This window comes from Garra rufa, chromosome 9 (assembly GCF_049309525.1).
Source record: "Garra rufa chromosome 9, GarRuf1.0, whole genome shotgun sequence".
NCBI lineage: Eukaryota > Metazoa > Chordata > Actinopteri > Cypriniformes > Cyprinidae > Garra > Garra rufa.
Window position 1 is genome coordinate 23271508 of NC_133369.1, and position 71673 is coordinate 23343180.

At 40.4% G+C, this 71673-nt stretch overlaps 6 protein-coding genes and 1 long non-coding RNA gene across 7 annotated transcripts in view; 2 read left to right on the plus strand and 5 right to left on the minus strand.

Moving 5' to 3' along the window:
- tbrg4 (transforming growth factor beta regulator 4) overlaps positions 1-2521 on the plus strand; it is a 16035-nt gene extending 13514 nt beyond the window's left edge. Inside the window, exon 12 of the mRNA XM_073847205.1 lies at positions 1176-2521. Within this exon, the coding sequence (XP_073703306.1) occupies positions 1176-1277 (102 nt within the window). The 3' untranslated portion in view covers positions 1278-2521. The remainder of the gene's footprint in view (positions 1-1175) is intronic.
- A 26023-nt stretch (positions 2522-28544) lies between these two features.
- On the plus strand, positions 28545-46043 carry nacad (NAC alpha domain containing). The gene is made up of 9 exons (XM_073846458.1): positions 28545-28823; positions 35899-40653; positions 40738-40983; positions 41070-41158; positions 41353-41424; positions 42381-42527; positions 44242-44373; positions 44595-44717; positions 45922-46043. The coding sequence occupies exons 1-9, from the start codon at positions 28739-28741 to the stop codon at positions 45934-45936; spliced, it is 5664 nt and encodes a 1887-aa protein (XP_073702559.1). The 5' UTR covers positions 28545-28738; the 3' UTR covers positions 45937-46043.
- A 386-nt stretch (positions 46044-46429) lies between these two features.
- On the minus strand, positions 46430-53069 carry glipr2l (GLI pathogenesis-related 2, like). Its single transcript, XM_073846460.1, has 5 exons — positions 52769-53069; positions 52047-52155; positions 51835-51938; positions 49709-49786; positions 46430-47180 (listed from the first exon to the last, which is right to left on the minus strand). Exons 1-5 carry the CDS (start codon positions 52779-52781, stop codon positions 47020-47022), a joined length of 465 nt encoding a protein of 154 aa, XP_073702561.1. The 5' UTR covers positions 52782-53069; the 3' UTR covers positions 46430-47019.
- A 598-nt stretch (positions 53070-53667) lies between these two features.
- Positions 53668-56394, minus strand: LOC141342076 (uncharacterized). Its single transcript, XM_073846459.1, has 2 exons — positions 56144-56394; positions 53668-55702 (listed from the first exon to the last, which is right to left on the minus strand). The coding sequence occupies exon 2, from the start codon at positions 55698-55700 to the stop codon at positions 54762-54764; it is 939 nt and encodes a 312-aa protein (XP_073702560.1). The 5' UTR covers positions 55701-55702; positions 56144-56394; the 3' UTR covers positions 53668-54761.
- A 2266-nt stretch (positions 56395-58660) lies between these two features.
- Positions 58661-60461, minus strand: LOC141343364 (uncharacterized). Its single transcript, XM_073847962.1, has 2 exons — positions 60406-60461; positions 58661-59821 (listed from the first exon to the last, which is right to left on the minus strand). The coding sequence occupies exon 2, from the start codon at positions 59812-59814 to the stop codon at positions 58867-58869; it is 948 nt and encodes a 315-aa protein (XP_073704063.1). The 5' UTR covers positions 59815-59821; positions 60406-60461; the 3' UTR covers positions 58661-58866.
- Positions 60462-64152: 3691 nt separating this feature from the next.
- LOC141342126 (uncharacterized) lies at positions 64153-65869 on the minus strand. The gene is made up of 4 exons (XR_012356665.1): positions 65708-65869; positions 65269-65424; positions 65051-65143; positions 64153-64954 (listed from the first exon to the last, which is right to left on the minus strand). It is a non-coding gene; the product is annotated as an uncharacterized lncRNA (long non-coding RNA).
- A 2666-nt stretch (positions 65870-68535) lies between these two features.
- The window catches only part of LOC141343366 (uncharacterized), a 5805-nt gene continuing 2667 nt past the window's right edge, over positions 68536-71673 (minus strand). Inside the window, exon 2 of the mRNA XM_073847965.1 lies at positions 68536-70278. Coding sequence (XP_073704066.1) covers positions 69332-70276 — 945 coding nt within the window. The 5' untranslated portion in view covers positions 70277-70278 and the 3' untranslated portion in view covers positions 68536-69331. The remainder of the gene's footprint in view (positions 70279-71673) is intronic.

Below are 71673 nucleotides of genomic sequence, written 5' to 3' on the forward strand. Positions count from 1 at the left end.
CTGATTTTATTTCTCGCAATAGTGAGTTTGACTTGCAATTCTGACTTTATAACTCGCAACTGTGAGTTTATATCTCACAATTCTGAGGAAAAAGGTCAGAAATTAGAGTTTATATCTTGGAATTCTGATTTTATTTCTTGCAATTCAGATTTTATTTCTTGCAACTGAGTTTATATCTCAGAATTCTGACTTTATTTCTCGCAATTGAGAGTTTATATCACACAATTCTGAGGAAAATGTCAGAAATTAGGTTTATTTCTTGCAATTCTCATTTTATTTCCTCAATTGAGTTTATATCTCGCAGTTCTGAGAAAAAAAAAGTCAGGATTGAGTTTTATATCTCCCAGTTGATTTTATTTCTGACAATTGTGAGTTTATATCTCACAATTCTGATTTTATTTCTCACAATTATGATTTAGTTTTTCGCAATTAAGTTTATATCACATAATTCTGAGTAAAAAATGTCAGAATTGAGTTTATATCTGAATTCTGATATTTCTCACAATTGTACGTTTATATCTCGCAATTTCTGATTTTATTTCTCGCAATAGTGAGTTTGTCTTGCAATTCTGACTTTATAACTCGCAACTGTGAGTTTATATCTCACAATTCTGACTTTATTTCTCACAATTGAGAGTTTATATCACACAATTCTGAGGAAAAAGGTCAGAAATTAGAGTTTATATCTTGGAATTCTGATTTTATTTCTTGCAATTCAGATTTTATTTCTCTCAATTGAGTTTATATCGTGCAATTCTGATTTATTTTTTGCAATTGTGAGTTTATTTTGAACAATTCTGACTTTATTTCTCGCAATTGAGAGTTTATGATTTAAACTCTCAATTGCGAGAAATAAAGTCAGAATTGTTAAGTCAGTTCTGAGGAAAAAGTCAGAATTGTACGTTTGTATCTCACAATTTTGAGAAAAAGAATCTCAGAATTGAGATAGAAAGTCACAATAACCTTTTTAATTTTTTTATTCAGTGGCCAATGCAATGAATCAGCAGTCATGATTAACTTAAACTCATTGCAAAATCTTTTACCCTCAGATTCCATGTATTCGTTATTAAAATGACTCATTAAAATTTAACAAAAAAACTGTAAATATTGACCACACTTTTACTCTTTAGTATACAGCTGTGTCATTATTGCATTTCTTATGTGTTTCCTTACAGGTGCCATATTTTGAATGGCTGGAGCTGAAGTCCGACTGGCAGAAAGTGGCTTACTTAAAAGACAAATTAGGAAAGGCAGTAGCTGAGGACATGGCTAAATGAGCCATCAAGCCTGTCAATAACTTTAAATGCCTTTGACACAAGCTGCTCATAGACATCAACAGCTCCAGACAATAACATGACTTACAGGAGGTGAGGGAAAGACACAGATATTGACTACTACATAGTACATATACACACACAACAAGAGACTGTTGCAGCATCCTCAAGTCCCATGATCCACCCGAACATCAGAGTGGAAATCAAATGCGTCTGGGAGCTGTGATCAATCTCTGCAGGAACAGAAAGCAGAGCCTCCAGGAATCAGCAGATGCTCGGAAGCAAAGAAGAAACTCGGAGCCAAAGAGCTAGGCATATGTTGTCAAATGAAAGCATGACTGATCTGAAGGGCATAAGCAATGTTCACCACAGGGGGGAAACAACTAAATTATCAGAGCTTTGTGTTAATCGTCCACATCCCCACAAACAACTGGACATTCACACACTTATAATAAATACATACACCTTCTGTTTTTGATGCAGTTGCCTAGACAACACATAGTGCTTTCCTTGTTGCCAAGGAGACAGTTGTTAGGTTGGAAATATTTATGGCTAAAGCAGAGCCATCTATGGCTCTGAGCTAAAGGGACTGAGAGCTCAATACTTAAAGATACTTTCTTTACACTTAGAAAGCACCACTCTATTGGTGTTAATTAAAAAAAAAGTAAAATAACTACTTGCCTCACCTCATATCTGTACATTTGCAAATATGCTTGTGATTTAATAAAATGTATTTAAAACAAGGGCAGTATGTAAGAATACATATTAGATTTGAATAAATATTTATATTGGAAAGGTCTTTACTGCATTCTGTTATGTTTAGACCTGATTGCAGATCTGTTATTTGCTGTCAGGTAAGCCGAAAGTTACATACTCTTGTCAGTCTTTATGAAAAAAGGATTTTCTTCATCTAAGACTTTCGCCACTGTGTTTTCAATGTGTTTGATTAATAAAAACTAATCTGGTATTTTCATCAAAGTGCATATGATGACTCATTGCTGTATTTTGCTGAATGTGGTTTGCTAATGTTGGCTGTCTTGTCTGCAGTCACGCTGTGATGTTCTATAGCTCAATATGTTGTGTAATGAGCATAGAATGCTGATGAAATGTGAAACTGGTGTTAATTTATTTTTCTATCAGTTACTATGATTTAAGACTTCATAATCAGACATGGAGATACGGTTTGTTGTGGTGCTGAGCAAATGTCCTTATATGTATCAGAATCTAATAAAGATTTTTTTTAATAATGAGCTGTCTATTATCAATTAACAATAAATACTGATCTGATGTTAGATGAAATGCATATGTATATTACTTTTAAATCACTAAAATTAAAGTCAATTCCCCTCAAGTTCGCTGCAGGGTAAACACAGGTGTGTTTCATCACAAAATATGAACGTTTTTTTTCTACCTAATATCTGTTGATTTATAATTTGGAACCTAACCAAATTAAATGTTGCTTTGAAAGTATCCAAATATTTTTGGGACAGACCTCAAAAAGACCTGCCTCTTTCTGGACAGATGGCCAACTAACACAACAGTTAAATAAAACATTGTTAAAATGGAGTAACTTACATTTTAGACACAATATTCCATACTTTGTCGTTATACTCTGTCAGCGAAAACATTTCCCAACTCCAAGGCGTGATGGTTGCAAAAATGGACGTAACGTTCCTGAATGAATCAGTTTTTTTAATGAATCGGTTTAATGGTTTAATGATTCAATGACTCGTTCATAAAGAACAGCCACTTGTTGCCGTCTACTGGCGTGACGATGTAATCACCACCAAGCAGACAACAGTTTATCAAAAACGCGTAAAAACGCAAAGATTTGGAATGACACGGTTAGGTTTCACTGTTTAATCACATTCGAGGGATTAACTGTTGTATATAGACATAGTTCAAAGGTATGCAAAACTATTTCCAAGTATTAATCTATTGCAAAGGAAAATCATTGAAAAGCAAACAGACTCAACGGCTCATTATTTGCTGAGAGTTTCACTGAATTGTGCCTGCTCTCGGTTTAAGGTGTGTTCACACCGGACGCGAATGAAGCGGCAAGCGCAAGTGATTTACATGTTAAGTCAATGTAAAGACGCGAATAGCCATCCTGCGGCGCGAAACGCATGAATAGCGCGAATGAAGCGGCGCGCATTGAGCGTTTCAAGCGATTGCCGCGCCCTTCGCGCGAGTTCAAAAATCTGAACTTTGGCGAAAATCTGCGCCGCGTTAACCAGTCAGGAGCTTGCTCTAGTAGTGACGGAGGCAGAAATCCGAAACAGGAGGACAAAATCACCGTTGCTGTCTGTGGTTACTCAGAGCTGTAAGATACATCTTTGGACTTTTGTAGAAACAGGAATAAAAAGGATCTTGCTAGGGAGAAAGTGAGTGAAGAGGTCGGACAGTCTGGTAAGTTTTAAAAAAACGTTCTTTACTCAATTTGACCTACATATACATACATATTGAGACTACAAGCAAGCTAAAGCTGGCAAATTGAGATCATTCAATTATTTTATAACTACTTTCCCGCTGACGAGTGGCAAAAGTACCTCCCATGACGCAAATTCCCGTCTGTTGTGAAGAAAATCAACGCCCCTCCCCTGATGCGTCTCTGAGGAGGATATGGTCGTTGACAACTCCATGTCCTTGGCGGCCTCTGATGCAGACGAGTGGGCGTGTTCTGGCGAAGAGCCTGAAGCACCGCCTCCTTCTCAGTCGACGCGGCCAAGCGACGATACAGAGCTGATCCGAGTGCTGAAACGAGCTGTGGAGGAGCTCGGTCTGGATTGGTCCGCACCTGAAGAGTCCGCCCCCGGGCCAAGGCAACAGGAAGTCTATGGCCAACCTGGTGGTGCTGGAGCGACACCTGTCGCTGAACTTGATGGAGATCAGGGACGCTGAAAAGATGGCTTTCCTGGATTTGCAGATCTCTCAGAAAGGTCTGTTCGGCCCCGCTGTGGACGGTTTCACAGAGCGTTTCACGGAGGCACAGAAGACGTTGCAAGCGCTGCGTCACTTCCTGCCTAAACGCCCCAGTGCATCGGCGACTGTTTTTAAGCCCCCCGAAGACAGCGTCCACACCGCAGCCTGCAAAGCCCGCGCAGCCTCAGCTCTCGCAGAAGCCGGAGCCTGGACAGCAGCAACGCCCCCGAACGGCAAGGAAATTTCCATTTCCAAAGCGCCAAGGTCCACACCCTCGCGTAGTGCTGGACCCTGAGCCACAGAAGCCGTCCTGATGCGCGTGCGGAGAGGAAGAGAAAAAGGAGGATTCTCGCAGGTGCTGGAATTCCCTTAAAGAAAGCTCGCATGTATTCCCCGTCACTTCGAAAAATTCTGAGTGGCGGAGGTTTTCTGACCAGGTGCGTCCCGCTAAGGCAGCGTGCGCCTCAAACTACCGTCGTGATAGCGGACCCACTTACTATAAAGAGCAATTTTCCTCTCCCCACACTTACACTCACATCTGGCGATGCGCTGGTATTATCAAAAATACTCAAGAGTGCCAACGCTCCCTCTATAGGCAGCAAGTTAGCATCAATAAAATTAGAACCCCTTTCCGCTCGGCTGTCGGCTTGGAAAGCCATCCCCGGCGTGTCAGATTGGGTTTTAAAGACAGTGGAACTAGGCTACTGGCTTCAGTTTGTCGCAGGCCACCTGTATTCAAAGGTGTCGTTCAGACTTTGATTACGGACAACGAGTCGCGTGTTCTTCGAGCCGAAGAACACGCGACACGCGGCTTGCGAAGGGCGCCATAGAAACGGTCACCATAGCGAACAGAGAGTCAGGTTTTTACAGCCGGTATTTCTTCGTACCAAAGAAAGACGGCGGGCTCAGATCAATTCTCGATCTCAGACATCTGAATCAAGCTCTCATGCAACGGCCGTTCAGAATGTTAACTTTGAAACAGATCCTCGCGCAAATTCGCCCCGAGAACTGGTTTCTGTCTGTGGATCTGAAAGACGCGTACTTTCACATCCAAATAGCGCGCCGTCACAGACCGTTCTTGAGGTTTGCTTTCGAGGGAGTGGCTTACCAATACACAGTTCTTCCTTTCAGACTGTCTCTGGCCCCTCGCACATTTACAAAATGTATGGACGCGGCTCTCTCCCCTCTGAGACAGATGGGAATTCGTGTTTTAAACTACCTCGACGACTGGCTGCTGCTAGCCGGCTCACAGGTCGTTACTGCTAGACCACCTGAAGCGCTTAAGGTTGAAAATCAACATGTCCAAGAGCTGTTTGACTCCCAGACAACGAATTTCCTTTCTGGGTACAGTCATAAACTCGATTCAAATGCGAGGTTGGATTACATCAGAACGCTCCCTAACTATTCAACGAGCGCTGATGTCTTTCAAGCTCATGGCCGCCGCGTCTCCTGTGATTCCTTTGGGCCTTTTGCTGATGCGACCCCTGCAGTGTTGGCTAAAAGCGCACATCCCGTCCCACGCCTGGCGCCTGGGCCGTGCTTACATCAAGGTAAGCCGCCGCTGTCTCAAAGCTGTGGCTCCTTGGACATGTCCTCGCCTGTATATATCAGGCGTCCAGTTAGGGGTGGTATCCAGGAGGAAGGTGGTCACAACAGACACGTCCAGCTGGGGCTGGGGCGCCCTGTGCGAGGGCAGTCCAGCGTTCGGCTCCTGGTCAATCCACGAGCAACGCTTACACATCAACTGTCTTGAAATGATGACAGTGTGCCTAGCCTTGGAAACCTTCCTCCCAGCCCTAAAAGGACATCATGTCCTCTTGCGGTCGGACAATATGTCGGTGGTAGCCTACATCAACCGCCAGGGCGGCCTCAGGTCCCGTCCCCTTCACAGGTTGACGCAACGTCTCCTGTTATGGGCACAGAAAAAACTCCTCTCATTACGAGCGGTTCACGGACCAGGCAGATTGAACCAAGGGGCGGATATGTTGTCGAGGAACAACATTGCCCCGGGGAAATGGAGATTACACCCCCTATCGGTGCAGGGAATATGGTCAGTTTTCGGCAGGGCAGAGGTCGACCTCTTCGCCTCAGAAGACAACTATCACTGCCCAATCTATTTTTCAAAAGCACGGGATGCTCTGGCCCACGATTGGCCCAACACCCGTCTGTATGCTTTTCCCCTGATCGCCCTGCTACCCCAGGTTATCAGGCGAGTCAGGGAGACGAGATGCTCTCTCCTCCTCGTGGCACCCCTCTGGAGGAATCAGATGCTGTCTGCAGCACCATGGCAGATACCACTGAGGAGAGACCTTCTCTCGCAAGTGCAGAGCAGGTTTTGGCATCCTCAACCAGAGCTGTGGAGCCTTTGCGAGAGTCAAAAATACCATTTTAGAAGCTAGAGCTCTGTCTACTAGACGTCTCTATGCTCTGAAGTGGTCAGTCTTCAGTGACTGGTGTTCAGTACGAATTCAGGATCCAGTATCATGTGATGTGTCCCATGTACTGACTTTCTTACAAGAGCTTTTGGACAGGGGACGTTCCCCATCCACGCTCAAAGTTTATATGGCAGCTATTGCAGCGAACCATTCTCCTGTGGCTGACCGTTCAATTGGCAAAAACGACTTGATCGTTAAGTTTTCTTAGAGGTGCTCGATGGTTAAACCCTCCTCGCCCTAAAACTGTACCTACATGGGACTTGTCTGTAGTCCTAAGAGCCCTTAAAGGAGCCCCCTTTGAACCGCTCGCTTCGATCGGCTTAAGGGCTCTGACGTTGAAAACCGCTTTGCTTTTGGCCCTAGCGTCGGTCAAAAGAGTGAGTGACTTGCAAACCCTGTCTGTCAGCGCTGCATGTCTCGAGTTTGGGCCTAATGACTGCAAAGTCATTCTTCAGCCACGCAGTGGCTATGTACCGAAAGTGCTCTCAACGCCCTTTAGAGCTCAGGTCATTTCCCTTCTGGCCCTCCCTACTGCGGGTGGCGAACAGGGTCCCAACCTGCTGTGTCCTGTCAGGACACTCAGGGTCTACTTTGAACGTTCTGCGTCTTTCAGACAGTCAGAGCAGCCCTTTGTATGCTTTGGAGGTCGCTCTAAAGGGCTGCCAGTTACAAAGCAAAGATTGTCACGATGGATTGTTGACGCTATAGCCCTATGTTTCGGCTGACCTACAGTGCCCGATCGGCGTGAAGGCCCACTCCACTAGAGGGATGGCCTCGTCCTGGGCGTGGTCTAGCGGAATTTCAATTGGGGAGATCTGTGCGGCCGCTGGCTGGTCGGCGCCATCTACCTTTATTAGATTTTACAATCTGGATGTGCCCGCCTTGCAGATGCAGGTGTTATCTGCTTAAGTTCTCTCTCACCCCCTTATTAGTGGGTGAAGTTAAGTTAAAGCAGACCACATGTTGACCTTGGGTCTCTTATTAGCTCAGGTCTTTTTGGGCCCTCAAGAAGTGCCTTTCAAAAATGAAGACACAACACTCGTTCCCTTATCTCAGGGAACCAAGGTTACGTGAGTAACCGGAACGTTCTTTGAAGGAGGCTATTTAAATGTTCTACACAATAAGAAAATTATTATTCTTATTGTGAAGTATTATTTTAAGAACTGTTCACTGAAAGGTTCTTTAGGTAATCATGCATCACGACATCACTGCAACTGCATAAGAAAAATGCAACTATGTTTTGAACAATTTGAATATTATTGAATTATTGTTTGGAGCTTTGCATTATGATTTGACAATAATGAGCTCAGCCACTGTCATGTATAGTTATAGATGACTGTTTATATCGTAAGTACATCATCCCAAAAGTGCACAACACAACCTAATCTCCACAACACAAAATAAAACAAGCTGCAACACAACAAACTTAACACACTGTAAACAAGTCGCATCACAATGGAAATAACCCACAACAAAATTAGCACAACACAATGGAAACAAGCTGTAACACAACGAAATTAGCACAGCACGATCAAAACACGCTGCAACACAGCGGAAACAAGCCATAACACTACAAAATTAACAGAACACAACAGAAACAAATTGCAACACAACAAAATTAGCACAAACAACTGGAAACAAGTCACAACACAACAGAAACAAACCACAACGCAACAAAATTAGCACAACACAATGGAAACAAGCCACAACACAACAAAATAAGCACAACACAATGGAAACAAGCCTCAACACAAAATTAGCGCAATACAGCAGAAACAAGTTACAACACTACGGAATTAGCACAACGCAATGGAAACAAGTCACAACACAACAAAATTAGCGCAATACAGCAGAAACAAGTTACAACACAACAAAATTAGCACGACACAACGGAAACAAGCCGCAACACGACTAGATTAGCACAGCACTTCCAAAACAAGCTGCAACACAATGGAAACAAGCCACAACACAACAAAATTTGCGCAACACCACAAAATTAGCACAAGACAACTGAAACAAGCTGCAACACCACAAAATTAGCACAAGACAATGGGAACAAGCAGCTACACAACACAATGGAAACAAGCCACAACACAACAAAATGAGCACAACACAATGGAAACAACCTGCAACACCACAAAATTAGCACAACACAATGGAAACATGCTGCAACACAGCAAAAACAAGTTCCAACACGACGAAATTAGCACAATCAACAGAAACAAGTCACAATACAACTAAATTAGCACAGCACAATGGAAACAAGTCACAACATAACGGAAACAAGCCTTAACACAACAAAATAAGTGCATCACAGCAAAAACAAGTTACAACACAATAAGATTAGCACAACACAACGGAAACAAACCAAAACACAACTGAAACAAGCCGCAACACAACAAAATTAGGACAACACAACAGAAACAAGCTGCAACACAACAAAATTAGCACAGCACAACTGAAACAAGCTGCAACACGACAGAAACAAGTCACAATACAACAAAATGAGCACAACACAATGGAAACAACCTGCAACTCCACAAAATTAGTCTTATGTGTTGTGTTGTGTTGTGTCAATCTCATTGTGTTGTGCACTATTGGGTCACCATATGTAAGGGCTTTCAATGCATATTTGTATATCTAGGCAGTAAGTGACATTAGTGCAGAAGGAAACAAGTTTTTGTTTTAGTCCTTCTAGTCTTGTTTACCTTTAAGGGCAGGTTGACCCCAGCTCGGGTTAGTTCAGTCAGACTGTATTATGGAGGGGCCCCTCTGAAGAGCCTTAAAGAATGAAGGAGAGCTGACCTCTCTGCAGGCTACAGGGAAGGTGACGAGTAATTATTCTTCCTCATTTCATCTACAGTCGTGGCCAAAAGTTTTGAGAATGACACAAAAATTAGTTTTCACAAAGTTTGCTGCTAAACTGCTTTTAGATCTTTGTTTCAGTTGTTTCTGTGATGTACTGCAATATAATTACAAGCACTTCATACATTTCAAAGGCTTTTATAGACAATTACATGACATTTATGCAAAGAGTCAGTATTTGCAGTGTTGGCCCTTCTTTTTCAGGACCTCTGCAATTCGACCGGGCATGCTCTCAATCAACTTCTGGGTCAAATCCTGACTGATAGCAACCCATTCTTTCATGATCACTTCTTGGAGTTTGTCAGAATTATTGGGTTTTTGTTTGTCCACCCGCCTCTTGAGGATTGACCACAAGTTCTCAATGGGATTAAGATCTGGGGAGTTTCCAGGCCATGGACCCAAAATTTCAACGTTTTGGTCCCCGAGCCACTTAGTTATCACTTTTGCCTTATGTCACGGTGCTCCATCGTGCTGGAGCACGTTTGTTCTTCACCAAACTGTTGTTGGATTGTTGGAAGAAGTTGCTGTTGGAGGGTGTTTTGGTACCATTCTTTATTCATGTATGTGTTTTTGGTCAAAATTGTGGGTGAGCCCACTCCCTTGGATGAGAAGCAACCCCACACATGAATGGTCTCAGGATGCTTTACTGTTGGCATGACACAGGACTGAGGGTAGCGCTCACCTTTTCTTCTCCGGACAAGCCTTTTTCCAGATGCCCCAAACAATCGGAAAGAGGCTTCATCGGAGAATATGACTTTGCCCCAGTCCTCAGCAGTCCATTCGCCATACTTTTTGCAGAAGATCAATCTGTCCCTGATGTTTTTTTTGGTGAGAAGTGGCTTCTTTGCTGCCCTTCTTGACACCAGGCCATCTTCCAAAAGTCTTCGCCTCACTGTGCTTGCAGATGCGCTCACACCTGCCTGCTGCCATTCCTGAGCAAGCTCTGCACTGGTGGCACTCCGATCCCGCAGCTGAATCCTCTTTAGGAGACGATCCTGGCGCTTACTGGACTTTCTTGGATGCTCTGAAGCCTTTTTAACAATGCAGTGGAAAGTTTTTTTTGGAATTAAGTTCATTTTCATGGCAAAGAAGGACTATGCAATTCATCTGATCACTCTTCTTATTACACGGCTCTTTGGAATGCTTGATTCTGATTGGTCAGTTGAGACATTTGCAGGTTCGTTCTTTTCAAATAATCACCTCTCCAAAGTAATAACGCATAGCCGGTACTACTTGTATGTTTAAAATCCCTCCGTGCCAACAAAGATTACCGTTTGGCGCCATCTTGTGACAAACACTGGACAACCACAATTAACAATGGAAAATTTCGACATTAATCTATTTAAATTGTCTTACTAACGTACATAGTTTGAATGTTAGTCACGTGGTACTATATCGTTTCGCGGAAGGATAAAAATGTTAATTTAAAACAAATATGCCAATAAAAGGTTTCAAATTCATATTCATGTCCAGTTTTTTTCCTTAAGTGGCAAGTAGCCGTGTAATAAGCGGGATAATGTACAGGCAGCCTGTAGTTATCGCGAAATAAGCCCCTTCAGTGTGATACAAGATCACACTGTCGGGGCTTATTTCTGCGATATCTACCGGCTGCCTGTACATTATCCCTTACATAACATTCTGGAGTATATGCAAATTGCTATTATAAATACTTAAGCAGCAACTTTTCCAATTTCCAATTTTTATGTAATTCTCAAAACTTTTGGCCATGACTGTACACATCCCTCATTCAGTTTCTCTGCAGACTGCCTGATGTTGTTGTTGAGAATTTTGATTTCTTGCTCCTTTTTCATGGTGCCGTTTACTGATATTAGGTTTCCTGGTCCACCGGCTGAAAAAACACCCCCAAAACATTAGGTTTCCACCACTATGTTTGACAGTGGGGATGGTGTTCTTAGGGTTGAAGGCTTCTCCTTTTTTATGCGAAATGAAGGCTACATCATTGTTGCCAAACAATTAAATTTTTGTTTCATCTGACCATAAAACAGAAGACCAGAAGTCTTCTTCTTTGTCCAGATGAGCATTTGCAAAGGCCAAGCAGGCTTTTGTGTGCCTTATCTGGAGAAGTGGTGTCCTCCTTGGTCTGCATCCGTGGAACCCAGCGGTGTGCAGTGTCCATTGGACTGTCTGCCTTGAGATGTTGCCACCAGCAGAGCCCAGATTCATCAGGATGGCCTTGATGGTGATCCTTGGATTCTTTTTTACATCTCTCACTATCCTCCTGGCCAGCACAGGTGTCACTTTTGGCTTCAGACCACATCCTCTGAGATTTTGTGAGCAGCCACAATGCACAGCCGCATGTCCCCAGAGCTCCTTTGTCTTAGCCATGACTGTCCACAAACCAACAGCAGAGAGCTTCTGTTTTTCACCTGTTGAGTTGATTAAAACAGCTGTTCCCAATAAATCAGGGTAATTATGGTGCTTTAGAACAGCTTGGACTATTTGGAATGGTATAGTACTTTGGATTTTCCCATAGACTGTGACAGTTTGCAAAGGGTATGCATTTTTTTGTTCAAATGTAAATAAAAGCTGATAAATATTTTTTTTCACTGTCAAGTTTCTTAAGTTTTTCCCTTTCAGCTCTGCCCAAACTTGATAAAATGCCTCAAATACTGAAAAACGCAAGAGACCTACTCATCTTTACTGCCTCTTTAATTTTGTTTGCAGGCTTGGCAAAGTAGCATGAGAATCAGTGCTTGAGGTATAAGCAGAAGGTTCAAGTAGAAGGTTGATAACCTTTAAATTAGATATAAACAAGAATATGCATTAATACAAATAAATATATTGGTTAAATTAATATTCCACATACCATTTCATTCAACTTAAATCAAACTGCATCAACTGAACATCAATCAACACTAACAATTTCTATTAAACAAAATCCACATAATTTAAACACAATACTAACATTTTACATCTTCAAACTTATATTTAACATCAACACAAGTTAAAATGTTATCAGTATTCATACCAGTTGCGTCTTCAGGTTTAAATTAGAGCTGAATGGGTGAACACACCTACATGTGTTCCTAGAGGTGCACCATTAAATTGTTTCCCCCTAGGAACACAATTTTGCAGGTTCCAGTACAGCCACCACACTTCACTGCCCTCTGCAGGAAATTCTTGACACAACACCTCCCACTTGACCTCCTGGTGCACAAACCCAAGGAGATCATACCAATAACCTTGCTATAACTTCACCTTTATTCTTGCTCTTGCTCTTCTAAAGGAAGTAAAACAATCAGTCGTCTGACATCCCTATGAAGGATTGTAGCAGGAATTTTGGTTGACAGTTTCTTTGCTTTATCTTTTTGGACAGACTTCACAGGTGAAACTGGATAACTGGGGTAAGTTCTCACATTCTTACATCTCTTACAATGCCCTCTTTATCAGTGTTGATACTGACGACTTTGGCAAGCCTATACTGACTCCTTAATGCGTTCTGGTCAGCTAACCAGACGATGTCTCCTACAGCCACATTTCGCTGTTTTGTGTGCCACTTACTCCTCACGAATAGATTAGGTCCAGCCAATTGACTCCACTTTTTCCAGAACCGGTTTACTTCAGTTTGAATAACTCTCAACCTTTTATAGGGATAGCCTTCACACTCAAAGGTCCCCAGTTCTCCTTTAGGTCCAGTTCTTCCAAGTAGAAGAGAGTTTGGGCTGATGTAGTCCACACAGTCTTCCCGGCTCTGAGTCCTGGCATCTATAGGCCTTTCGTTAGCAAGGTTTGCAGCCATATATAGAAATGTTTGGAACTCACTCCATGTGAAGACTCCATCTCCTCCAAGATTATGCAAAGCCCGCTTTATAGTGTGAACAGCCACTTCTGCAGGCCCGTTTCTGTGGGGTGAGTCTGCTGGATGGATTTTCCAACTCCATTCTGTCCCAAGCTTGGAAACCTCATTCTCGAATGCTGACCTCTGCAACTGCTCCAGGAACATGTAGAGCTCCTTCAAGGCAGGTCTGGCTCCTACAAAGTTTTTTCCAGGATCAGACCACAGCTTTCTGGGATGCCCTCTCAATGCTGTGAATCTTTGGTAGGCCAGGAGGAAACCTTCAGTTGACTGGTCACTGACAACGTCTGTGTGCATAGCTCTGGATGCCATACAACAAAAGACAATCCCCCATACCTTAAGCTTTACTCTCTTCCTCACCTCATCCTTTACTTCGCAATGTCCAAATAAATCCACTGTTGTGTATTCAAATGGTCTTGATGGTGTCGTTCTCTCTGGTGGAAGGTCACCCATGACCTGCTGACACTTTCTCGCCCTGGCTTTCCTGCATGTCACACAGTTGTCAACAACTCTTTTTGCTAATTTTAGGCCTTTTATCACCCAAGCCTTCTTTCTCATCCATAGGAGAGTGCCTGCTATTTCTTCATGGTTCACTCCATGGGCTTCTTGAGCTAGAAGAGTGGATATCCATGCTTCATATGGTAGAATGGGTACAGCTGTTTTTTCTTTATTGAATATTTGGAACCTTCCTCCACAAACCAAGAGTCCTGTGTCCTCTTCTCTAAACACTGCAAGTCTGTTGAGAGTGGTCTCTAGGAAGGTTATGCCCTCCTGAGTTGCAAGGAAGAGATCTCTTAATACATCTTCACATTCTCCAACAGTAAGTACAGCATGTTTGACTTTGGATTTCACATCATCTGTTAAAGAAAATTTCTACCACTTTGGTTTATTTGAGATCAAATTCTTTTCCAGTACCATCTTCCATTTAATTGCAGCTCTCCATACCCAGGCAATGACTCTGACCAGCTTCGTCAGGCTGCTAAACTTCCTGGTGTCAATGAGCTTTACTACTGCAGAGTTAGCTGGTGCTCTCCGAATGCCAATGTCAGGTTCTTTCCCATCTGAGTTATTTTGCAGTGTACCACTCTGATCTTTTTCCTCCTCACTTCTTATTGGACCTTTTAACACTGCTTTAGCACTGCTTTGGTTTCTTCTGATTTGTGCTCTGGTCAATGCTGCAGAAAAGGACTTTCTTTGGAGCTTGTCTATGCCCTCTTTAACATATACAGCAACTTCTTTGGCTGATTTTTTGGGCCATTCTTCTATAGGTTGCTTCAGAAATTCTGGTCCATTCTGCCACGCAGTGTCTTCCTTGAGATCCTCCGGAGTTGCTCCCCTTGTTATGAGGTCAGCCACATTCAGATCTCCAGGGATCCACCACCAGTCTTCAACTGACCCGGCCTTCTGAATCTCCCCGACCCTGTTTGCAAAAAAAGGTGTGGTAACCATAACTGTCTCTCTGAATTGCTCCCAACACAGTTTGGCTATCCAGAAGATGAAACCACCGATCAATTCCCATTTGACTGTGCTTCTCAATGTATCTTCTCAGTCGTGCTGCGAAGACTGCACCGCATATTTCGGCTTTGACCGCTTGTCCCTTTTGATTTAATGGTGACAGCTTTGCTTTAGATTCAACCAATCGGACTTGGACACCTTTTTCTGTCTCCCATCTGAAGTACACCACAGCTCCATAGCTTTTGTCACTTCCATCAGAGAAAGTCACTCCCCAAGGTCTCCCAATCCAGTTGGCTGGTGTGAGGCTTCGATGGAAGGTAACTTGGCTGAGGCGGACATATCCCTCAAAGAGCTGAATGGCTTCGTCCCTTAACTTTTCAGAAAGTGGCTTATCCCAAGTGTCTCGATTTAGGCATTTGCTTCCAGCTTCTTGAAATGCTTTTCTTACCAGAATGGCACCCTTTTGTTTAGCAGGTGTTATGAGACCTATTGGGTCATAAAGGCTAGCTACTTGGCTTAGCAGCTCTCTCCTCGTTAGTGGGTTAGGAGTTTTCCCTCTCACCTCTTCTTCGAGGAGATTTTTTCCAACTCTCATTTTCTTCTTCCTCTTTGAGAAGTTGATTGAGGTCATTGGATATAGTCTGTCCTCTTCAACCAAATATCCAACTCCTAAAGCTTTACTATCTTCTCCTCTCAATTGATTTGGAAGAATGAGTACTTTTCCTACTGATGCTTTGGCCATTTCTGATACATGCTCCTGCCTCCCACTTTGGCCTGACCTGACCCAAGGTTTGAGGAAGAATCCACCAGCCTTTAGGATTACTTCAACTTTGCTGGTGATCTCATCTAGCCTTTTCTTGTCATTATGAGAAGTCAAGATATCGTAAACATAAGAATCCTCTTCCAGGATCCTACGCTCCTCCTTCAGGTGAGCAAACTCGGGTAGTTTTGCGGTTTCTCTCATGGCCAGTTGAGCGATGCACCCTGCTGGTCGATAACCAATATTAACTCGGGTAATGGCATACTCTTCAATTTCTCCATCTTCTGTGTCTCTCCACAGGAATATATGGAGATGCATCTCAAGGTCTTCCAACCACACAGAATTGTACATTTTTTGATGTCTCCAAGGGCTGCATTAACACCTTTCCTGAACCTGAGAAGGACTGCTCAAATTGGATTGAGAACATCAGGCCCCTTCAGCAGTAGGTCATTCATGCTGATTCCCTTACATTTCTGGCTACTATTCCATACGAGACGCACAGGTGTTGTCACAGAATGTGGATTAGGTGCTACAAGGTGACTTACATACCACACTGGTCCTTTCCAGCTGGCAATGGTCTCTTTGGTGAGTTTCTTTGCAGCTCTTCTCCCCACCATTTCATGGACTTGAGTTGCATATGCTACTTGCCAATCTGGTTCTTTCTTGAGTTGCTTCTCTGTCCTTAAAAAGTGCCCTCTACTTCACTCCTGTTGTTAGGCAGAGAAGTTGGGTCTTCGATCCAGGGGTATTTTGTATCCCAGCGGGGCTCCTCACTGTGTTCATCTGCTTTCACATAGGTAAGTCCTTTTCGGCTACAACACCAGGAGATCATGGGTAGAGTTCAGGCAGGAAGAGCGGGGCTAGGATGGGGAGAGATGCCACGCTTTTGGTCCAAGGCCAGTCGCAAGCAAAGGAAGGAGATGGTGGTAGCAGAGGTGACGAGGATGGAGGAGGACCGCTACAAAATCAAGGCTGTGTCGCAGGGTCGACAAGGAAGCTGGACAACCTGGGAGGGAATCATGAACCGAAACATCAGTTGGTCAGACATGTGGAAGATCCCACAGGCAAGAATTAGCTTCCTTATTCGTTCAACCTACGACACGCTTCCCTGCCCTCGGAACCTCCACCAGTGGTTCGGGAATGAAGAATCCTGCGCACTCTGCAATGCCCCCAACGCAAGTCTCCAGCACATCTTGGCAGGCTGCAAGATCGCTCTCTCACAGGGACGCTACCGCTGGCGCCACGACCAGGTCCTGAGAAAGCTAGCCGAAGTACTGGAGGAGTGTCGACAGGGTAGCAAACAACCACCATCAGCAGAGGACCCCACCATCTTTGTGTCGGAAGGAGGGGTAAGGAGAAGCACTAGGTCAAGAGAAACAGCAAGGCTCTTCTCCTCTAACCAGGAGTGGAACATGAGGGTTGACCTGGACAGGCAGCTCCGGTTCCCCACAGAGATAACCACCACATCTCTCCGGCCAGACATAGTGGTGTGGTCAACCAAGGTGAGATCGGTGCACCTCATTGAGCTCACTGTACCACTGGAGGAGGGGATTGAGGCCGCCTTTGAACGGAAGAAGGCCAAGTACTCAGAGCTCGCTGTTGAGTGCCGGGAGGCTGGCTGGAAGACTACCACCAACCCAGTGGAGATCGGATGCCGAGGCTTCCTTGGGTTGTCAACCATACGCCTCTTGAGGGAAGCAGGAGTGACCGGAGGGAGGCTAAGGAGGGCAACAAAGGATCTGGCAGAGGAGGCAGAGAAAGGTAGCTTTTGGCTCTGGCTGAGGAGGAAAGATAGGTATTGGGGGAAGAACACCTAACCCCAAACAACAGTTGCAGGGATTACAGCTATCAGCTGCAGGGGGTGACAGGGAGACGTCCCTGTCACTGCTCCGCCACCAGGAGACGTTCCAGAATTAAAGGAGCGAAACGTTGGTGAATGGTGGTTTCTGGCTGATGACCCTGCAGCTGACCCATGGGCACTGGAGGAGGTGCGACAGGCAGCAATGCCCAGCAGGTGATAACATCTTCCTGTGCAATTACTGAAGTTCTGGCGAACCCAGTGACTACTGTGAATAGAGCAGTTGGAGTCCAGGGAAGACTGGAGGACAGCCAGGAAAGACTGGATGGCAGCAGGGAAAGACCGCATTGGGAGTGGCTGGCTAGTTACCTAACCCACTAGTCTCTCGCGAGAGAGACACCCAAATCTAACTACAAAGAAACATAATGAGAAACAACCCGCGGGCACTCCGAGAGGTGGGATGAAAGATGGGCCCAACAGGACAGACCACACGGTGACGACGGCAACGAACATGGACAACGAGAACACAAGAACGCCAGAAAATGAGGAGAAGATCCTCCGAAAGTGTGCATGTGGATGGGAGAAAGTGACCACGTTTAGAGGCTTACGGATCCACCAGGGGAAAGCAAAGTGTGGACAGAAAGGCCAACAGCAATCTTGCACTGCGTCAGCAGGTGAGACAAGAAGGACCAAAAGCCAGGGAAAAAACCACAGAGCCGAAGGACCTAACGTTGCTGAAGGCATAAGAGTCACAGAGGAAGGTCCCCTGGTGGAAGCTGAGCCTCCACGTGAGCATGAAGGCCTAGTCCCCACCACGTCAGACAGAACAGAGCCAAATACAGAGACCAAAGAACCAGCCAGAAGGAGCCAACTGAAGTGGCCGAAATCAAACGAAGCTGAGGCATGGCGCAATTTGGACTTGGACTTGATTAAGACCCTAGAGGGATCACTGCGTGGAGGGGCCGAGACTAAGCTTAACCTGATCGGAGACATAATATACCAGACCTGTAAAGACAGGTTTGGCGAAATTGTCCCCAAACAGAAGGCTGCCAGGAGAGAGAAGGGAAGGAGGGAAAGGGAAATCCTCCAACTTGTGCAAAGGCGTCGGCAACTCCGCAAGAACTGGAGGAAGGCAACTCAAGCAGAGAGAGAGGGTCTGAAAGTTCTGTGGGAGGAGGTCCGGAAAAGGCTAGCCGGGCTTCGCAGAGCTGAACGCATCCGCAAGCGCAGCCAGCGGAAGCAGAAAGAGCGAGCCAATTTCTTCAAGGATCCCTTTAAGTATGCCAGACAGCTACTGGAGGAAAAGAAGAGTGGCAAGCTTGAAATCACCAGGGAGAAATTGGAACATCATGTCAGAGACCAGTACAGTGATCCCCAAAGGAGCGTCCCCTTAGGAACTCCAGGATACGTACCCCAGCCGGCAAAGCCAACAGCTGAATTTAACATCATGCCCCCCAAGCTCAGCGAAGTCAGGCAAGTCGTGGAGAAGGCAAGGTCCTCTTCTGCACCTGGGCCCAATGGGGTCCCCTACAAGCTCTATAAGAACTGCCCCAAGGTACTAGAGCTGCTGTGGTATCTGATGAGAACTGCTTGGAAAAAGCAAATCATTCCATCTGAGTGGCAAAGAGCGGTAACAGTCTTCATCCCCAAGGAAATGAACTCCAAAGACATAAGCCAGTTCCGAAACATTGCTCTACTGAATGTAGAAGGAAAGATCTTCTTCTCAGTGCTAGCCAGGAGGATGACCAACTACCTGCTCGAGAACGGCTATGTTGACACCAGCTGCCAGAAGGCAGGAGTTCCAGGTTTCCCAGGATGTGTAGAGCACTCCACTATGATCTGGGACCAGATCCAGAAGGCCAAGCGGGAGAAGACCGACCTGCATGTCATCTGGCTTGACCTTGCCAATGCATACGGATCAGTACCACATCAGCTGGTCACCTACGCCATGGAATTTTTCCACATGCCCACCTGCGTCAAGAACCTAGTAGCACAGTACTTTAGCAACCTGCAGATGTGTTTTTCTCTCCAGGATTTCACCACCGGGTGGCAGCGGCTAGAAGTAGGAATCGCGATGGGGTGTACCATCTCTCCAATACTGTTCGTAGCAGCCTTTGAGATAATCCTCATCGGGGCAAGGCAAATGGTTGGGGGGATCAAACTCCCAACTGGTAAAAGGCTCCCTCCACTGAGGAGTTACATGGATGATGTCACCAGCCTCCTTCAGACAGCAGCATGTACATCAAGACTGCTGAATAGAATGGACGAATTGATGTCATGGGCAAGAATGAAGATCAAGCCCTCCAAGTCTCGGAGCTTGTCCCTCAGGAGAGGAGTCAGAAATGACAATACCATCTTTGTCGTTGGAGGAGAAAAAATCCCACTCCTATCAGAGCAACCCATCAAAAGCCTGGGGAGGCAGTACACTGCAGATCTATCTGACAAACAGATGGGGAAAACCGTCATGAAGCAGCTCTCTGACGGACTGACAAGGATCGACCAAAGCCAACTTCCTGGGAAGTTTAAGGTCTGGTGCTACCAGTTCACACTCTACAGGAGGGTAATGTGGCCCCTGAAAATGAGTGAGATTCCCTCATCAACCGTAAGTAAGATGGATGGAAAAGCCAACTCGTTCATCCGAAAGTGGTTGGGGCTGCCACGGTGCCTATCCGAAACTGGTCTCTTTGGAAAAAACATGCTGCAGCTGCCACTGCAGTCCATACAGCTGGGCTACATGCAAGAAAAGACCAGGTTGGTTCTCGAGCTGAGGGAGTCCCCAGATGAGTCAGTAAGGAACACAAATGCCAAGGTTCCTACTGGCCGTAAGTGGAATGCCCAAAACGAGGTCGATCAAGCTGTCAGGCGGCTACAACACCAGGAGATCATGGGTAGAGTTCAGGCAGGAAGAGCGGGGCTAGGATGGGGAGAGATGCCACGCTTTTGGTCCAAGGCCAGTCGCAAGCAAAGGAAGGAGATGGTGGTAGCAGAGGTGACGAGGATGGAGGAGGACCGCTACAAAATCAAGGCTGTGTCGCAGGGTCGACAAGGAAGCTGGACAACCTGGGAGGGAATCATGAACCGAAACATCAGTTGGTCAGACATGTGGAAGATCCCACAGGCAAGAATTAGCTTCCTTATTCGTTCAACCTACGACACGCTTCCCTGCCCTCGGAACCTCCACCAGTGGTTCGGGAATGAAGAATCCTGCGCACTCTGCAATGCCCCCAACGCAAGTCTCCAGCACATCTTGGCAGGCTGCAAGATCGCTCTCTCACAGGGACGCTACCGCTGGCGCCACGACCAGGTCCTGAGAAAGCTAGCCGAAGTACTGGAGGAGTGTCGACAGGGTAGCAAACAACCACCATCAGCAGAGGACCCCACCATCTTTGTGTCGGAAGGAGGGGTAAGGAGAAGCACTAGGTCAAGAGAAACAGCAAGGCTCTTCTCCTCTAACCAGGAGTGGAACATGAGGGTTGACCTGGACAGGCAGCTCCGGTTCCCCACAGAGATAACCACCACATCTCTCCGGCCAGACATAGTGGTGTGGTCAACCAAGGTGAGATCGGTGCACCTCATTGAGCTCACTGTACCACTGGAGGAGGGGATTGAGGCCGCCTTTGAACGGAAGAAGGCCAAGTACTCAGAGCTCGCTGTTGAGTGCCGGGAGGCTGGCTGGAAGACTACCACCAACCCAGTGGAGATCGGATGCCGAGGCTTCCTTGGGTTGTCAACCATACGCCTCTTGAGGGAAGCAGGAGTGACCGGAGGGAGGCTAAGGAGGGCAACAAAGGATCTGGCAGAGGAGGCAGAGAAAGGTAGCTTTTGGCTCTGGCTGAGGAGGAAAGATAGGTATTGGGGGAAGAACACCTAACCCCAAACAACAGTTGCAGGGATTACAGCTATCAGCTGCAGGGGGTGACAGGGAGACGTCCCTGTCACTGCTCCGCCACCAGGAGACGTTCCAGAATTAAAGGAGCGAAACGTTGGTGAATGGTGGTTTCTGGCTGATGACCCTGCAGCTGACCCATGGGCACTGGAGGAGGTGCGACAGGCAGCAATGCCCAGCAGGTGATAACATCTTCCTGTGCAATTACCTTCTTATCACTTCCAATTCTCTTTCTTCTCTTAGAGTCATCTCCTTGCCTCCTGGCTGGCAATTGCCACATCAACATCCTCCACACTTGGGTTCACAGGCCGCTCCAATGCTGTCCCATTTCCACCAATCTAGAAACTCTCTGCCAACAACTTTGGTTTCAGCTTTGAACTCTTGGGCTTCTGTGATTTCTTGATACTTCACCGCAGATGCTCTCATGGATCGAGCAAAATGTGCTCCGGACTTGTGAACAGTCATATCTACCCTTTCGAAGAGGTCTGGATGTGCTCCACCAACAGTCTTCCCAAATGGGCCTTCCCATAAAACGAGGTCTCCAATTACCTTCACTCTTTGTGGAGCAAGTCTTCCCTCACGGTGACTTATTAGCAGCTCAATGGTCTTTGGTCTTTTCAGATTTTCAAGCTTGACTCCTGGGAAGAATTTCTTAAGTTGCTCAGGCTTAACTGCTCTGTGCACATTGGCAATTTCATCCAAACCATAGCAAACAAGTTCATGAGCTCTTTCCGTGCCGATGGGAGTCTTTACCCTCACTCTAAGAAAGTATCTTCTGGTTTTGACCTTCATGGTCATTCCTCCAACTCCATGAACGACTAAAGTAACCTTCTCACTCCTCAGATTTAATCTTCTGGCAGCTTTGTGGGTAATATAGTTCGTGTCTGAGGCCAGATCTATCAGGGTCCCAATCTTTTCTCTTGCATTAGCAGTTACCTCTAATAGAATTAAAATCACAGGCAGTTCTTCCAGTGCACTTAACTCCATCACATCCAAATTGGGCTGATTAGCTCTTAAACTGGGCATTTTTTCTAGGTCTTCAATTATTTCCAATGCAATTGTGGACTTGTTTCCATACCTGTTCTCAAAGACCCGGAATATGTCTTCAGCATTGTTGTAGGTGGACAAACGAAGATCTCTGCACATTCTGTCATCTATGCTGTCTAAGAGTTGGATCTTTTTCACCTCAGCTGAGCCGGTTGGCTCCCCCTGCCTTTGCAGATTTTCCCAATCTCTCTTCCATCGATGGAAATTCCTCTTGCATCCACTGAACTTTGGTAAACTGGTTGGTTTTATTCTCAACGTTGGTTGTGGAGCTGGCATTGGCATTTGGGGCACCCTCACTCGGCTTCTTTCATCTTCTGCTATTCTTTGTGCTGTGATGAATTCTACTTTCCTTGCTTCTAGGTTGTTGCTGCATGCTCTCAGATCTTTCACACTTTTTTCCAGACTGGGTTTTTCTGCTGCTGGAATCCACATGGATTATTCCCTTTGCACTATCCAGCTGGAACTCATAGCCATCTCTGTTTACAGCGATAACAGGTATTTCAGCAGTTCTTTCACAGGCTTTTTCTGCTTCTTGGATTGCCGTTTCCATTTCATCTTTACCATATCTCGACCATAAGTTGGACAGGACAATATTCCTTACCTCTTCCAATCTTGCTTCACATTCATGGATTGTCTTTTCTAAGTCAGCTTGCTGCTGCTTATCAAGTTCAGCCTCTTCACCAGTCGTTACGTCAGCTTCGATGTCTGCTAGTAGACCAGCTCTGTATTCATCGTTTCGTTTCGCCAACCTTTCTTGCCTCAGAAACAAGCTTTTTAAACTCCTCTTGTAATTTATTCTTTACCATATGTTTCACTCCCCTGCTAAGGAAGTTTGCTTGCCTAGTGAATGCACTTTTTGCCAAAGTCCTCTCTTGCTTCAGCTGCTTCACTGTTTTCCCAAGAGCTTCCTGCGCCATTGCAAGATGATTTCAGATGATTCTACTTCTGCGTCAACAGCTTTATGAGACTTCTAGGCCTTTAATCCTGCTGTCTTCACTGCCACGCTGGTTATCAACTGTCAAGTTTCAAACTTGATAAAATGGCTCAAATACTGAAGGACGCAAGAGACCAACTCATCTTTGGCAAAGTAGCATGAGAATTAGTGCTTGAGGTATAAGTAGAAGGTTCAAGTAGAAGATTGATAACCTTTAAATTAGATATAAACAATAATATGCATTAATACAAATAAAGATATTGGTTAAATTAATATTCCACATACCATTTCATTCAACTTAAATCAAACTGCATCAACTGAACATCAATCAACACTAAGAATTTCTATTAAACAAAATCCACATAATTTAAACACAATACTAACATTTTACATCTTCAAACTTATATTTAACATCAACGCAAGTTAAAATGTTATCAGTATTCATACCAGTTGCGTCTTCAGGATTGAATTTGAGCTGAATGGGTGAAGGTCCTTTGTTCAGTAATGGAACCTCCAAACTTTTCACCTACATGTGTTCCTAGAGGTGCACCATTAAATTGTTTCCCCCTAGGAACACAATTTTGCAGGTTCCAGTACAGCCACCGCACTACACTGCCCTCTGCAGGAAATTCTTGACACAACATTCACAATGATGCGTCTTGTACATCGTATTATTATCTTTTGGGAAAAAGCCTGTTTCATTTCTGGTAAAAAAAACTTTTTGTAATGTAGTGTCTGTGCATTTCTGAGTAAACTGATCCATCAGTTTACCAGGAAAACCTGTGACCCTTTTTTCTGGAATTAATCAAAGTAGTGAGTCATCTTTATGTGTCTGTCTCTGTTCTTATTGACTTTCACTTTTAATATTTGTAATTGTATTGAGAGAAGTGAATAGGTGCTTTATCACTCTGTCTGACTGTTCTAGCCATCCAGTTCCCTAAAATTCCAGAGAACAATCCGGATGCTTGAAAAAGAAAGTGAGAGGCAGAAAGAGAAGAAAAACTCAGGAAAGTCCCTAGGTCTTGCCAGTGCTGGAAGCTGCTGAATATTGGATTCCCTTTCTAAAGCATCCATGAGTTCTCCCCCACAGTTGCCGTGGAAACATAGCCCAGTATGCTGTAGCTAAATTTACTGCAGTATCCCTCACTCTCACTTTCATGAAGCTCAGTTCCATTGATTTTTAAAGATGTTGTTTTTATCATCTTGATTTGAAATAATATCATGAAAAGAGTATTTCTCAGGCCTCTTACTCCTTTGTCATTTTAAGGTACTCCAAAACTTTTATAAATTGCAATATGAATTGAACACATTTTATAGCACAATTTATTATAGTTACAATATCTCACTCGACAACCTGTCACAACCAAACACACATCTGTGCCAGGGATTTTTTTTAAAGGCATGATGCTAAAACTAAAACTGATGCCATGCTCCCTTGGGAATGACTATGTGTTGTATAGTGAGAGGGATGTGGAGAACAAGATTTTATTGTTTCTCTGCAGCGTGTCTATCATGTAACTGCTTCTTGCTTAAAAAACACCCAGTGCTGGTTTTCTGATCTTAAAATTGGCATGAAATGGAAATTGTATTTTTTTATTCCCTGCTGTAAAATGTGGTGAAATGTCTTGTCGAACAAGAATACATGTAGTGAGGGATTGCACTGTGGTCCAGTGGTAATTGATTGGATCATTGTTGTTTGCTAATTGCTGCAATCTCGTGTGAGTGACAGGTTACTGGACGGTTATGAATTATTATCCCACCCTCGTGCCAGTGAACCTGTCATCAGAAAAGAGATGTCATTGTGAGGTGGGGACATTAATATTTTTGACTAAAGATTAAAAGATTACTATGAAAGTTGACATTTGTTATTTTTGGTATTGAATATTGCGTTTTTTTATTTTTTATTTATCCATGCACATTGTTTCATATTTTAATGACCATTAACATCTGTAATGACTTGTTCACTCCTCCTTTCCAGCAACCTGACACTCAGATAAGATTTCAAGAATAGCAAACGTCAATAATCCAATCGATTCCTAATGGAAAAAATAAATCCTGCCATGTTCAGGAATCTGTTTCACTAATACACCACAATAATCGATACTTCCGTTTCATGCCAATGTGATGACAGATCAGGTCCTCCCTCAAAATCAGATCTCTATTTGGAGCCCAAGCAATCCTACTGGCTCAAATTAGTTTTAATGGGTACTAACTTTAGTGCCTAAAAAAAAAAAATTACAAAAAAAATGTATTCTTACAAAACCATTATATGATAAATGTTGTTTAAATACGGCGTTGTGGCCATTACACCTCGGGTGTGCATTATTTTAGTAGAATTCAACAGACCGAAGTCAATTATTCCACTTATACTACGGTTACCACACCTCAAGATCAAGATATCATCGATCACATGATATATTTCAAGACATTCGTCCGGTTTTTGTCGCTATTGCGAGTAGGATTAATTTCTTACGCAGCTCATCCAATGCCTTTGTTGTTCATTCCAAAATTTCATTTTAGACCTAGTAACAACACTTGAGCCGTTAATAGCAAACTAATGCAGTTAATAATGAAGTTTAGACAGGCCGACAGACAGTCAGACAGACAGACAGAAAGAGAAAGAGAGAGATTATGCTTGTGAATTACCTCAATAAAGTGTGTGCATCAGAACAGTGCTAACAACATTAGCGCGTATGCTAACGTCACGTGTGTGCAAACTGTATGTAATCTTGTGGCGAAGTGATATAGACATGTAATGCAGTCAAGTGCTGCCTGGAACTATGTTCGTCGTGCGTTTCCCTGAAAATAATGCACACCAGTAGAACGTTTGTCAGCCAATCAGATTCAAGCATTTAACGCCCCGTACTATAAACGGTTATAATGACATTGAAGGATTAGTTCACTCCAGAAGTGAAATTTTCTGATAATTTACTCACCCCCATGTCATCCAAGATGTTCATGTCTTTCTTTCTTAGTCGAAAAGAAAGTAGGTTTTTGAAGAAAACATTGCAGAATTTTTCTCCATATATTGGACTTTAATGGGGATAAATGGGTTGAAGTACCAAATTGCAGCTTCAATGCAGCTTCAAAGGACTCCACACAATCCCAGCCGAGGAATAAGGGTCTTATCTAGTAAAAACATTTGAATGTATATACTTTTTTTAAAGGTGCCATAGAATGCATTAATACAATATTTTAAATTGTTCTCTGATATCTACATAGAAGGTATATGGCATAGGAAAGTGCAAACATTCTCCAGAAAATCCATTACAAGTCCATTTACAACCCTAGGATTTGTCCCTAGAATGAAATGTTCTGTTATTGCCTTATTTGGAAGGGCCATGAATATTAATGATGAACTCTGCTCTGATTGGCTGTTTCACAGAGCAGCTCATCTCAATAGCTGGAGCTCTAGACACTTTTAATATGCGGTTTGTTGAATCTGCCATTTTGAATCAGTGACATTTTACTCTCACAATTGTGATTGCATGTGCTCTATGTAAAGTTATACTGCAGCGACACAAGTACTTACCACATAAGTTTAGTAATTGTCAGTGATACTCAGGATCTGTAAATCATTCGGCATCATCAGTGCAGTCATCTCTCCGTTTATGTGGAAAGTGAGATCTTATGTACTGCAATTTAACAGGCTACTGCTAGCATTAAGTTAACCATGTCCCTTCAGTGGTTTGCCTTATTTTACTGATGTACTGAAGTTAATGATGATTGGGCTATGCAAATGTTGAGGGCGTAACTATTAACGATCGCGACTATTGCGTAATAGTCGTGTTATGTTGGAATTTACCTATTTTTCTGTCTTTTGCAAACACCAGATTCCTCCAGGAGGAGGAAACAATGGTGTTTGAGACTCATGGTATGTCATGTCCATGTACTGAACTGTTATTATTTAACTATGCCAAGGTAAATACAGTTTTCCATTCTATTGCACCTTTAACCACAAATGCTCATCTTGCACGAGGTCTGTGTCCACGACTTACACATTACGTAATCACATTGGAAGGTCACACATGAAGTAGGTGGAAAACCAACCCAGTGTTTACAAAGCGAACATGCAAAGTAGGGCTGGGCGATAAATCGAAAGCGATTCTAAGGCGCGTTTAGTGAATGAAGCCGGTACTTTGATTAGTAGTAAATCTCCATCACGTGCGTTCAGCTGGAGTGTTCAGAGGCGTAAATCACTGACAAGCTACGCCAAATCGAGCTCAAAATCGAATCGAATCGAATGCGATTTTTAGCGCGATTTGGCGTAGCTTGTCAGTGATTTACGCCTCTGAACACTCCAGCTGAACGCAGCTGAACGCACGTGATGGAGATTTACTACTAATCAAAGTACCGGCTTCATTCACTAAACGCGCCTTAGAATCGCTTTCGATTTATCGCCCAGCCCTAATGCAAAGTCAAACAGCCTTTACCAAAAACAGATAAAACAACGTCAGATAATTTTGAAGTTGGAGAACGTTTTTGATGCAGAGGACACAGACAAAGAACTGACCACTTGTGACTGTTCCAATATTATTATGTAATGTATAAAAGTCGTAGATGCACATCGCAGAGCTAATGCAAGATGAGCATTTGTGGTTAAAACTAAAACAACTTATCATTTTGCTAGACAAGACCCTTATAATTGCTGCATTGAAACTGCAATTTGGACCTTCAACCCGTTGGTTCCCATTGAAGTCCACTATATGGAGAAAAATCGTTGAATGTTTTCATCAAAAACCTTACTTTATATACACTTTATAATAAGCTATTATATACATATTTTAAATTATAATAAGGTATTTTACACATATTTTAAATTCAAATCATATTTATGTACTTGGTATTTACTGATATTTGATAGAGAGGGAGGACCTAAATTGCCCCACAACACCAACTTTAGAAGATCTCCCAATCTGTTTTGATGATTTTAAAGGGGTTTCAGACACTAAACCAGTCAAATAGCAGCTTAGCCCAGCTGGGGGACCAGCTAAAACCAACAAGCGGCTGGTTCAAAAATTTCTTTTTAGCATGGTTATCAGATTAGATTAGTTTTTACAGTGCACAGCATCTTTATCTTTTTGCCTGCTGTGTTTTGTATTACTATCCCCCAGCCTCCAAGAGATACAGAAATCTGCTGACATCATTGTCCAAGACCCACTTGCCGAAGGGAGAGCAGGAGGGAAGGAGAGAGAGAGAGAGAGCGCAAGAGAGAGAGAGGGAGGGGGAGAGTGAGGTTATGAGGCAGCACAGCAGTGAGGAAGGGAGGGGTAATGAAAGCGACAGAGAGTCTGATTGGGGAGGGCTCTCTCGTAATCAGAGAGAATACTGCGGCTCACACTCAGATTTCCCATGCTGTTACCGGCGTGGCTCTGCAGCCTCTCTCTCTCTCTTTCTCACATGCACGCTGACATCAATGCACACGCAGTGAACACGGATCTGTATCTTTGCGCTGAGGAGGCAACATCCTACACTCGTTTTCTCTGTCCGCAGTTTACTGGCTCCTGTTTTTTAGGCAGTGCGTCAGAGGCTGTGCCACACAGAGATGCCCGGTGAAACTGCACATCGAAGCGGCCCCACGCAGGGCCTTCTGGACTCTGGAGACCCACAGTCAGAGCTGCCATCACCAGGTAAGTAAACACAAACCTTACAGCATGCTACATGAGGGATGTATGTGGAAGTGCACAAAGGAACGCATGTGTCTACTATAATTATCTGCTAGGATAGTAAACCAGAAATTAGCAAAACGTCCAGCCGCACCCAGAAAGATCATCCAGCAGAGTCCTAAAAAAGCATTATCTGCGCTAAGTGGTTGTAGTACATACACACACACACACACACACACTCCTCATTCCTGCCTGCAATTACAAGAGCATGACACAGCATCACTCTCAGGACCCCAAGTTACAGCATCAGTTGGAATCAAGGCTGTTTAGGACAAGTGCATAGGCGTCCATAACATGCCTGAATGAAATGGCACTGATCTGATATTAGATTTTATTTTAGGATAAGATATAGAATAGATGCTTTTTATCTAGGAAAAGATGCCTGTATGCTTTGTACGAAACTGAGCTTGATTAGTAGCTTTAACACAAACTGTTTTTGGTACTCCATCTTGTGCTAATGGTAGGTGGTTAAATTCTAAGCACTTGGTTTGTAATGGAGTTAGTTGTCTTGATGCAGTGAATGATTATAAAAACTGTCTGCTAAGATGTTTGGGACCCTAAGTGTGCTTAGACAGCCTTATCACATTGAATACTTAGCAAAGTAAGCCCAATCTGCAAGGAGGCATGGAATTTTCCAGGAGTGCGTGTGTATGTGTGTGTTTGAAGGAGCGGAAAGATTGCCCTAAAAAAGAGAACCCTCATGTGTGACAGTTTGTCGGCACTATCTTTAGATGACTGAACTAATAAGAAGAAAGGAGACCTGGGACTGAGGGCTTGTAAAATTTGTAGTCGTCTCGGTCAACTCTGCCTATAACATGTTGAATTCGTCGTCACAAAACATGATGGGATGATGGGACAATAATGTTTGTGCTTAGTGGTGATAAGGGTGTGGTATTGAACAGCAGAGTGGAATATGACAGCATTTTTTGTGGGCCCACCTGCCGAAGATGCAGTTTTGTGTATAATTTCTACTGTCAGCATTCAAATATACTTGATGTTACTTTTGCGTGCTCAGAAAAGAATAGGTGCATCAGCTATAATACAATCCACACGCTTTTGTTACAAAAATGAGAGCTTTCCATTTCCAATTGATTTGCATTTCGTTCTTGCTATTAAATATTTAAAGGCCTTTTGAAAGTACCCGAGATGTTCTTTAATTGAATAATGTGTTGGCACAGTATGAGCGCTAGATAAGCTGAGTGGATGTTGATCGGGTTTGCGTGGCCTGCTTCTGTTCAGTCCCTCTCAATTACATCACACACACACTTACACTCACACACACATACCAAGGAATCTGATAGGTCAGACATTAGATGATCAGACAATTGGGGTTAATTTGTCTGTGTAAAGCATGTATTAACAAGGTCACTTCCATATGTAACCCACTATGACTTTCTCAGAATAAAAGCCATAAAACATGAAAGCTATGAAAGTATTATTTGTTGACAAGTATCATATTGCAGCTGACACAAGAGACCTACCATTGGGGAATCTGTTAGTAAGATAACAGGGATGTTTCATCATTTAGATTCAGTTGTCTCTAAGGACAAAGCATTGTTCAGTCAGCCACTGCTTCAGAAAGTCTTCAGAAAATCCGAACAATGCATATCTTTCTTCATCGCAATAATTATTGCGTCAATGAACATGATGTTTGAATTTGATGTTTGACGTCTATTGAAATTTTGTAGAATCCCCCTCTTGCATCAGATATTCCTCAGGACTTACGCAAGAATGTAAGCATCCCTGTTGAAAAAAAAAACAGCTAAAACCAGCCTAAGCTGATTGGCTGTTTCTAGCTGGTCATCTGGCCTGGTTTTGGCTGGTCAGCAGGCTGGTTTTAGAGGGTTTTTGGCCACTTCCTTAGCTGGTCAGGCTGGGAGACCAGCTGGAACAACCAGTTAAAACTAGCCTAGCCAGGCTGGGAGACCAGCTAAAACCAGTTACTTTCAGCTTAACCCAGCTAAGACCAGCCAACCAGCTTAGGCTGGTTTCATCTGTTTTTTTCAGCAGGGATATGAAACTGCATTCGGAATGGTAACGATATCAACTCACTTCCATTGTCCCACATCATGTTTAACAGTAAAATCACAGTTTTTAGATTTTAAATCCAAAGCGGTGAACTCTAGCACCACCTGCTCATCCTACCTGGCAAACAGCAGGGGTCTCAGAGTGAAGGGCAATCAAGAATGAGGTCGGACACGCATACACAAACATAACCCCATCTGTTGTTTTATTTGAGGAGGTGCCTCGAGCAGCTGTAACTTGGAGTAGGAGTAAGTGTGCTGACAAAGTGTGCACACATAAGTATAAACAAAACACACTACTGCCTTTCCCTGTAGTGATTTTGCTCTGCAAATGACATTTTTGTGGCAACAAAGGCCCCTCTTACTTGTGAACACTCGCACACACAAGGATCGCTTTGCATACAGCTCCAAAACAGTACTGCCTTGTGCAGAAAACAGAAGGTGTGACGTTATCTTTTTGAATCATGACTAAGCAGAACAATTAGCCTTTAGTCTCTGCTGTCAAGTACACACACACACACACACACACACACACACACACACACACACACACACACACAATTTAGCTCAAATGGTTGTACACACAGTTATACACACTATTATGGCACAATAAAATGGATCTGCCCTCTGGTGATGTTTTTAGGACACAAAAAGAGAGACAAGTGGGAGGGAATAAGATTGTGATACAGAGAAAGAGAGTGATACACATGACGAGAAGGGTAAAGAGAAGACAATGGACAAATGGGAAAGGAAAAACACAGAGAGGCAAAATCAATTTAAAGGAGTGACAGGAAGTGTGCTTGTGTGTGTGTGTGTGTGTGTGTGTGTGTGTGTGTGTGTGTGTGTGTGTGTGTGTGTGTGTGTGTGTGTGTGTGTGTGTGTGTGTGTGTGTGGGCAAGCCTACATTAGTTCAGGGTATTTAGGTCTGCAACTTGGCCTTTTAGTGTTGCTGATGTTTTCAAGTAGTCAGGTTAATCTGCTTGCATGCCAAGTCTCTGATGTTGTAAGGACAAACTTAGAAAATCTTCCTGTTAGAGTTCCCAGCAACACTTCAGTGGTGTATTTTCAAAAATCATCTTTTTCAAAATCTTGTGGAACAAAAAAGTTGAGGATACAACATGTCAATGGCGATGTCGAAGTGTGAAACTGAGTCAAAAGGATGAGCTTGTAAAGATAATCCACATGAAAAAGCAGGTCATATGGTATTTTAAAGTGTCCTAACATTATGTTGGAGCCCGCTACAACAGGTTTAAATGCATCTAAGGTCAGAAAACATTGTAATTTTCACAGAATATACATTTAATATTAGAAGCACTTTGCAATGATTTCGAAATGATTCATTCGAAGTACAGTCATGGCCAAAAGTTTTGAGAATTACATAAATATTGGAAATTGGAAAAGTTGCTGCTTAAGTTTTTATAATAGCAATTTGCATATACTCCAGAATGTTATGAAGAGTGATCAGATTAATTGCATAGTCCTTCTTTGCCATGAAAATTAACTTAATCCCGAAAAAAACTTTCCACTGCATTTCATTGCTGTCATTAAAGGACCTGCTGAGATCATTTCAGTAACCATCTTGTTAACTCAGGTGAGAATGTTGATGAGCACAAGGCTGGAGATCATTATGTCAGGCTGATTGGGTTATAATGGCAAACTTGACATGTTAAAAGGAGGGTGATGCTTGAAATCATTGTTCTTCCTTTGTTAACCATGGTGACCTGCAAAGAAACGCGTGCAGCCATTATTGCGCTGCATAAAAATGGCTTCACAGGCAAGGATATTGTGGCTACTAAGATTGCACCTAAATCAACAATTTATAGGATCATCAAGAACTTCAAGGAAAGAGGTTCAATTCTTGTTAAGAAGGCTTCAGGGCGTCCAAAAAAGTCCAGCAAGCGCCAGGATCGTCTCCTAAAGAGGATTCAGCTGCGGGATCGGAGTGCCGCCAGTGCAGAGCTTGCTCAGGAATGGCAGCAGGCAGGTGTGAGCGCATCTGCACGCACAGTGAGGCCAAGACTTTTGGAAGATGGCCTGGTGTCAAGAAGGGCAGCAAAGAAGCCACTTCTCTCCAAAAAACAACATCAGGGACAGATTGATCTTCTGCAAAAAGTATGGCGAATGGACTGCTGAGGATGAAGCCTCTGATTGTTAAAGGCATCTGGAAAAAGGCTTGTCCGGAGAAGAAAAGGTGAGAGCTACCATCAGTCCTGTGTCATGCCAACAGTAAAGCATCCTGAGACCATTCATGTGTGGGGTTGGTTCTCATCCAAGGGAGTGGGCTCACTCACAATTTTGCCCAAAAACATAGCCATGAATTAAGAATGATACCAAAACACCCTCCAACAGCAACTTCTTCCAACAACAGTTTGGTGAAGAACAATGCATTTTCCAGCACGATGGAGAACCATGCCATAAGGCAAAAGTGGCTCGAGAAACAAAACGTTGAAATTTTGGGTCCATGGCCTGGAAACTCCCCAGATCTTAATTCCATTGGGAACTTGTGGTCAATCCTCAAGAGGCGGGTGGACAAACAAAAACCCAATAATTCTGACAAACTCCAAGAAGTGATTATGAAAGAATGGGTTGCTATCAGTCAGGATTTGGCCCAGAAGTTGATTGAGAGCATGCCAAGTCGAATTGCAGAGGTCCTGAAAAAGAAGGGCCAACACTGCAAATACTGACTCTTGTCATGTAATTGTCGATAAAAGCCTTTGAAACGTATGAAGTGCTTGTAATTATATTTCAGTACATCACAGAAACAACTGAAACAAAGATCTAAAAGCAGTTTAGCAGCAAACTTTGTGAAAACTAATATTTCTGTCATTCTCAAAACTTTTGGCCATGACTGTAATTCTGAGTTTAAGGTTGTTAAACCCCTCCCTTCCATTAGCCTACTCTTCTCTGATTGGTCAGCTGGCCAAGTCTGTTGTGATTGGTTTTTCCGTATACAATGCAAGTGAATCGTGCCCACAGCTGAAGTTTAGCTGCTAATCTGTAAACACTTAACAAAAAATAATAATGGTAGATATGTTAGCCGAGTGCTAACGTGACTAACTGATGAAACAAGTTTGTAAACCAAAATATGTCTACATTCTTTATTATTAAACAAAGTAATTGGAACAACGACAGTCTACATTAATCAACACTTTCTTAGGAAATCGTAGGTTCACAGAGAATTATCAGAATAATTTCAGTAGGACATATCATGGTTCATCTGGAATAAGCACAAAAACTTTTTTGTTTTGAGCACTCAGTTGAAAATGTACACATAACATATTAATCATACTTACAGGTTGTGGTTTGGAGGCGCTTGTTTGTCCAAATAAAGAAGGTATGGACTTATCTTCCATGGACAAGTCTTTGGCGAATCCTGCGTTTAACTTGCAAGGATTAGTGAAGTAGTTCTCGATGAAATGTCGATTACACAACAAAAGGTTTAAATTGTATTGCTGTGGTATCTTGAAAAAAAAAATTACAAAACAAACTTGCTTTCACAGCGCAGAACATAGCATCTTCTCGACATGATGTTAACACACTAACTAGGGAAGTGTGGAGGTTAGAGTGTTCATATTTCGCAGGCAGGTGGGGATTATGCTAATGTATTACCCAGTGACGTATATCGGTAACAGGTAAAATTCAGATTCAGAAACTACTCTTTCTTTTGAAAGACAATTTCTTTTTTGATTAACAACTTTGCAGACGGTTTACATTGAAGGATGGCTATGTTACAAACTGCAAAACATATATTTTTTATCGAAAACCCATATGACCAGAGTCTATTGGAAGGTTATTGTAATGCTGGGAGATTGATGTGAGAAAGAGGAAATAATCTAATAACAACTCCATTTTGCCCCAGACCAACCTGTCAGATAATCAGTGCAGTGGGTAAAGAGCTCTGACTGGAACTACTCTGTACTAATAATTTAGAAAAATTCAGCATGCACTGAATGTCATGTGAATGTCATGCATCTGTTGAGTATAATGAGCTACTATTACTGCCTGTATCATATCTCTATTGACTTTTGCAGCTATGACAGTTTACCTCCCCATACTCTTTAACAATAAAGTGTTAGGTATTTTCAAATAAACAATTTCCCTAATTCAGTTATCTGAGTACACATACTACGTCTTTTTTTTCACTTTCTGTCCTTTTCATGTAAATGCATTGTTTGTTCAAGTGCATGCAGCTGTGTTAGAAATCCTGAGAGGAAAAAAATATTTTTTTTTGCTGACACTGCTGCTTATTTTGCTCTCTTTAAAATCCATGCTGTCACTCTGAGTTTGCCATGCAGGCAAAAAGAGCCTTGTTTCTCAAAGACATCCAATTACTCCCTGGACATTAAAATGCTCCCCACGGGGCTGACCATTCAGGCCTCATCACACCCCCACCAAAAACCCACACTCCTCCTGAATGCAATTACAATAGAAGATCAGCCATGATATCTTTAAGTTTGATTAGGACTTGTAAACAATTTTATTTTAAAACACCCGTACCAAATGGTTATGGTATCACAAGTATGTTTTGGCCTGTAATGTTATCTCACCCTATATTACACTACTTTGGATAGTGCAGATAGATTATCTTATAAAATTGAAATTGATTTGTTTTGCTGGATTTATTGTGTACAGTTCATTTTAAAACACTTTATATATCTGCAGTTCAGATGACCTTTTGCAATACTATACTGAATATTTCATATGGTGACATTTAAGGTGCACTACTATTCATGTATGGGGCAGCATAGGTGGATAAAAAGAGATCAGTTGGCTGATTGAAGTTTGAGGTTGTTTTATTAGGCATTTCATAATTCTTTTCAAAAAGGAATTTTATAATATACTATATTGTTAGGATGTTTCTGATTGCTGTAAAACATATTATAAACATTTTCTTAGCCAAACTACTAGTCATAAGTGACAATTGAAATTGAGATTTTTATTTATTAATAAACTTAAAACTGAATAAATAAGCTTTCCACTGATGTATGGTCATTCTTTTTTTTTTTATCTTTTAGATCTGTCTGGTCAAACATCCAGCTCTTCAGCCTCAACTCCAACAGACAGTGCCTCCAGTCCTTCTCCCAGCAGCCCTCCAAAACTGTCTCCACTATGTACTCCATTTGGACCCCGCCTGGTAATGGCCAAACCAACCACTTCTCCTCGCCCACAGCCTGAGGGTGCAAGTTTTGAATTAGAAGGGCATTCTGGAAATATCGGCCGACTAACAGGGCGGTTTGGTAGAGGAGCATGCAGACGAGGTCCTGTGAAAATGGAACGGATCAAAGTCCTAACTGGATCAGAAATAGAAAGTGACTTTCAAGAGCCAGAGACCATGGACTCAAGGGTGGTAATGGGGCAGGAAGCCCTGCTGAGAAACATGGAGACTCAAAGTGGAGTGTTGCTTGGAAAACTGACAGGTCAAGAAACACAGAGTTTTGGGCACCAGCCCTCAGAACCTTCCATGAAATGTCATATTGGGCTAGATGAAAATGCAAAACTAGACACTGGTCAAGGGAGTTCTACTGTGGATCAGGCTAAGAGTTTGACTTCAGTTCCAGAACAGGAGAAAAGCATAGGTCAGATACTTGAACGTCAAGTCCTAGAGTCCAAAGTAAGAGATGCTGAACTGACAGACAACAGTACTCTTTTCCCAGACAATGAGGGAGAGCCACTGTCTTTATCTCAGGGTGAAGTGCCTTCCTTGTCATTTTCCGAGCCTCCCTATGTTGTTGACCCACAACGCATTGGTGTCCTTCCAGGACTGGATCCTGATCGCTACTATACAGCCCCTTCTACCCCCATTAAGATGGCTTACTGCTCACACCTCAAGCAACAATGGCGTCCAGGCAGCCCGAGCCAAAGTCCAGGTTCCCCAACTGATGAGTCTGATCTGTGCTCCCCTCCTACCTCCCCCTCTGGTTCCTACATGACTGCTGAAGGAGGCAGTTGGACTTCATACACCTCCAGCACCTCCCACTCATGCTCCCCAAACTTAACAGCTGAGGCAGAATTGCAAGAAGCTCCTGCTTGCTATGTGGGGTCCCTCTCAGAGATCGGCGATGAGCTCGGAGATGATCGACATGGTAACGAGAGGGATGCTTGTCTGGGTAAACCTGAAATGCCGGAGCTGCTGGAAGATGTTGCCTGTGAAGCGGATTTACTAACAAGGGACACCTGTAGTCCTCATTGGATGACAGAACATGTTTCTACACAAGAGAGCAGTAGCAGCAGCAGGAGAAAAACAGACTATCAGGAGGATAGAGGGGTGTCTGTGGTCTCTAGAGATTTCCAGAGAGCCCCTGATGCAACTCAAACTTTTATTAATCCACTTCAAAGTCTTGAAATGGATTTCAATGCCTGTTTCTCAGAGCCATCTGTAAGCCTGGATCACCCTCTAACACCAGAGGATAATGCAACAGCTACACTGGATACAGAGAGCCAAACCCCTGTCACCCACTCTCCAGAGACTGTAGACGAAGAAAGTAATAGCAGTAATAGTTTATATCTCGAGATAGGTTCCTCTGCTCCTCTGTTCCATGGCTATTCTAGAGAGGACGGGCTTGGTGATGCAATGATTCCTGCTTCAATGTTGCCTTTCCACGGAAGCCTGATATTCCAGGCAGATTCCATGGATATAACCCTGTTCCCCACTGATGATGAGCAGGGGAATGATGTGGATGCATATGCTGCTGGAGAGGAGGAAGCCGATGTAGATGAGTATGATGATGAGGATGATGAAGATGAGTGTGATGATGAAGATGTGGATAATGACGAGGCAGTGCAACAAGAGGCAGCTTTGAAGGTTGAAAAGGGAGCTGAAGACCCAACTGAAGATGACACCTCTGCATCTTTCTTAAATTCCCTTTCAGAGAACTCAATAAACGAGGGCGTAGATGAGTCCTTTGCTTATCAGGATGACACTGAGGACTCGATTGATTCTACGTCTTATAATGGGGATGAAGATGATCATCTGTACTCCACAGAGAAGCATGCTGAAGTCTCCCAACAGTTTCCTGGGCCCGATGAACCAGTGCAGTCTATAAGCCATGCAAAACCTGAATCTTCTGGCAGTGAGAGTGAAATGGAAATATCTTCCGGATCATCTGAGCTTCCACGTGTAGAACAGCAAGAGAATCTGGCAGACTGCAGTGTTCCTAGTGAAAGCGTAATCGCACAACAAATTTCAGAAACAAAGGGTGAGCTTTCAAAAGGATTGACTGTACAGATCAAAACAATGGATGAGGAAGGCAAACAGAGCATAGAACCCTCAATAGTCACGGTAACTTCAGAGAAAGGACAGCAGATTCCCACAGATGATCCAGCAGTATCTTTTGTTCAAGACGAAGTAGAGCAAAATGATAGTACAATTAATTCCTGTGTGGCAGGTGCTACGGCTGCTAACATGTGCTACGAGACTAAAGTAGATGATATCCAGGAACTGGATCAGAAAAATGGAAATAGTATGGAGTTGGACACATCACTGCAGTTAGCAGAAACCGCAACCAATGACCTAAATAAGGGAGTGCCACAACTAACATACCTGGATGACTGCAGCCCCACAAACATTCCAGTTTGTGCCTATCCTGAACTGTGTGAGGTGCCAGATAACTTAACATCTGCTGATGTTTTACCATTTGAACGTTCTATGAATCAAGATAATCTGACAGAGAATCAACCTGGCAATGATGACGTAAACCACACCTCTCAAAATATGTCCTGCTCCACATACAGCAGACTTGTCATTTCACCAAAGAAAGAGAACTCTGAGAGCAGTATGACGGAAAGGGAACTCTACTCTGAGAGTTGGACACCAAGGGATCCTTTGTCTTTAGGTGAATGCTGTGACTTTGAGGCTGAAAATCTGCTCATGTGTGAAATAGCTAGATCAGTTCACAGTAAAGGTTTGCCGGTCACTCATAACATCGCCACTGGAGAAGACATCATGGGTGATGATGAGGACAACAACCGATATTGTGACCTCCAAGAGAAAATAGCAGACATCGATGTTGGTGTGGTTGAGTCAAACATAGCCAGCTGGAGATCGATTCAAGATCTTTCAGAGGCAGGAGGGGGTGAAGATGATGCAAATAACCTTCAAAATCCAGAGAGCAATCCACTCATACATTGCAGTTCTGATAAGAGTCTGGTGCCATCATGGAATGATCCAGAAACAACTTGCACGCCCTTAATCCTGAGTGCTCCATCACAGCTTACACTGAATATGCTTTCAGATGATGGAAAAGATGGGAAAGATCAAACTCCAAATACAGACTTCAACATTCCAGAGGATTTATCTTCAGACTCATTAAGGAAGGAAAGTGATGAAATAACTTCTGAACAGTCTCAGGATCTGGAATCTTGTCAAGAACCTGATAATGTCACGTTAACAGCAAGTATTTCCACAGAGCACACTGATCTTTGTGGATCTTCTTCAAAGACAGTCATTTCTAACCAATCAGATAATCTTGGTCCAAATCAGGGTCATTCAAATTCTCAACAAACAAACACTGACTCCATCTCGGAAAACAAGCTCATGTTTAACTTGCAAGGAGGATCATTTGGCACCTTCACATTCAGAAAGAAACCAACTGATATTAAGATTGTTGACTCCTCAGAAGAAGCAGTTTTACAAGAGATTTCTGTTTCACATAAAGAGACATCAAATTCCTATGATGGGGCTTTAAATGAAGTTGTGGGAGAGAAAGTAATTCAGTTAAGAGTACACGTCAAAAATGAAACAATAACTGATGAAGCTAAAACCACTGACAGACAACTTCTTGAACAAGAGACTACAACTGACGCTCAGGATCAGGAGATAGATCAAACTGACTCACGTGAGACAGGAAAAGAGGGATTAAAAACATGTCAAAAGAAAGAAGAACAAGAGTTAACAGAGAATTCTTCCTTTTTGGAGCAGAACAAAAATCTTGATGATGATACACATAAATCAGATCTTTCCCAAGCTGACAGTGATGAGACAACACCAAAAACAGAACAGATTGCTAATTCAGGTCATGCCACAAAACCAAAGGTAATTGATGCCATTAAAACCAACACTGCAGATACAGCCTCAATGGAAAATGAAAAGATCCAGTGCCAAGGAAAGGAAATGGAGACTACAGGTAATCATGCCCCAAGTTTTAATAGATTTTCAATCAGAGATGAATTTGGTGAAACTCAGCAGAAAGAGGATGTCTCTATAACACAGAACACTGAACTTGATCAAACACCAGAACAATCTATTTTTCACTCCCCTGACCCTAGCTGTATTGATCCAAAAGAGTCTGTTCATACAGAGCCAGAAGTTGTAACTCAGACAACAGATCTTACAAGGCCAGATGGGCAGAAAGAACTTTTGGACAGTTCCTTGAGTTTGACAGAAAGCACAAGAGACATCAATGACAATCACGTAGGGGGCAGTTCATCCCTCAGGGTGGACAGCTCAGAACAAGACAGGGTCTCTCCAACATGTTCATCCACAGTTGTCCAGGAGGAAGATCTCTCTACCCCCATTCAGGAGTCACAGCCCATCCATGACATCTCCCAAACATCTGCTGCCTTCTCAAGTACTCAACCAGCTCCAGATAACAAACCCAGCCAACTTGACTATCAAAGTCCCCTTCGGACTCCTGCAATAAGGAGTATAGAATTAGCAGCATGGAAAGCAGAGGAACAAACACCAACTTTGGTTCCTATTCAAGACACATTCGATCACAAAAGTGAGAGAACAGTCATGACAGCAAGGCCATGCAGACATGAGAACCCTCCAGGTAAACTTTTGTTTGTTTAGTTTGTTTTATCCTAGGAATCATTAGTATTTAACTGTATACTTATCATGTGTTTTTCTTGAGTAGTATTTAAGGGACACCGAACACAACAGTCCCAATCCACAACATCCACTGGACAAACAGACAGTACCCATGTCCAAAGAACACTGATTCAGTCAGATGAAAGAGAGATGCTCCCCTGCATCAGTCCAAGATCAGACTACTTGGTAAAAACAAAGCAAGCTGAGCGACAGAGTATAGAGCGAGACATGTGTCCAATTACCTACAGATCAAAAGGCCCAGAGGATATGGATCTCCCCTTCAAAAACAATAGTATGTTCACCATCTTTCTCAAGTACCTTCTTTATGGTCTCTAACAAAGCAAAGCAATTTTAGTATTTTTTTCCTCTTTCTTTTAGTAGGTTCAGGTAATGAAACAGACAGTGATGGCTCAGTGCCTGAGCTAGAGGAACCCAGTGGGACATTGCTGAGACCCTCAAATCCTCAGGTGGGCTGTAGATTCATGAGTGATTTTCATAAACTGCATTACAGATGTAACTAAATTGAACAAGCAGGAAAAAAATCACTTTGGTGCAGCATTATTTAGAGGTGACTTTTGAGTCTAGTTGAGTCCACTGTATGAACAATGTTAAGGTCCTACTTTGCTCTCTTAATACTTTACATCTTCTCTTTTTTTCATAGCTATCACACTCACCTGCTGATGAGTCAGTGAGCAGAGCCAAACAAAGTCGAAGTGAGAAAAAAGCACGAAAGGTAGGACTGCACATCCAGTTTCATGTCGTTTTAAAAGGAACTCCGGGTATTAAGAATTGTTGGCTTAATATAACATAAACGATGTATCTGAAATATGTAGTATAAAACCTATAAAAGATTTACGTTTAAAAAATCCACATCGTTTTATACAAAATTTGGACTATGTGTGCCCCGTTATGATGTGAAATGGTTGCACTTGGTGAGATGCTACCTGATGCTATTTTTACCGCAACACAATACTGATTCGATGACCACAGCAACTGAAAGAGCTTACAGGTGGCAATGTATATAAATGTAGGGCTAAACCAAATGCTGCACCATCGATTTTCCCCACAAGAAGTCTAAACACCCCCGGATATCGAGTGAAATCCAAGCTGAGAAACGCCTTCAGTGGCTGCGTCGTCATGACAAGCGTCGGCATGTTCACATCCCTGCCAGGATGGCATCTAGCATTTCTTGTCTCTGCCGTTTGTAAACTCTTTCAGTAGCTATGGTCTACTAAAATTGAAGAGAACAAATACGCAGGTCTTTAGGCAGTTTTATTCATACACAGGCATCTTCTCATTCTTTTCTCCTCATATCACTAGAAAAAAATCAGTGAAGATTTACATTGCTTGTCTTGCCCTTCAACTGAAAATAGAACCAATGTGGGAAGTGGGAACGTATCGGTATTTTATTTTCTGAGTTGTATCGCAGTAAAAATAGCAACAGCTTGCATAATGCAGTCATTTGACGTCATTTAAATAATTGTACCCCCCATAGTCCAAAATATGTGTAAAACAATGTGGATTATTATGGTTAAGTCTTTTATGGGTTTTCTACTATATATATATTAATAAGAGACATCATTTGTTATATTAAGTCATACAAGTCTTAATACCAAGGGTTATACACTGTATTGTGCGCAAAGTCCCTGACCTACTTTTTTTCCTCCATGTGGTTGTTATCATTACAAGGCGATGTCAAAACTCGGGCTAAAACAAATCCACGGAGTGACACGCATCACCATTCGGAAGTCCAAGAATATTCTCTTTGTTATTACACGTCCAGATGTGTTCAAAAGCCCTGCCTCAGATATTTACATAGTCTTTGGAGAGGCCAAGGTTGGTATTTTCCCTTAATTTGTTCATTTTCTTATTGTACTGGTCCTTCTAAAAAAATTAGCATATTGTGATAAAGTTCATTATTTTCTGTAATGTATTGATAAACATTAGACTTTCATATATTTTAGATTCATTACAACACAACTGAAGTAGTTCAAGCCTTTTATTGTTTTAATATTGATGATTTTGGCATACAGCTCATGAAAACCCAAAATTCCTATCTCAAAAAATTAGCATATTTCATCCGACCAATAAAAGAAAAGTGTTTTTAAAACAAAAAAAGTCAACCTTCAAATAATTATGTTCAGTTATGCACTCAATACTTGGTCGGGAATCCTTTTGCAGAAATGACTGCTTCAATGCGGCGTGGCATGGAGGCAATCAGCCTGTGGCACTGCTGAGGTGTTATGGAGGCCCAGGATGCTTCGATAGCGGCCTTAAGCTCATCCAGAGTGTTGGGTCTTGCGTCTCTCAACTTTCTCTTCACAATATCCCACAGATTCTCTATGGGGTTCAGGTCAGGAGAGTTGGCAGGCCAATTGAGCACAGTAATACCATGGTCAGTAAACCATTTACCAGTGGTTTTGGCACTGTGAGCAGGTGCCAGGTCGTGCTGAAAAATGAAATCTTCATCTCCATAAAGCTTTTCAGCAGATGGAAGCATGAAGTGCTCCAAAATCTCCTGATAGCTAGTTGCATTGACCCTGCCCTTGATAAAACACAGTGGACAAACACCAGCAGCTGACATGGCACCCCAGACCATCACTGACTGTGGGTACTTGACACTGGACTTCAGGCATTTTGGCATTTCCCTCTCCCCAGTCTTCCTCCAGACTCTGGCACCTTGATTTCCGAATGACATGCAAAATTTGCTTTCATCCGAAAAAAGTACTTTGGACCACTGAGCAACAGTCCAGTGCTGCTTCTCTGTAGCCCAGGTCAGGCGCTTCTGCCGCTGTTTCTGGTTCAAAAGTGGCTTGACCTGGGGATGTTTCTACTCCAGACTCAGTTCACTGCTTCCGCAGGTCCCCCAAGGTCTGGAATCGGTCCTTCTCCACAATCTTCCTCAGGGTCCGGTCACCTCTTCTCGTTGTGCAGCGTTTTCTGCCACACTTTTTCCTTCCCACAGACTTCCCACTGAGGTGCCTTGATACAGCACTCTGGGAACAACCTATTCGTTCAGAAATATCTTTCTGTGTCTTACCCTCTTGCTTGAGGGTGTCAATGATGGCCTTCTGGTCGGCAGTCTTACCCATGATCGCGGTTTTGAGTAATGAACCAGGCTGGGAGTTTTCAAAAGCCTCAGGAATCTTTTGCAGGTGTTTAGAGTTAATTAGTTGATTCAGATGATTAGGTTAATGGCTCGTTTAGAGAACCTTTTCATGATATGCTAATTTTTTGAGGTTTTCATGAGCTGTGTGCCAAAATCATCAATATTAAAACAATAAAAGGCTTGAACTACTTCAGTTATGTTGTAATGAATCTAAAATATATGAAAGTCTAATGTTTATCAGTACATTACAGAAAATAATGAACTTTATCACAATATGCTAATTTTTTGAGAAGGACCAGTATATGCAAGGATATCTTCTAAAATCTGTCTACAGCAGCACAGATTTCCAATTGCAAGATGAATATTTAAATATTTATATCTTGGAACTGTGTTCATTGATCTTTATCTGTGCTCTCTGACTGTCTCTTCTTCTCTATAAAGATTGAAGACCTGTCACAGCAGGTACACAAGGCAGCGGCAGAGAAGTTTAAGGTTCCTCTTGACCCCTCACCTCTGCCGTCAGACATCACACCAAGCCTGACCATAAAAGAAGAGAGCGAGGAAGAAGAGGAGGTATACATTTTACATTTTCATCCATTAAAAGAATAGTTCATTCTGTCATTATTTACCCAGCTTTCTTTTGTTCCAAAAATTTCTGTGGAAGAAATAATGTCAGTAAATAATGACAAAATGAATGACACTGTTTTTGGATGGCCTTTTCCTTTCAGAAATATGCTTGCTTTAATGAAGCAGCTGATTTAATATGAACCATATTCTCTTTCTCTGTTTTTTAGCTGGATGAGGGTGGGCTGGAGCAGAGAGATATCGAGTTGGTGATGGCACAGGCCAACGTGTCTCGAGCTAAAGCAGTCCGTGCACTGCGCCACAACAAGAATGACATTGTCAATGCCATTATGGTGAGAGATTGCTTTTATATTAGCCGTTCAGCATTTGTACATTCAATGTACTGCTTAATTTTGCACTAGATTCCGTCCAATTCAAATTCCCATAAAACAGCACTATAATTCCCCTTACATTTGTTGTCAAAAGTTTACATACACCTTGCAGAATCTGCAAAATGTTCATTATTTTACCAAAATAAGACGGATCATACAAAATGCATGTTATTTTTTATTTAGTACTGACCTGAATAAGATGTTTCACAAGAAAGATGTTTACATATAGTCCACAAGAGAAAATAATAGTTGAATTTATAAAAATGGCCTTACATTTGATTGTTAATACTGTGTTGTCACCAGAATTATCCTCCGCTGTGTTTTTTGATTGTTTGTTTGTTTTGTAATAGTTGTTAATGGGTCCCTTGTTTGTCCTGAACAGTTAAACTGCCCACTGTTCTTCATTTTTTTGTGTATTTGAACCCTTTCCAACAATGACTGTATGATTTTAATGCATTAAGAATTTGAAGATCAGGGTAAATAAATTTAACTTATTTTGTCTTCTGGGAAACATGTAAGTATCTTCTGTAGCTTCTGAAGGGTAGTACTAAATGGAAAAAAAAAAAGATATTTAGGCAAAATAAGAAATGTACACCTTCATTCTGTTCAAAAGTTTTCACCCCCTGGCTTAATGTATTGTGTTTCCTTCTGAAGCATCAGTGAGAATTTAAACTTTCTGTAATAGTCGTATACGAGTCCCTCAGTTGTCCTCAGTGTCAAAACTTGTTGTAAAGTGTTCAAATACACAAAAATGCTGAAAAACCAAGGAAGAATTTTTCTGAAGAACACCGGGCAATTTAACTGCTCAGGACAAACAAAGGACAGGTTGAACAGGTTCAATTGTAAATGTCTTTTATGTGAAATATTTTTTCAGGTCAGTACTAAATAAAAAAATAACATGCATTTTGTATGATTGCTCTTATTTTGGTAAATTGGTAATTAACATTTTGCAGATTCTTCAAGGCGTATGTATATTTCAACTGTATGTGTTACATTTTAACTGTTTTTTAATCAGTTATTACTGTTAACACAAATTTTTTAAGGTGTTACTATAATCCTGAGAGGATTTTCAGTCATCTGTTCCCTGCAAATACATCGGTAGTTCACAAACACAAGCAAACCCTTTGATTGCTATTGATATTTCTTCTTTTGTGTCTATTCTCAGGAGCTGACCATGTAAAAGAGGAAAAGACATCTTTCCCGCCCCTTTGCGTGTTTTCTTCCCCAAGTAATGCTGCTATGTTGCACCGCCCAAACTCCTGCTGAAATAAATCTGTTACAACCAGAGCTGTTCGTTTCCCAACATTATCTACGAATCATATAAATGCACCTTACGAACAAAAATGTATCGTCATACATTTTGAACAAACTTTTAATATTGCCTTAATGGCTCAGATGGTAGATCAGAGGATTGTAGAAATAAAAGCTTATGTCCTCAAAGCTGTTTTGAATCTGACCTGAAGTTTTTTTTTTTAGAAATTTCCCTTGGGGTATGTGTATTTATCTTATCTTGCAAGCAGAAAGAGTTCACATGGCACTAAAATTGCACTAAAATTTATTATAGAAGCATGTTTTAAAGTTATTAATAATTGTTTGAGCTTTGTTCACAATTGTCAAACTACAAATCATAGATAATATTGTTTACTCAATTTTGAATGAAGTGACATCAGATAGACTATTTGAACAGTGTCAATTTTAATCCATATCAATATAAAAAGAGACAAAGATGACCAAAGTAATAATGATGAATGATCAGTCTATGATATAAAGATCTGAAAATTACCAAAACGTATTTCTTCAGCATCTCATCATCTGCATTTAAATGCACCGTAGGGTCACACACTTCTTTTCAGATTTAGCATGAAAACTGCATCCCAAAGAAATATTCACATTAGATTTTAGTGTAGTGCAGGTATGTGATTATATCTGTATTTGCTTCATTCCTGAAAAATAACTTCAAATACTGTTATGCTGACATTACATGCACACACAGGCACACAATGACCTTACCAATAGAAAAGTTTAGTTTTATGGAAAAGTCGACTATATAACTAGCATTAGCTTTAACATTTTAGTTTACTGTAAGTCTCTTTATAATCAAATTAATAAAGGCCTAAACATGTAAAGACAGAAGCTTTATTCAAGTAAGATCTGTGTATTAAAGCCAACCACTGTGTTTGGTCCTCCAGGTAAAAGTCTTTTCAATTTCAGCTGTTCCCTGTCCTCCCTACCTTCGTTCTTATTGTGTCCAGCTACATTTGGATCAGCTTTTAGGGGGCAGGACATTGGCCTGGAAGTGGCCCTGATTGGTAATGTTGCCAGCAGGGAAATAACGTGCCACTACAAAGGTAGAACCATCCGAGGCCACAGCTTTACCCACACCGAGTTTCTTCGAGCTTTTCCACACCATTGCAGTGAAGTGACCTAGAACAAAACAATGATTCTTACATTAATTGCTGTGTACTGTAGTGAGGAATAGGATGTCCGTGTGGTTGTCACAAAGTGTTTATGTATGTTTGACTAACATAAACTGTGTGGTGGTTATGTTAGTACTCAGTTAAATATTTATATGCTGAGAGACAGAGTGGAAATATTTGAGAGCAGTAAGGGACTCAAGTACATTTTATGCATTCATGCTTATCCAAAGCTAATAACTCTGGGAATCAAATACAGTTTTGATGTTGATTTTGAATCAGCTGTTGTAGAATTCAGTGTTGGCAAGTCTGAGGTTTTCCTGCAAAATTTGGGTACTTTAACACTGTTGCTGCGGGTTGTTTTTTCATGTTAGTGGGTTGAAGCAACCCCAATAACATAATATTTAGCCCTTGTAATGTGAATTTTACCAGGGGAACCTCTCCAAAAAACATGTATTTTACCTCCTGGGAATTCTATGTTTACCGGGGAACCCCCTCCAAAAAGATATTGGCAAGGTTGCCAAGTTTTTACAACAAAACCCACCCACAGACATGAAAAACAACCCAAGCAACAGTGTTAAAGTAGCCAAATTCCACAGGAAAACTGCAGTTTTGAGTAGCTATTGGGAGGGTTTTGTTTTGAAAACATGGCAACCCTGGTAGAATTGTGACTCTTTCAAATGTGTTCTGCCCTCTTGAGGTGGTGAGTCGTATTACTCATTTCCTGCAGGCTGAAGCTGATGACAGGTGAGGTCAATAAAAGCTGAGGGGGTGAGTTAACAGCTGTAAGTGAGACATCACACTGTAAGAGATTTCTCATAGCTGAATTTCATGGGGAATTTCCTGTGCCTGGGAGGGCTTTGGAAAGCTTCATTCCAATAAGATGAGTCACAACTCTCAAATTTTAAAAAAATATTGAAGAATATTGTATTACACTGTCTGGGCCAAACTTATTTTACCTCCCGGAATGCTATATTTACTGTATTGCTACTCAAAACTAGCCCAAAACTAGCCCAATTGCCATTGTTGCCAAGTCTGCGGTTTTCCCACACTTTAACACTGTAGACAGGTTATTTTTCATGTCCAGGGGTTGAAGCGACTCTAATAACATATTATTTAGCCCCTGAAGTGCGAATTTTACAGGGGTAACCCCACCAAAAAAAAAAAAAAAAAAACTGCTAAGGAGAACAATTCAACACTTTCCACTGACTCCTTGTCATTTCTGACTTATAACAAAAAAACAGAACAATGTCTAAAAGCTGCTATGAGACATGGTGTACAGTAAACAAGCTAAAAAACACAGAACTACGTTTTTATAAGCTGTCGACCCAAAAAAACGACTGTTTAAGGACACAAATAGTTGTAGATGTCAGGGTATTTCACGTTGGGCTACTCAGTTTCATCATTTCTCCAACAAAAGGAAAGTAAGAAAAAGGTGCACTGACATAGACTAATAAAATTTAGTTTCTCAATATATTTCCTCCTTTCAGGGTGGTGAAATAATCCAATGACATGGTTAAATAATGAATATTTACTGTCGCTGTTACATTTCCCTCCAGCGGGCGTAGTTCTAAGAGTAATAAGACACGTTGCACTCTATTTTTGTGTTTTTAAACACTCGTTTTTTTTTAGGTCGACAGCTTATAAAAACGTAGTTCTGTGGTTTTTAGCTTGTTTTTATTGTACAGCTTTTAGACATTGTTCTGATTTTTGTTAAGTCAGAAATGACAAGGAGGCAGCTTCCCTCTATACAAAGTCAATGGAGAGCGTTGGTTTGTTTTTCCCCCGGTGGGCGTGGTTTTTATATTATGTCGCTCGCTCTGTCTCTATGATGTCACTCACTAGTAGTTCTTTTTTAAATAAATAAATTATAATTAATACATTAGTAAATGTTAAACTAATGCAAAAAAAAACAGAGGACAGGGCTTGATTTTAGTGCATGTCCTTACCATCTCTAGTGCACAAAACACTGACAGTTGCAGTGTAGTGAGCCAAGAGGTTAAAAAAACGGGGTTCTTTATTTAAATTGTAATTTTTTAATTACTTTTTAGAAATTTTTTCTCTACTAAAAAGAAAATCTTAAAGTGAAGTCATGACCTATTGTTAAGTATGGTGACCCATACTCAAAATTGGTGCTCTGCATTTAACCCATCCAAGTGCACACACACAGCAGTGAGAAGTTAACAAACACTGTGAACACACACCCGGAGCAGTGGGCAGCCATTTTGGTGCCAACTGGAGTTTCGGTGCCTTGCTCAAGGGCACCTGAGTCATAGTATTGAAGGTGGAAAGAGCACTGTTTGTTCACAATCCCCACCTTTTATCTCCTTCAATTGACTGCCCTAAAAACCAGCCGAATCTGATATTCTGGTTGTAGCTGGTCTGATTTCTTTCTTATTTTAGAGAGGTTTTGGCCAGTTTTTACAATGTCTAGCATTACTGCACAGAAAGACCTTAAGATGCTGATTCAGAAGTGCTAGAAGTAAGCTTTGCAGGTAAGTGGTTCTCAAGGAGAGCCACTGCTGTAAATACTCTTACCAGTTCCAGAGGAGAATCCCGGCTGGTTGAAGTTGTACTGGTTTACTTCATTGTACCAGCGATCAGTCACATCTTTACCTGTCGGCACATGCACACAAACATACACAGAGAGTCTCATGTGAAAAGGTCAGGCCCCAAAAATTCAGTATCATCATGACAATTCTCTGAATATTTTAGCATGGTAATGGACATGACAATGCTAATGTATTTTGTCTTGGCAGAATAGATCTGCTACGCTGCTGAATTGCTGCTGCTGTTGGTTATTGCTGTTGTTGTAGATTAATGCTGCTGCTGCAGCAAAGTACACACAGATACGATGCTATGAGTATTTAAGACATACTGCTGCAGCACAAATAGTATGTATAACAACCTGTAGTAGATCTACAGTTGAGGTTAAAAGTTTCAAAATCATTAGAATGTTAATTATTTTACCAAAATAAGAGGAATCTTACAAAATGCATGTTATGTTTTTATTTAGTACTGACCTGAACAAGATATTTACATATATATATATATATAGAGATATTTACATATAGTTTGTCCCTTGTTTGTCCTGAGAGGTTAAACTGCCCGCTGTTTTTCAGAAAAATCCTTCAGGTCCCACAAATTCTTAATTTTTGTATATCTGAACCCTTTCCAACAATGACTGTATGATTTTGAGATCCATCTTTTTACAATGAGGACAACTGAGAGACTGATAAGCAAATATTACAAAAGGTTTAAACGCTTACTAATGCTCCAGAAGGGAAAAACCATGCATTAAGAGAGTTGAACAGAATGGAGATGTGTAAATTTTTACTCATTTAGTACTGCCCTTCAAAGGCTACAGAAGTACAGAAGTAGTTACATGTTTCCCAGAACACAAAACAAATTTTACCCATATCTTCAAATTCAAAAAGTTTTCACCCTCCTGACTTAATGCATTGTTTTCTTTTGGAGCATCAGTGAGCGTTTGAACCTTCTGAATTGTTGCATATGAGTCCCTCAGTTGTTCTCAGTGTGGAAAGATGCATCTCAAAATCATACAGATATTGTTGGAAAGGGTTCAAAATACACAAAATGCTGGAAAACCAAAGATTTTTCAGGCAGTTTAACTGTTCAGGATAAACAAGGGACTCCTGAAAAACACAGCTGTGAATCATTCAGCTAAGAACACATATTAAGAATCAAGGGGATGTAAACTTTTAAATGTTTTATATGCAAACATCTTTTATGTGAAATATCTTATTCAGGTAAGTACTAAATGATCAACAACATGCATTTTGTATGATCACTCTTTTTTTTGATAAAATAACTTTTTTAATGATTCTGACAGGGGCATGTAAACTTTTGACCTCAACTGTATACAGGTAGAGCTGGGGAGGTGAAAGGGTTTCAGAGGAAGTCTGAAAGCATGCTGCAAAATGCTCTAGTGCAGGGGTTTTCAAACCTGTCCTGGAGCCTCCCCTGCCCTGCACATTTTGCTTGTCTCTCTCATCTAATACACCTGATTCAAATCATCAGCTCATTAGTAGAGACTGCAAGACCTGAATTGGGTGTGCCTAATAAGGGAGACATACAAAATGTGCAGGGCAGGGGAGGCTCCAGGACAGGTTTGAAAACCCCTGCTCTAGTGAATGCTAACCAGCCATTTAAATGTAAAGCAGCAAGCTTATTACGAGTTTGTTCCAAATAATTTAACGCTGTGAATATCATCAGTTTGCATTACCCATTAATCTGCACCATCTACAATTTCATAACAGAACATGGCATTTATTATAAATGAAAGTTTCAAAAATGTTTCAAAAAGTTCTAATTATCCCAAATTCCTGATTTTGTAGAACGTGTGTTTGAACATCTGTGCAATCTGGTTGTTTAACTACATTACAGTAAATCAAACTAGAGATTCCGAGTTACAGCTTCATATAAGCCACTATACATTTAGTGACACTTTACAAATCACCCTAGACCGGCCAGACATTCCAATCTACTTTGTAATCAGCTTTAGACTGAACATGGAGGTAGTCAATTCATAATGAGTCCCAGCTGTTGCAAAGAGAAGAAGAGGGCAGTCTGCATTCTTACACTTATATATTTAAATACATGTTTCAGATGGACAATTTGAGACAGAAGAAGAAAATCCCTACCTGTTTGATCATAAGATGCCCATGCTAGATTTTCTCCACAGTTTCCTCTACTAGACTCAACACTGTGCTTCAGAATCCTGGTGCTAGCGAGGCTCTCAGCATATCTACAAGAAACATGGGTTAATTGAAAAACATTAAACTAAAGTAAAGACAAAAGCTATGCCAAAGAAGATTAAAAATTAACAGCAAATATATAAAAGAAAAGATCTCACCTTGCTGCTTCACTGCTCAGTTTACTGCTGAGTTTTAAAGGTGGGGCTTGATGTTTCCTCCTGTACTCATTATGAGTCTTCAATACATCCTCACTAAAAAGCTTGGAGGCTGCAAAATCAATAGCAAGAGATTAGAAAGCATGGCAATTTTTCTTACTCTTAGCTGACCTCAACAAACATACAGCCTAAAATATGTATTACTCAAGGCTAGTATTGGTTTGACCAAACCAGAGCTCTTTATGTCCTTTCATTTGGCCCACCATGTCATATGTGTGGGGAGAAATATGAAATAACAAGCCATTGAAGTACATCTTCATTTTTTACTTTTTTTTTTAAACGTACAGAATATTAGTGAATTTGATTATTTTTTATACATACTGCAGTTGGATATAAAGTAATGCAGAAGACAACATTCAAAAACTGTGCTCTAATTGCAACAACTCTCAGACTGAACAAATGTCGCCAAACAGTTGTGCTTGCCACTATTGCCAAGGCATCAATCCAACTACATGATGCTATCGCTCAAACAAAGCAAGGATTGAGTAGCTAACAATCCCCAGTACACACATACAGCGTGATAAAGCTGGCATATACTCAACCTGTGCTGACAAAACTTCATTCAACAGCAGAGGATGGCAGTGACAGACTGAAGAAAATACATATTTGACAGCTTTACAAATGCTAAAGAGAGACAGGGATTTGGAAGTGAATTATGCACTAACCTGACTTCCCCATGGTAAGAAGACTCCTCTAAGTGAAGTAGTTCCCTCACTGTCACAGTTCCTGGCAGCTGTTATAATGCCTCACTCTTTTTCCACACCCGTTTCTGGCTTTCCTCGTTCTCTCTTGTGTTTTTCCAGTATAAACAAGTAGCATCTAGCTTTTCATCCTCTGGAAGCCAGACACTGAAAGAAGATCTTACAAACAAGCTTCAGTTGAACCCATTTTAGCATTCCCTACAAATGTATATTCTCTTGCTTCTCCTTCCTCTTCACCACACCTCCTTCACTTTCTTTCTCTCACACTTTGTACAGGGCAAAGGAGATTCTCCAGTCAGGACTGTGGTGATGACATCATCTGTATGAGCCAAGTGGCCTTATATGGTGTTGGCATTGCTGTTTGCAGCTGGAAGCATTGAGCTGAAAGCACACACTTGAGTAAAACCAAATACAAACCAACAACCGTACAAGCTTTTAAAATAGCATAACCAAGCCTTGAATTAAACAGTTAAGATTTTTCCCTGAAATAAAGGTTATAGACTCAAATTCTGCTTTTTTTCTAATGAGAAAGGTAAAAAAAGAGGATATGTGTTGTTAATTCTATAATAAATCAGATTATATGTGACCCTGGACCATGGAACCAGTGTTAAGTTGCATGGGTATATTTGTAGCAATAGACAAAATTCAATGTATGGGTCAAAATTATCGATTTTTCTTTTATACCAAAAATTATTAGGGTATTAAGATCATGTTCCATTAAGATATTTTGAAAATTTCCTACCGTAAATATAGTAAAACTTAATTTTTTATTAGTAATATGCATTGCTAAGAACTTCATTTGGACAACTTTAACATTGTGACAAAATAATGTGAGTGTGGATGTTGCTTACCTTCAAGATGAACACTAGGAAGCCAACTGCTGTGGTATAGTCATATTTATTGATTTAGCAATAGCAAAGAGACTTGACATAAAGTAACATCACTAATCAATGTTAATTAAAATCAGATTTTTCAGATTCAAAACTGTTTTAGTGATCAGATTCAAACAGTTAAAGTGATTTTAGAGCAATAAGACATTAGATTTAAGCACAAAAGATTAAAATATGGCATTAAAAAACAAACATAAAAAGCTAAAAGTAAAACAACTACAGTTAAAATAATAACCAACTAGCCAACATAGACCTCTGGTGGAGAGAATTTTTTTAAATAGTTTGTGCAAAATAACTGAACATAGTCAAACCAAAAGTTATTCAGAAAACACATATAATTTTTGTGGGGTTTTTTTTTTTACTAGTGGGTGCAGTGTAGAAATAGCTCAATAAAGTTATTTTAACAAAGTTTTGGTATTATACCAAAAAAATCTTCATAGTGGACTACTAGTAAATTTATTTGATACTTTGACCTGACCATGTTTTGTTACATAACTTTCTATCAAAGTTATCCAACACATGAATTTGTTCTGACACAGTTTAACTGTCATATTTTATTACCATTTTCTAAACTATAGTGAATAAACTGTGATAATGTAAAAAATGTTGAAGGTGTCTGAACTGACTTTAACTGAAAACCGAGTGTTTACTATTGTTACCTTTTGCATTATTGACACACTATTTTCCTATTTAATACTTTAAAGCTGCTTTGACATGATCTGTACTGTTAAAAGTGCTATATAAATGAAGGAAAACAGACTAGATAGTTAACTAGATAGTTAGGATAACTATTCCATAAGTTTGCATTATCAGCCTCAGAATGAGCTGTTGATGTTATAGCCAAGTTTACACTAGGTATGAATTATAAAAATCTATAAATGTCTCAAAAGTTTAAAATTGACAGAACTATGGCACAGCTTTGTAGGGAAGGCTTTGTATTTTTTATTATGACAGCTGTGCACTTAAGCTGTTTATTAAAGGCAAGTGGTGTTCTAACTAGCATACACAGCATCATTATTCTTTGCTATTCCTGTGAATGTAATATCTACATGGTCTGTGGTTTCAGTCTAGCCCATTTCGGTCTTAATTTGAGCTAGTTTACGCTCTGCAACGTTTAAACTCAATGGAGTCTCCGGAGGTCTCAGAAGACACGGATAAGACACTTCACACGCATTCACTCTCTTAAACAGCTTGTTTCTGTCCACACGCAACACCCACCCTGGCTCCATGTGGAAAGCTATACACACATGATCCCACACATAGTATTCTTCTTTGTAATGAGAGCTCACATCAACTCGTCTACGACAGCTATTCACTTCAAGCTTGTTCATATAGACTTCAGAAGGGGCTTGACAGCGCCACCACATGGCCCCATCATAGTACCCACACACACCATCACTCTGACGTGGAAGTCGAGGATAATCATCATAAAGATTTATGTAATGAGGATGCACTACAACTGTATATTGAATCTCTTGTTTGTAGAGCACAGTCTCATAAACACGAAAAACTGGACTTTGGCCACTACAGAACTGCTTGCCATAGTGCCAGAGAAGCTCCTTCAGTGAAAAAGTGAAGCGAAAGTTTCCATAGGCAGATTTTTCCTGAAAGGCCTTCGAGCTGGTGAAGTGCTCAAGGATGGACGGCTGGTTGCGAATTTGGGAAGAACTTCGACGAGGGAATAAAGACGTGAGGAAATGCTCCTCTGCTGAGTATATGTCATCAGATGTGACTGCTAAACTCCACCAGATGAAAGGGCCCTGAGCATTAGCTGCCAGCTCTGGTGGCTGTCTGAACCCTGAATTGTTAAAAATAGCCCTAAGACCACTTTCTCCAGTAACATGAGACACTTTCTGTACACTGAACACCACAGATTCTGGATAAGCAGGGATGTTTTTGTTTGACAGGTACTTGTTGTCTATGCCAAGTTCTTTTAGTTCTGACAGACTCAGATGATGTCCCTCAAAAGTCGTCCGTTTACAGTCACGTGCTTTTTGAGTCATCATTTCTGAAACCAAGTAAGATGGGAATTAGCTTTTCAACTATTTTAAAAGGTCACACAGTGTTTAAAATAACCATCCCGAACATGCTTCAGTTGCAGTTTACGTAGAAAAATATGTCTAAAACTGTTTCATGAGGGCAAACAATCATAATGAAAAAAGATTTAATTTCTTGTGTCATCATTTCGTTAGCCTCTAAACTGAATAATGCTTTCAGAGGGAAACGTTACCAAAATGTCGTTTTGCGGTTTTCCTTTTGAGAGATTTCAGTCATTTCACCTCGATAAAATCATACGAGAGGGCTTTCAGTTTCGTTTCTGCCTCTACCCGACTTTGCCGCCAAATTATCGAAATAAAAAAGCGCTCATTCGAGGCAACATACTACATTGTTTACTAATACAGCTACTAGACATTAAATACTAAGTTAATAATTTAACTGTCCACTTTACCTTGTATCAAAGACACGTTTTATTTCGCTTGATATCAGCTCTGTGCTGGAGTTCTGCTCACTGAAATAAAATGATCCGCAGATTCCACCCAGAATGTTCCCGCCTTCTGGTTTAAAGTAAACCAATACGAACCTATGAAACTCTCGTAAGTCGTTAATCAAGATTGGACATGAGCTGTGCCTGTGACCTTACTTAAACCTAAAATGTAACCTAGAATACTGTCCTTTAGAATCTTGTCAACTTTATTGTCAGATAGGCTACTTACATTGTGCAGAGTACACGAAGCCAATGAAATGCATGAGTGCTGTTCACAATCTCTCTCTCTCTCTCTCTCTCTCTCTCTCTCTCTCTCTCTCTCTCTCTCTATATATATATATATATATATATATATATATATATATATATATATTATGCGTTATTTTTTATGTTTTATGGTTAGGGTGGGAGGTGTCTTTGAAACTTCAAGCATTGATTGTAATAAAATAAAAATAAATGTCCTTAATGAAAGGAAGTTTGTCTCCAGGGATGTATTCAAAAGTTTTCACCACCCGACCACTAGAGGGCTTCCTGATCCCAGACGAGACACCCCTCGCTGCGAGGAAGAGGTCTCTGCAGAGCAAACGTGGGCGTTTCTGAATTTTGTGGGTGTTTTCAAACTGCTGGGTGTTTCTAAATCATGATATCGAAATGATTCCCTTTACCTAACCCCACCCCTAAACCTACCGTCACTATGACGTCAGCCAATCAGGTACCATGGTCTAAAAACGCCCCGATCTAGTAACTCCCATTACTTTCCTGCAGAGACCTATACTTGTGCTCGCTGCAGACTGTAGCGCGGTGACGTCAGGTACCTACGTCACGTATGTGTTTACGTATGGTATGTATATAACACGCATGCGCGCTATTCTTACTGGCGTTACTGCGCAATGTGCGCATGTGCATGTTCATTAACTTTTTTTAAACTATTTTTGTTGTTGTTTTCTCTTGTCCTCATGTGTCATGTTTATAGTTTTAATTATTATATATAAAAATATATATGTATTGTGGCGGGAGGAGCAAACGACAGACACAGTGGGTGTGGCGTCAGGCCTCGGAGAGGCTTTTATTAAACAGAAAGTAAAAGAAAACAAGTTTCCAAGGGGGTAAATGTGTCCAAATAAACGGGGAATCTGGTGTCCTCGTCGTGAAGGCGCCTGCTCAGGTCCGGGGCGCGAGGGGCGGCGGCTTCTTCAGCGGCATCTTCCTCCTCCGCCTACGCGGCACTTCTGGGGGATGAAACGGCCCGGCATCCTGGCCCGTCAGCCGTCACGGGTGCGGTCCTCATCCGGATCCGCAGCGGCGGTGATGAGGCTTCATTCAGTTCACGTGCTCCTCATCACACACCGCCAGCCCGGGATGTTTTCGCGACTCTCCTCTCCCATACACACCCACTCCCGTTGGGAGCCTGGAGAAGGGCGGCGAATAAGGGACGGGGTGGTGATGATAATTAGGGGGGAGGCAGCCGACTCGTCACAGTATATACAATTACATTTTGTTTTGTTGTTTGCAATAAAAGATCACTGTTATCAGTTTGGTTTTTTGGAGGCACCATGCATAAAATGGGATGTAGACACTGAAAATATACTGTATGTAGTCTATTCATTAAGTTATGTTTATTTAACTTAATACTACTTTATTGGCTTAAATATTCCACAGGCAGAATTGCCAAAGCAACAGAAAAATGTCCATAATTATACTAAATAAACAAGAATCATGACAGAGGAAAGGTTAAAATAAGAAACATATAAGGTGCAGAGTAATGTTACAATATACACAGTGAAATAAAGTGCAACAATGTTAATACCTTGTATATAATACTACACAAATATTACAGAATAAACTCTGTAATTCCATATAATTTTACCTCAGACATGGTTAAAATCATGGATTTGTGCTGTACTACATATTACTGTTTTTCCCCTTCTTTTTTTCACCTTAGCTTTTTTTAATACTTTCACATTTTATAAGAGTATTATGTTAAGTATGCGCATGCGTTTTAATGACGCGTTACGTCACAAACGACGCGAAAACGCCTAACGTCACCACGCAATGCAAATTACACAGGCATACCATACGTCACTTTGCGCATGCGCGGTAAACACATACCTGACGTAGGTACCTGACGTCACCGCGCTACAGTCTGCAGCGAGGAGTACTTGTCCCAGACAGTGCAATTGCCTGGAAGTGTGATGTAGTTTGTTATATGCATTCTTTAAAGTCAGGTAAGCTATCTTTAATCTTTTGAGGAGACACTATTGAATATAGCTTAAGCGTTTACTACATTACTATTCTATTGAGTAAAACCACAGATGAGTATTTCATTAGGCGTGTTCTGTGTGAATGTGACATTTGCATTGATTTCCTTCATGTTTGATTAGCCGCGACACAAAATGTTTGATTGAGATTGAAAGGCCAACAAATAACGTTTCCAGGTAAATATTATAAATCCATTAAAAAGATGACACTGAAAAATTTTTGTAAGTTAAAACATTTTTAATTTTACAGCAATGTACAATGCTACGTGATAGGAGTCGTCCATGCAAAAGAAATACAATATGCACAACAGGGTTCACAAACATTTCTTACTGTGTACTTTAAGCAGTTAATCAAATGAGGATGAGTGACATTATTATTTGCTATTCCATGTGAATGTGACATTTGCGTGGATTGCGTTGTGTTTAGCTTCAACCCACAGACTTGCCCATTTCGGCCTTAAGATCAGCTAGTATACGCTCAGCCTCGTTTAAACTCAAAGGAGTCTCCGTAGTTCTCAGAAGACACGGTTGAGACACTTCACACACATTCACCCTTTTTAACAGCCTGTTTCGGTCCACATGCAACACCCACCCTGGCTCCATGTGGAAAGCTACGCACACTTGATCCCACATATAGTATTCTTCTTTGTGGGGTCTTACACGAACACTACAATTGAACCTGTTCACCTCAAGCTTCAGCTTGTAGGTTTCAGAGGGGGCTTGACACCGCCACCACAAAGCCCCATCATAGTACCCACACACACCGTCCTCCTGATCAGGCAGTCGAGGATAACGGTCATAAACCTTTATGTCACGAGGATGCACCACAACCTTATAGAGAATCTCCCGCCGGTAGAGGACAGTCTCATACACACGCAGAACTGGACTTTGGCCACCACAGTACTGCTCACCATAGTGCCAAAGAAGCTCCTTTAGTGAAAAGGTGAAGCGGAAGTTTCCATAGGAAGACTTTTCTTGGAAGGCCTTCGAGCTGGTGAAGTGCTCAAGGAAGGGTGGCTGGTTGCGAATTTGGGCAGCTCTTCGTTGTGGGAATAAAGATCTAAGGAAATTATCCTCAGCTGAGGATATGTCATCAGAGGTGACTGCTAAATCCCACCAGAGAAAATGGTGCTGATCATTAGCCACCAGCTCTGGTGGCTGTCTGAACCCTGAATCAAGAAAAATACCCCTAAAACCACTTTCTCCAGTGACATGAGACACTTTCTGTACACAGAACTCCACAGACTCTGGATAAGCAGGGATGTTGTTCTTAAACAGATATCCATTCTGTATATGCGTTTCTTTTAGGTCCGACAGACTTAGATGCTGTCCTTCAAAGTATGTCTCTTTAAAATTTCGGTTATTTATGCGTTTCATTTTCTTTCTGAAACAAAGAAAAAGATGAGGGTTAGCTTATCATCTGTTTTACGAGGTCACTCGGCATTTTTTTCTTGCAAACCACTGATAGCAGGTCTTATTAAACTAAACAACTCACTAGTAGGCTGTAGTTTATTTGGCTAAACAATGAAAAATTGGGTCTGATGCCTTTACCGTCTCTACTTTTGAAATTTATTTAGAAGAAATAAGAATAAAACGTTTTTGTGTGCAACGATATCTCAGGGTCGTGACAGAGGCAAATTAAAAATGGTCTGGGTGTATGGGTGGAGCCACAAATTTTCACAAAGTTTCCTCTTTTATGACAAACAAATATAATCGAGTTTATTAAAATCATTACAAACAAACAGTTATTAGCAGTTGCACAAATATGCCATCATCTGTCATTGTCAACATTACGTCCATGATCTTTACCCTTTTTCTTCCCTTACTCTTCTACTTTTGAGAGATTGTTGTACCTCACTTGCCAAACTGTGATACTGAACGCTCGTTCAAAACCGTGCACGAATAATAAATTACATTAATCATGAATATAAAACTAGATTATTTTTATCAGTAAAACAAGTATGTTACCTGCTAAAAGAGAGACGACCGCACTTCTTCTGCTCCGGAAGACACACTGAACGAACAAACGGGTGCCCACCGCCCCTCCCCTGTTTCAAAGTCAGCGAATCTGCGTCTACCAGAAGTTACTTTAGAAATACTTTCATATGCTTATTGTGAACTGTTTCAACATCTTTAACATGGTGGAGGGTGGAACGACCAAAAAGCAACATTTGGATTTTGTTAGCCTACAAAATTTGTTACATGATTATTTAATCGTATTAAACGGCTGTGTAGAATAATTGATTCTGACTGGTTAAATATGGCAGTATGTAGCCGGCTACATGTAAACGTACAGTGTACAGTTGCAGTCAAAATTATTCAGCCCCCCAGAGACTGCAGTACTTTACAAATAGCTTTCTGAAGATCCAGGACTTTATAAATTGCATCTATAACAGTTTTATTTGCATATTAAAAGTGATAATGTCAATATATAATGCAATATTTTTGAGTTCTAGAGTTTTTTAACACAGCTATGTTATAATTATTCAACTCCCATTCAACACTGCTGTTTTTTAGTCACTTGTTTGTATAGTGGGGAACAAAACAAAAGTGTCTTAAAAAACAAATAAATCTTTAGAAACTATTAGAAAACAGAAATAGCTTGAGCTGTTATGCATACATACAGTTAGTCGAAGCATGTGCTGAAGTGCTCAAAGATTACAAATTTTATTCAAAGTTGTCAAATATAATATAATGATAATATTTCATAACCAAAATGAAGGACAAAATTATAAAAATAGTATAAATCAAGAGAATCACATTATTAATTGTCTTTAAGTCCATTAAAAGGAATAAACATATTGATTCCAATTTCCTGTTTAAATAAGCCAAATCAAATATATTCAAAACTCGTATATCTCTTTAAGTATGTAGACAAATGCAGTAATTGTAAGGACAGTTGCAATGATAATATTTACCAACTCAAAAAGTGAGAATTCCATCTGTGCTAATTAAAGTTAAATCACATTTTATCAATTGAATCAAAGCAGATGTGACCTTCTCTTTTTCTATACCATTTTTAGCTTACATCTCTAAAGACCTGTAATCAAATTATTTCCTGCCACCATTTATGAAAACCACAAGCAAGACACTCATGCAGGTCTCTGCAAAAGAGGTGGAAAAACAGCTTACCCTACATATTCATAAAGCATATTCAGCATATTCCACATATTGATTAGATTGATTAATAAGACATAACTTCTAATATTCCGATTTTAAAATGCGTTAATATTTTCTTTAAAAAAATTAGTCTTAAAAATACACACACCACAAAATCTATAGATATAATTTTAGAAAGTCCAAGGCTAAAGGAAGATTTCCAAGACGTTGAAAGTTCCTATAGACACAGCTGACAGCCTTATTCCTTAGTTTAAAATGTGTTGTACCAGAAAAACTTTGTTTAATCAGAAAAACTGAGGAAACACCTGCAATGTGCAGCCAAAAACTTGCAAGATGACCCAATGAAAGTTGGAAAAACATTTTAATGCAAGTGCCATTCATGTTGAGGCATCTTGCCAAATGCCACTCATTTTGGAAAGAATTGTGATGCCTTTGGTGCAAAAATTGACTCTTGAATGAATGTTTAGAGCCAATTTGAAATTTAGCATGATTCATCAATGTTTAGAATGCTTAGAATCACTCAAACATGTATTAATAAACATTCTTTAATTATTTACTGATGCCTTTGTTTTCATAAAATTTTGTTCTCTGCAGCAAAATGTCTTGCAGGTCAAGGAGGTTACATTTTTTGGTTGAAACTGTATATACATTAGCATTACTGTAAATACAGGCCCCACATTAAAATGAGGGAACAAATGATCCGGCACACTTAAAGGCAACATTTCAGGTCTCTAATGTTCTTGTTCTAGCACCCTGAATGCAAGTCGTTAATAATTATGCTGCAATAATATTCAATAATAATACTAACTCTTGTCTGCACATCACATGTGGGGAATTCCGGCAATTACTAACATTTTTTGTTTAGCTGTTGGCAAATAAAAGTACATTTTCTGGTGAAAAGAAAGTGAAAGACATTCAGTAAAATGACTTCTGGAGTCCCCGAAAGTCCCCGTCCAAAAGATATGTATTATCATGACGAAGCATGCTTCAAAAAGAATAAAGGACATTCCTACTTATCTTCATAAAGTGTGAAAATTAACCCACACTCAAAAAAATAGCACTTTGGTTGAACATGATTTAATCGTGGACAGTGGTTCCACGTGATTACACCACATTATCTTAACAACAATGGATGATGTTAAACCAGCTTCAAATATTTGTGTTCATTTAACATGAACAGTTGACATTCACTCAACAAGATTTAAATACTTATTTTTAACTTGAATCAATGGTTTTTATTGAACTTCAATTAATCGTGTTATCTTAAATTTAATCCTTAATGTTATGCCGATATGTTTACATCACTTCTAATTAATCCCATTTAGTCAAGTTACTACTATATGTTATTAAATAATGAATATCACCCGTTTTTTCCCCATAATTCAATGATGACTACAGAGGCAGCAAATATGTAATAAATTCATTTTACTAGGGAACAGCTTAAGCAGGTGTCACAGTTTCAAAAACATTTCAAACACTTATAAACACATTAAGCCTGAATTTGACAATTTATATAAACACAAATGTGTACAGAAATGTTTTCCTTTACAGTGCAAAATGAAAAAAACAGGTTTACATTCCTACATGTAAAACAACCCATTAATAAAAAATAAATAAATAGCTAAGTGTGTTTGCTTTTAATACATTTCACAAAAAGAAAATAACCTCCGATTCTAAAGAAAAAAATAATATTATGTTTGGGTTATGTTTGTTCATCAGGCCTCCACTGAAGTGCAAAACTTTATCAAACTGCTTGTGTCCATCAAGCTGTCTGTAAATGTATTCTAATTCCAAAATGTGTAAGGATTATTTTTGTAAAGGAAAAGCAAAACACAATGTGTGCTATGTGGAACATCTTTGAAAACTATTTAAAATACATTGTCATTAAAACCTCTTTCATTGAAGAACAGTCATAAGCCATTAAAGGGATCATTCACCCAAAAATGAAAATGTGATGTTTATCTGCATACCCCCAGGGCATCCAAGATGTAGGTGACTTTGTTTCTTCAGTAGAACACAAACAAAGATTTTTAACGAAAACCGATGCAGTCTGTTAGTGATTTAATGGAAGTGGATAGGCACCAAACCTTTGAAAGTAACAAAAAACACGCACAAACAAATCCAAATTACACCCTGTGGCTCGTGACAATACATTAATGTCCTAAAACACGAAACGATTGTTTTTTATGAGAAACTGAACAGTATTTATATAATTTTTTACCTTTGATACACAGCCACGTCCATCTGTCCTGAGCACAAGCTCATCATCCGGCTCGTTACCAGTGTCTGGTGTAGTTTACGCAAACGCCGGAATATATATATATATATATATATACACACACACACACACACTTACAGCAAGTAATTACCGTTTTGAATAGCCAATATACCCAAAATCTCTGTGCACTGTGTAAACAATGAGTGTCGTATGCGACAGATCGCTTTCGGCGTTTGCGTAAACTACACCAGAGCGCGTACATGGGTGACGAGCCGAATGATGAGCTCGTGCTCAGGACAGATGGACGTGGCTGTGTATCAAAGGTAGAAAAAATGATATGAATACTGTTCAGTTTATCATAAAAACCGATCGTTTCGTGTCTTAGGACATTAATGTATCGTCACGAGCCACATGATGTAATTTGGATTTGTCTGTGAGTGTTTTTTGTTACTTTCAAAGGCTTGGTGCCTAACCACTTCCATTAAATCACTAACAGACTGCACCAGTTTTCGTTAAAAATCTTTGTTTGTGTTCTACTGAGGAAACAAAGCACCCACATCTTGGATGCCCTGGGGGTAAGCAGATAAACATCACATTTCCATTTTTGGGTGAACTATCCCTTTAAAACCGTCATTGAAAAAAAGTGTTTAAAAGGACAAGTTTGACAAAAACATTTTTTTAAATTTAAATAGTCACCATTAACTAACCCATGAGTCACCGAAACCCTTGATGGTTTTCCTTGACCTTCTTTGGTTGAGTTAAGGACAAATGTAATTAAGGAAACTATTCCTCTTCACATTTGCCTTGACGTACAAATGAAAAATAAAAATCAAATCAATAAAGGCATTAAAAATGTGTGAACATAAAACATGAACATGTTTTGACCATTTCACACAAAACACAGTTTCAAGGTAAAGATCAGTCTGTTCATCAGTCCTTTTATGAGGTGTAAAAAGCTTGGTCTTGAGGGCTCGAACTGGGGTGGAAAGTTTGTGTCCATCAAGCAATCAGCATCAGCAATGCAACACCATTAGCTACATTACCAAGCCCTTCTAGTGCTGTAACTCCTTCAAGAACTACTCCAACATCTGCAGGTTCATCTCCAACTTCACATCCGATGACAAAAACGCCCATCACCATTTCTTTGAGTGCAGCTTCAGCGTTGGAAAAATCGACATCCTATAAACAGAAACAAAGTACATTAATACTAATGTACTAAAAAAAAAAATGTATTGTTATACATAAAATATTGTCAGAATATTCAGGCAATAATACCATGTACTCCTTGATGAGATTGTCAGGATCCTCATTTAGGTAGACAAACAGGGCTTTGAGGACACACTCCGTCTTAACATTAATACAGACACACTAGGGAAAATAAAGAAAATTAGCAACATGTACCAATTAACTAATACATTTTCAAGTCACACAAATCATAAGTGAGAAACAAATGATTAATTTATCTAGAAAAAACATTTTTGCAGTTATCATACCCCTGTAAGTGGCACAGGAAGTTTCCTTATCCTTTGTCCCTGAGCTTCACCTTTCTTGGCAAAGATCCTCAGAAGACTTGGAGTGTGTTCATCCAGCTTTGAGAAGAATTTTGAAATTAAGGCAACAGTTGTTATCTGTGCAAATTCAGCACAAACCTAAAACAAAGAGAAAAACACCAAAACTTAAATGTATGCCCAAAAAAGCTAGCTAGCCTATGTGTTCTAATGTGCTTATATGGCAAAATTATTTTATTTGACTTATTGGCATTTTAATACATTTAATTTTATGTAAAATTTCTCTTAACCTCAGAGAGAAGGGAGACTCTGACTTATACATTTATCATAAATTCACCCGTAGGCCTATCAGTCGACATAATAAAACAGTTGTAAAAATTGTTTCTAATTAGACTGATGCAAATGGACGAAAAAGTTAACTTACCTGTTTGTTTGCCGTTTAATTCAGTTGATAGCGCGGTCATCTCATTTAGCCTTACAATCGTGCATTCTGTCATAATAACACATCAGTATCAACCGACAAAATAAAACAGTTTGATAATATTGTTTCTAATAACAGTGATAGAAATAGATGAACACGTACCTGTTTGTTCTAAGCTTATATTCCATAATGGCGTGGCGATCTATTTCAGACATGCGCAGCAATAACACATTTGAATGTTGCCGCCGGGATATGCAAATTGCGTCACAACAAATTTCCGCTTCCTTTAGGTTGAGAATGTCGTTTGTTTTCAGGCTGTTTTGACATTCAGTCCGACTGACTTAATAAAAAAACAATTTATATGTGCAACTGACTTTTATTAAACATTATTTGTATCAGTCTGATTTATTATTTAGATTTCTTCTTCTTCTTCTATGGATTTACTGGCGGGTCGCATACCAACTTTTTCGGTGCATACCGCCACCTCCTGTGCTGAATGTGCTGAGTGTGAAGTGATAGGTGTATATCGTAATGTCAATATTCTATTTTTAAGTCCACTATTCTTAATGAATTGTATGTAGTACAAATGTATAGTTATGTAATTCTCTTCTAGTTTCTTCTCTCAAAATACAAGTTTTAAAATTAGTAATTATGAATAATTTTATGTGCTTTGTTTTTCAAAACTTAGAAAGTAGACATTAAATCAACAGTAAAGGCCTTATTTTTTAAATAAATTTTTCATTTATGTTGCTTTGCACTAAATGTGCTCAATAAATGTTTATTATTAAACTCCACATTAGATTTATTTTGTCACTAGACATACAAATAGGCTAGTGTGTGCTTCTTTCGACACAAACCAAATACCCTTTAAATGGATATAATGCATTGTCTCATTGTCATTGTCAAGTAACAGCAATTTAAGACAAATAACAAACCTAAAAACACCAATAACCATTTAATTGCACGTCAATAATTATGATCAAGCTATAAATTAATAAACAAAATATTTAAAATAAAGAATAAATATGTAAGTTATTATATATATATATATATATATATATATATAATTATTATTATTTTTTAATTCAGTCTTAACAGTTTGACTGAGCTAAGTGATTGAAACATGTACTTTTAAAATGAAAACTTCATGTTAAACCAACGAGTGACAGTTTTAAGTCAGTTTAACATGACACAATCATGTTGAAATGAAAAATAGCCAAAATGGCATTAATTCAACATGAATTGCTCAGGTAAAATGAACAAAACTGAAAAATCATTTTTTTGAGTGCAGAGACCACCAGCATAAAAGTGAATTATTAAGTTTAAATTGTGTTTTATAATTTAAACAGCAAACCATAATATTGGTTGTGTTATGTGTGGAATTTATTTAATGCCACACCACTACTATAAATAATGATTTCAGAAGAATCCAGAATAAATCAAGTTTAACATGTATTTACCAGGCAAATTTATACATGCCAATCAAAATGAAAACAACAGAATTCATTGAAATTGGTTACACAACTGATCAGCATGAAACAAATCGGATCCTATAAGAAAAGATAGAGGGAACGAAGATAAACACACACACACACACACACACACACACACACACACACACACACATGTTGGGTTTACATGTTTTATGGGGACATTCCATAGGCGTAATGGTTTTTATACTGTACAAACCGTACTTTCTATCACCCTACACCTACCCTACACCTAAACCTAGCCCTCACAGGAGATTGTGCACACTTTTACTTCATCAAAAAAACTCATTGTGCATGATTTATAAGCCCGTTTCCTCATGGGGACCTGAGAAATGTCCCCACAAGGTCAAAATCTACTGGTATTCCTATCCTTGTGGGGACATTTGGTCCCCACAACGTGATGAATACCAGGTACACACACACACACACACACACACACACAGCTCTCTCTCAAGGTGAAGTTGCTCCTGGAGTTGCTGTTATCTGTCTCCCAAAACAGTGGAGATACAGGTGAACTTTCACACAGTTAGAAGTCTGAACAACATTCTCTTTTATTTAGTAGAGTGTGAGACTAAGTGGAATACAAAACTAACCATAACCATGTTGAATTTAATGCAGTGTGAAAAGAACAAACTTAATGCATGTAATTAAAAGAGGAATAAAATAATTTACCATAAAGAACTTAAATAAAGAAAGTAAAGTAAATCATACTACATTTCTTCATTAAGCAGTAGTGTACAAAATGTGGGATGGTTCAAGGTTTGTGCTTTGGTCTGTGGTTTCAGTCTAGCCTATTTCGGTCTTAAGATCAGCTTGTATAAGCTTAGCCTCGTTTAAACTCAGTTGAGTCTCTGGATGGTATTAAGATCAAAATGTATTAAGATCGTGTTCCATAAAGATATTTTGAAAATTTCCTACCACAAATATATCAAAGCTTAATTTTTGATTAGTAATATGCATTGCTAAGAACTTCATTTGGAGAACTTTAAAGACGATTTTCTCAGTATTTAGGTTTTTGCACCCTCAGATTCCAGATATTCATATAGTTGTATCTCGGCCAAATATTGTCCTTTCAAAAAAATTTATTCTTATAATTGACCCTAAATTTGGTCTGCTTTTATCTGTTATGACATACATTTTCTTTAAATGTATGAGAGTGTGCCACTGATCTTTATGCAGTTGCTCAGTGCATTTCTGCTGTTATCATTATCACTATTTAAAGAAACATGAATATGAAAAATGGGTTCGGACATTGTGACAAAATAATGTGAGTGTGGATGAATGAATTTTGCTTACCTTCAAGATGAACACTAGGCAGCCAACTGCTGTGGTATAGTCATATTTATTGATTAAGCAATAGCAAAGAGACTTGACATTAAGTAACACGGATCAATGTTAATTCAAATTAATTTAAATTTTTCATGCAATAAGACATTAGATTTAAGCACAATAGATTAAAATATGGCATTAAATAACAAACATAAAATCTACTTAAAAGTAAAACAACTATAGTTAAAATCATAAAATAATAACAATAATGACAGAAAGTATCAGCAAGGTTTTAGTTAAAATGTGACAAAGCAATATAACCAGCTAGCCGACACAGACCTCTGGTGAAGAGAATTAAAAGTGCAATTTTTAAAAATAGTTTGTGCAACTTATCTGAACAAATAACTTTTAATAGTGGGTGCAGTTTACTATTGTTACCTTTTGCATTATTGACACACTATTTTACTATTTAATACTTTAAAGCTGCTTTGTCACGATCTGTATTGTTAAAAGCGCTATATAAATTAAGGTGACTTGACTTAATTGTGATGATCAGCGCAAAGGCGTATTAACAATTCATCAAACAAGATGAAAACAGACTAGATAGTTAACTACATAATTAGGATAACTATTGCATAAGTGCCAAGTTTACACTAGGTACGAATTATAAAAATCTATAAATGGCTTAAAAGTTTAAAGTTGACAGAACTATGGCACTGCGTTGTAAGGAAGGCTTTTTATTTTTTATTATGACAACTGTGCACCTAAGCTGAAGGTAAGTGGTGTAAATGTTCTAACTTGCATGCACAGCATCATAATTCTTTTCTATTCTTATGAATGTAATATCTACATGGTCTGTGGTTTCAGTCTAGCACATTTCAGTCTTAAGATCAGCTAGTATATGCGTAGCCTCTTTTAAACTCAGTTGAGTGTCTGGAGGTCTCAGAAGACACGGATAAGACACTTCACACGCATTCACTCTCTTAAACAGCTTGTTCCTGTTCACATGCAACACCCAACCCGGCTCCATGTGGAAAGCTATACACACATGATCCCACACATAGTATTGTTCTTTGTAATGAGGGCTCACATCAACTCGTCTACGAAATCTGTTTACTTTAAGCTTATTCATATAGACTTCAGAAGGGGCTTGACAGCGCCACCACATGGCCCCTTTATAGTACCCACACACATCATCACTCTGACGTCGAGGAAGTCGAGGAAAATCATCATAAAGATTTATGTAATGAGGATGCACTACAACTGTATATTGAATCTTTTGTTTGTAGAGCACAGTCTCATAAACACGAAAAACTGGACTTCGGTCACCACAAAACTGCATTCCATAGTGCCAGAGAAGCTCCTTCAGTGAAAAAGTGAAGCGAAAGTTTCCATAGGCAGATTTTTCCTGAAAGGCCTTCGAGCTGGTGAAGTGCTCAAGGATGGACGGCTGGTTGTAAATTTGGGCATAAGTTCGACGAGGGAATAAAGACGTGAGGAAATGCTCCTCTGCTGAGTATATTTCATCAGATGTGACTGCTAAACTCCACCAGATGAAAGGGCCCTGAGCATTAGCTGCCAGCTCTGGTGGCTGTCTGAACCCTGAATTGAAAAAAATAGCCCTAAGACCACTTTCTCCAGTAACATGAGACACTTTCTGTACATTGAACACCACAGATTCTGGATAAGCAGGGATGTTTTTGTTTGACAGGTACTTGTTGTCTATACCAGGATGTTCTTTTAGGTCTGCCAGACTCAGATGATATCCCTCAAAAGTCGTCCGTTCACAGTCACGTGCTTTTTGAGTCATCATTTCTGAAACCAAATAAGATGGGAATTAGCTTTCCAAATATTTTAAAAGGTCACACAGTGTTTCAAAATAACCATAACGAACAAGCTTTAGTTAAGTGAAGTTTATGTAGAAAAACAGAAAATGTATAAATGTATCATGAGGGCAAACAATAATAATGGTAACAAGATTTAATTTCTTGTGTCTTGTCCTCATTTCGTTAGCCTCGAGACGGAAGAATGCTTTCAGAGGGAAACATTACTAAAATATCGATTTGCGGTTTTTCTTTTGAGAGATTTCAGTCATTTCACCTCGATAGAATCATACAAGAGGGCTTTCGTTTCTGCCTCTACCAACTTTGCCGTCAAATAATTATCGAAATAAAAAAGCGCTCATTTGAGGCAAAATACTAGATTACTTACTAATACAGCTACTAGACATAAAATACTAAGTTAGTAAAATTTAACTGTCCACTTTATTGTATCAAAGAGACGTTTTATTTCGCTTGATATCAGCTCTGTGCTGGAGTTGTGCTTACTGCAAAAAAAATTATCCGCAGATTCCACCCAGAATGTTCCCGCCTTCTGGTTTAAAGAAAACCAATGCGAACCTATGAAACTCTAAAACTGTAAATCGTTAATCAATGAAAGCCAATGAAATGCATGAGTGCCAGGGCCGGATTTAGCCTGTCCCATTAGGGGGTGCATGTAGAATATTGGGGGGGCAAGTGTGGGTGAGCTTCTCTAATTATCTATGCAAAGAAAACTATACTAACTATGCTGTCATCATATCAGTCCACCTATCCATATCTCTATCTTCTCCTTTGATCCATTTGATTTGTCTTATAGGTTTTATGTTTGATGCCCTACCCTCTGCATTTACCCGGGCTTGGGACCGGCACAAATAGGACACTGGCTTGTGCCCTTTTGAGGCTGCATTTATGTTTTTTTTTTTTTTTTTTTTTTTTTTTACTTTTTTAAATGTCTATATCTATCTATCTATCTATCTATCTATCTATCTATCTATCTATCTATCTATCTATCTATCTATCTTTTCATTTTTTTGTCTTTTTATTTTATTCATATATTTTTTATTTCTTTTTTTTGTGTATTTTTTTTACAAATTTTTTTTTTTTTAAAGCATCAGTCGTCTGCTTTTCTGTGCAAAAAGACTAACAAATGCATGCATATCTAGGCCTGTGGTTATGCCCTTCTCCTGAGCCAGAATAACTACATTTCTTTTTCTTTCATGTAGCAATAGTGCGGCGGAAGGGAGTAACACGAGACAAAGTGGAGAAAGAGCTTTAGCATGATGCAGATGATATTCCAATCACAAGGGAGGTCACATACATGCGATGGAGCTGAGGAAATGCATTCTTATACCCGTGTAGATATTTGCAAACGGTAGAGAGGTCTTCAAAC

What these genes read in the sequence shown, in the direction of transcription:
- nacad (XM_073846458.1), top strand. Translation starts at nt 28,739, where the DNA reads ATGCCCGGTGAAACTGCACATCGAAGCGGCCCCACGCAGGGCCTTCTG. An exon ending in CAGACATGAGAACCCTCCAG is followed by an intron (nt 40,654 to 40,737) that starts GTAAACTTTTGT and finishes TTTCTTGAGTAG; the next exon opens with TATTTAAGGGACACCGAACA. An exon ending in TAGTCTTTGGAGAGGCCAAG is followed by an intron (nt 42,528 to 44,241) that starts GTTGGTATTTTC and finishes TTCTCTATAAAG; the next exon opens with ATTGAAGACCTGTCACAGCA.
- glipr2l (XM_073846460.1), bottom strand. An exon ending in CTGAGCAGTGAAGCAGCAAG is followed by an intron (nt 51,939 to 52,046) that starts GTGAGATCTTTT and finishes TGTTTCTTGTAG; the next exon opens with ATATGCTGAGAGCCTCGCTA. An exon ending in GGCATCTTATGATCAAACAG is followed by an intron (nt 49,787 to 51,834) that starts GTAGGGATTTTC and finishes ATGTGCCGACAG; the next exon opens with GTAAAGATGTGACTGATCGC.
- LOC141342076 (XM_073846459.1), bottom strand. Translation starts at nt 55,700, where the DNA reads ATGATGACTCAAAAAGCACGTGACTGTAAACGGACGACTTTTGAGGGA.
- LOC141343364 (XM_073847962.1), bottom strand. Translation starts at nt 59,814, where the DNA reads ATGAAACGCATAAATAACCGAAATTTTAAAGAGACATACTTTGAAGGA.